This window comes from Somniosus microcephalus, chromosome 10 (genome assembly GCF_052327205.1).
Source record: "Somniosus microcephalus isolate GS21.2 chromosome 10, FLI_Smic_1.0, whole genome shotgun sequence".
Taxonomy (NCBI): Eukaryota; Metazoa; Chordata; class Chondrichthyes; order Squaliformes; family Somniosidae; genus Somniosus; species Somniosus microcephalus.
Genome location: NC_140996.1, coordinates 101,607,571 through 101,679,659, shown reverse-complemented (window position 1 = coordinate 101,679,659; position 72,089 = coordinate 101,607,571).

Genomic DNA, 72,089 nt, shown 5'->3' with positions numbered 1-72,089 from the left:
CTGTGGGTCACTAAATCTAATATGTCTGCCCCTATTTCTAATGTCTTCTGCTCCAGCGTGTAAAAATGTTTCTGTGAAAAGGCAACGGCTTTTAGTATCTTGGTGAGGTGTTCAGGGAGAGGGGGAATGATATAGCCAAAATGTGCAACGAATCGTTGTAGATCGGTGAAATTTTCTTTAACAGTGATGTGAACAGTGGAAGGTTCAGGAATGGGGACAATTCGCTCTTGGGCCACTTGAACTTCTGCCTTGGGTTTGAAGCAGAAACTGCTGTCACTCACCGGACACCAGCCGTGCTGTCCATGTTGGTAGTGGGGCGCTGCAGTGGTGACACAGTATGTCCCACCTCCTATATATGCCACCTGCGGGGGCACATGGCTTTGTGCCATTGCCTCCATGGTGCAAGTTATAGGCTTCGCGCCAGCAGTTCTGAACCCGCACTGTGGTTTCGAATACGCACTCAAGTGCTGGGGACACAGGATGATGTGTACTCCCCGGCTCCGGCACCCCAAGAGGTCGGTACCCGTCATTGCATGCTCCCATCGAATGACGTACGGTGGGACCGCTGTGTAGCGAATGTGTGCACCCCCCTGAATGACTCCAATGTTCTCTACCCTGTATACCGGGGCGGGTTTAGCTGTCTTTCCCTTAACCGGCATTCTTACCACTATACCCATAATGGTATGATTAGACCGCCCACAGTCCACTGGGACTGGGTAGGCCTCTGAAGCTAGTCTGAGCTGGCACGGACTCAATGCATTCTCAAAAGGATGGAGGGCTGTGAGGTGCTTATTGCTGATCCAGGAGGGGACCAAACCTTGTTTTAAATCCTTCAGATTACTGCGGCCCTCGCCCAGTAACCACGCCCCGTACAGCACGCACGCTTCGTTCTGCGCAGCCTGATCTGACGCATTCCGATCCTCCCTGATGAGAGCATTTACCATTATAGCATGTTTCTCCAGCTCAGCTATAATTTCTTTTAAGTGTAGTGTCATGGCCTGGTCCTCATGTAACTCAGAACCCACTACCTTATTCTCGTCCATCAGTATCTTTCTTAACCGCCCTTTTAAGTCATTAATCTGGGTCTGCAGCTCCACATCATCCAGTGTGTTGATGACGGAAGTCCCTGTGTTAAAGGCTGTAAAAATATCATTTACTGTACCCCTTCTTTGTCCAAGACCTCATGTGGTGTGGTGTGCAGTCCGGCTCTGTCGACATCGGCAAAGTTGAACTCATAAAACTGTCTGAACATGTTTGTTAACAGGACCTGGTACAATTGTTCCGTTTCCTTGGGGCACCACTCTGGCAATCGCACCTCGGTGAGGTTTAAAATCACCGAGGCCACCGTGTAGTGCACCCCTTGGTACAGCACCTGTCTTGTGGGCACTAATACCAATCCGTCCCCGGGTCCCTTGGTAGCGGTGGGGCACCCTTCCTTGCGGGCTTTGGCTTCCGGAATCGTGGGCAGGGGCTTGCGGGGGCGGGTAATGAGCTCAGTGGCATTCACCGGGATCTGAGAGTATGGGACCCCGCACGCTCGTGTGCTGACGTCCCACCTCATTCCTTTCCCAGCATCCTGACACTGTCTTTGGAAAAAGATGGAGACGCCTGTGGGGCAGACGCGTTCTGAACCCCACATGCAGATGTAAATCCCCTCATCTGGTTCCCACCATTTGTCCCAGCAGACACTCAATCCCCCATGAGTCCCCGTAATAGTCCGATGGGTATTGTTACCCAGTCGCTCCCACTCGATCATGGAGTTTTTCATAGTCCTGCTCAACTTCCTGAGCCACCACCATCGGTCCAAAGGAACATGTCCAGTGCAGACCAAACAAATCTTCTTCCCGATGGTAACACTGACTCTGGGTGCGATGATCCTCACCCTGGGACACATTAGAGAAGTCTCTCTGTATGCAAATCCTGACTGGCTGGAGTATTCCGTAGAGTTCGACCCCAGCCATCCTGGCCATCTCCCTTCGTGGAATAGGTGGCTGTCTCCTCAGCGTCACGGGCGCCCGACCCATCCGGAACACCCATAGACTATGGAGTCCTTGGTGTAGCCCCGATAGGCCCAGCTACACCCGATCACTGCAAGCGTAATGAGAATCTTTTCCATGGTACTTTTGGTTCCTGCAACAGATTAAATGATACAGCCAGGCTCCCGAGAGATTCTGGCCTAGGTGAAGGCATGACCGGGTCTTTCGACCTCGATCCAAAACAAACACACATGCTGGGCAGATTCCAAAACTATTACTTATACATACTATCGCCTTAAAATTACACACCTTAAACTTAAACTTAACCAAACTTAAACTAAACTAAACTTATGTACAGCGCCGCCCATCCCCGGGCGGCTTGCCTAATCCCTGTTCGGACTGCAGCTCACTGCTCCCTGTGGCAGGGCCACACTGACCTGTAGCTTGGGTCCCCCGCAGCCTTTTGCTGCCAATTGGGGACTGCGTTTTTCCAGGGGTTTCCCAAGTCAGTGTCTGCTGACGGACGGGGAATTGGGCCAGGGATTTACTGGCTGAGGCGTTCGAGACGACCTGCGAGGGGGTGCCTTGGGCGAGGCTCCCTTAGAGAGTGGACCTGTGGTTGGGACTTTAGCCCTCACAGCCCGTGGCTCCACCACGACTGCCGGCTTCGGCTCCCTTCCCTCAGGCTCCGCCGCTTTGGGATTGGGTCTGTGGCGGACGACTCCTCCCTGCCTGTCCCTACAGGTGGAGAATCTCCGCCACCAAGTTCTACCTCCCCTAAGCTTGAGTCGAGGGCGGGACCTCTGTCCTCCGACTCCACCTCCTCCAGAATCGTGTCAAGGGCGGGGCCTAGCTGTTCGAGCTCCCCCCTAACTGTGCTCGGGTCAGACGACCTACGAGGGGGTACTTCGGGCAAGGCTCCCTTTGCGAGTGGACCTTTGGTTGGGACTTCAGCCCTCACAGCCTGTGGCTTCTCCACGACTGTCGGCTTCGGCTCCCTTCCCTCAGGCTCCGCCCCTTCGGGATTTGGGTCTGTGGCAGACGACTCCTCCCTACCTGTCCCTACAGGTGGAGAATCTCCGCCACCAAGTTCTACCTCCCCTAAGCTTGAGTCGAGGGAGGGACCTCTGTCCTCTGACTCCACCTCCTCCAGAATCGTGTCAAGGGCCGGGCCTAGCTCTTTGGGCTCTCCCCCGATGGCGTTCGGATCAGGGGGAGGGCCCTGGTCTTCGGGCTCTTCCCCGTCTGTGTCCCAGGCCAATGGGGAAACCTCCCAGGTGGGCGGGATAGCTTCTCCCCTCAAGCAGGCTGTGGTTCCAGCCTGTGTGGTCTGCGACTCATTGCACGCCTCAGGCTGAGGATTTTTACCCTCAGACCTGGCTTCAGTTGTTGGCTCTTTTGCACCCGGCTTGAATAGTTTGCACTGATTTACGTGAAACCATTTGCAAGCCCTTAGCTGACCCTCTAAACTGCCAGCCCTCACTGTTAACCTAGCGTTCTCCTCCCTTAAAGCCTGCTCAACTAACTTAGCCTCTGCAACCTGGCACCGCAGGTATTCCTCCATTTTACAGGAGGTCTCTTCCTGTGCATGTCTTTCTAGAGGACACAGGTCGACAGGCTGCGCTGGCTCTAGTCAATTCTGTGGGTTGTCAAAGGGGGCCGAGGGAACCATCACACCGGTGGTGGCTGCTATCTTCCCCTGTGAGATCATAAGAGACCGCATTGTCTCTAAAATTGACTCTATTGCAGCAGGATCCATAGCTGCACCGGTTCCCTTTCCTGGGGCGGCGGTCTGGGCTTGGGCTTGGGCTGCAGGAGATCTTCCCTTATTATCCTTCCACGGATTTTTACAGTCCCTGCGCCAATGTCCATCCTTCCCACACCCGTAGCAATTGAGCTTGGCTTGGGCAGGGCGATTCCCCTCCTGATGCCACTCCTTTTTGCTTGGGGCTGCAGGTTTTGCCTCATGCACTTTCCCCTTAGAGGGAGGTGCCTCCTGACTCCTGCAATTCTTGTATGCAATGGTGAGCTGTCGGAGCACTGTCTCCTCTGTGGTACCGGGACCTTGGGGGTCAAACCAAGATTTGGCTTGGGCCTGTATCTGTGGTAAGCTGTTGGCAACCAGGAAACGGAGCCAATGAACCCGCTGGACGTTGTTCATTGTGGCCCATTCCGGCATGCCTGGACAGCTGCACCGATACACTGGCCACAGCCTTTCTGCGAAAACCCGTGGGGGTTCTCCAGTTAGCTGCACAGTCCCTTCCACACGGAGGAATGGATTACATTCGTCCACTCCCAGAACTTCCAGGACCTCATCCCTGCATTCCACATACCCTTTCTGTCCCCTCTTGCTCCCTGCTGAGAGGCATTGAAGGATTGTGCTATCCAGGGAGAATAGTAACATCTTCGCCTGCTCAGGATCATCACAGTCATTGACGGCGGCTGTCTCCTCTATCTCCCTGAAATGGACTGGGGGATCTCCCTTCTCGGTGAGTTTTGGGAGGTGGCTCACCATCGCCCTGAGTTGTTGGGCACCATGGGGCAGCATGATCTGGTTCAGGTGGGGTCCGTCCACGCCATTTGCGCCGTTGGGACCGTACCTCTGGTGCCGAGTAGGACACATTGGTGCCGGATCCAGCTGTACTACCAGGGGTTGTTCCTCCTCCTGTTCCACCTTGGCTTCCTTTTCTTCCACCACCCCCGCTTCGGGCCAAACCTCACTATAGCTCGGCGGTGCTGAGGGCTCAGTGGCTGGTGTCACAACTACTTCGCATGGAATCTTGTTTTTGGATTCCTTCAAAAAGTCTATGTGACTTGCTTTTGGGCTTATGAGGCATACCATGCCTTTTGCCTTAACCAAGGCCGTTCTTGGGTCTTCTATCGTCTTTTGGCAGGGGCTGTGGTCTGCGCTCTCAAACCCGTTCTCAATGGCCAGCTTGTAAGCTGCCTTGACCTCTACTATTCTCTCCTCCTGCACTCTTAGCTGTTGTGCGAGGCGGGCGCTTTTCTCCCAAACCCTCGCTTCATGCAATTTTGCCTCAGTAACCTGACATTCCAGGTACTCTATTTTAGCCTGATGTTGATTGGCTACAATTTGGTGTTCCTGATTCAGCGCGTGAAGCGTTGCGATGAGTTTTTCCCCACCCATGGCCTTTTCCTCTATCTCTGAAGCCTGCGTTTTGATCTTGGCTGCCTGCGCTGCAACGACCTTGTCCAAAATCTGGACTTGTCTTTTGTAGCACATCAGCCACACTGCCTTCTCGACTCACTTCTTATGTTCTTTACTCTCTGTCCACCTGATGGCTGCGTCTACCGGACGCCCATCCAGTAAGAGATCGGAAATCCACTGCTTAGTGAGATTTACCTTGCAAAAAACATAATCTGCTATCCTCTCATTCATAACATTTCATCCATTTAAACCTGGGTCTAATACATTGCAATCCTGCTGCCAGTGTCCTGCCGCGGTCGCCATTTTCTGTAAGGGGTTCTTAGATCGCAGCGGTCTCTCTCTCTCTCCAGAGGCCTCTCTCTCTTGCACAGTAAGCTTATGAGTGGTTCGACCCACTCCCCCTTAGATTCTATACACTAGATGTTGAGGCAGGAACTACAATGCAGAGAATACTCTATAGACCAGGTTTAATGAAAATGAAATGAAACTTTATTGCACAACGGAAAAATTGAAACTAAGCCAAAAAGGTACATGGGAGGGAAAAAAAAACCAAATCATAATACAGTACTGGCTAAGATATATACAGGCATATTATACATTACAAAAGTCATCACGAAATGGGGAAACACACAGAACATCGAGGGACAACAACTCATAATTAATTACCCCTTAAATGCCCACCCCCTATGCCTATCTAGATCAGATTGTGAGGGGCCAGAAACATGCTCACCAATCCAGTTGGAAAGTATAGAGTTTTGAAAAAGGTCTGCGTTTTGATCCTTTCAGACGTCCTGTCTCCACGTGGTCAGCGGAACGCAGCGGGCTGCGACACACCTTCTTCTCCCTCGAGGTGAAGATCACGGACAGGCTGGATGTCAGCAGACCTGGACATCGGTGCGGGGAGAAACCAACTGTTTTATCATTTTCGCATGGGTTTCGTCGCACAGCCCAGTTGATTTACCGTTTTCATATAGGTTTCTACCTATCTTTGTCAGCATCCCGGGGTTGGTCGATGATCTCCTGACAGTTACCCCAGGGTTAGATGCTGACTTGATCTTCCATCTCGAACCTCGATCCTCCATCATCTCCACTTGAACTCTGCACCAGTACCGAAAAGGGCTGCGTTTTTCGATGGCTGGCGATGTAAAGATGTATCGATAGCTACTCCGGGTCCCCAGATATACTTCTCAAAAAAGGTCCTTATCTCCCGCCAGATCAAGGTTAGTTTTTGTTTAACTTTTGGCGGGCTTGGAGCACAGCGGGGTAGTTATTATGTTTTAAACTACTTTGGGATGGCCGGTAACGGCCACCTCTGGTCTGGAATGACGCTGTATTGTTTTTAATGTCCTCTTGATGTCTTTAACGGTTCTTGATGTTCCCTCTATGAATTTGAAACTGTTGTCCTTTGTCTGGGTAAACATTTAGATGGCCTTAATCTACAGGCCAATCTGACTGGATCTGCATCCAATCCATATGTATGTGGTTCTGTCTGGTTTCGTTTTCTCCGAAACGGCCTTCCAGAACTTACTGTGGGCTGAATCCACAAAGGCTGTCTGGGGACTGCAGGAACCATTTTAAAGTGTCCCAAAAAGCTGGTCACGGGGTCTGGCGGCCATTTTGTATGCCCCTTTTCCTGGGCTTCTTTTAAAACAGTCTTTTAAATTAAGGCCTCTTCTGCCAATAGGCCTTTATAGGACAATGTTCAATTTTGCGAATCCTACACCACGAGGGAAGGTGGCCAGGATGGCTGGGGTCCAATTCATCTCAGTACTCCAGCCAAACTGGATTCACGTATGGGGAAGCCTCCCTCCTGTGCCTCAGGGTACGGGTCGTTACCACGAGGGTCAGCTTCACCATTGGAAAGCGAATATGTTTGACATGTAAAGGACACATTCCATTGGATAGGTGGTGGTAGCTCAGAAAGTTGAGCAAGGGCATGAGGAACCCCGAAGTCGAGTGGGAACGGTTGGGGAACAACACCCATTGGACGATTACCGGGACTCATGGATGACTAAGCATGTGTTGGGACAAGTGGTGGGAACCGGATCAAGGGATTTACATCTGTATGTGGGGGTCAGAAAAGGTCTGCTCCACAGGCATATCCATTGTTTTCCACCGGCAGTGGCATGACACTGGGGAGGGGATGAAGTGTGATACCAGCCTGAAGGTGTGTGCGGTCCCTTACACCCAGATCTCAGTCAATGCCACTGAGCTGGTAACCCGCCACTGCCCACGGCGCAGGCGGCGAGGTTACCCAGGGAAGGTTGCCCCACCACCACCAAGGGACCAGGGAATGGGTTGGTATTAGTCCCCACAGATCAGATGCTATACCAGGGGGTACATTATGCGGTAGCCTCCGTGATTTTAAATCTCATGGATGTACATTTACTGCAGTGGTGCCCCAAAGAAACAGAGCAGTTATACCAGGCCCTATTGAAGGACACGTTCAAGAAGTTTTACGAGTTCAATTTTGCCCACGTGGACAAGCCCGAACCCTACACCACACACCGAGAGTTTTTGGGTTGTGCAGGGAGGCAAAGAAGGGAAGTATGGAATGATGTTTTTACTGCGTTTAATACTGGGCCCTCTGTCATCAACAGCTTGGATGACATAGAGCTGCAGACCCAGATAAACGGTTTTAAAACACAGTTGAAAAGGATATTACTGGATGAGAACAAGGTAGTGGGCTTGGAGTTGCATGAGGACCAGGCCATGTCGGCCCATTTAAAGGAGATCATAGCCGAGTTGGAAAAGCACGCAAAGACGGTAAATGCTCTCATAAGGGAGGACAGAAATGCTTCTGACCAGGCTGCGCAGAATGAGGTGTGCGTGTTATATGGGGCGTGGTTACTGGGCAAGGGCCACAGTAATCTGGAGGATTTAAAACAGGGTTTGGTCCCCTCCTGGATTAGCAACAAACACCTCGCAGCCCTCCACCCTTTTGAGAATGCATTAAGCCCGTGCCAACTCCGGCTAGCCTCCGAGGCCTACCCAGTCCCTGTGGATTGTAGGCGGTCCAATCACACAATCATGGGAGTAGTCGTTAGGATGCCGGTCATGTGTAGGACAGCCCGACCCGCACCGGTATACAGGTTTCAGAACATTGGAGTCATTCAAGGGGGTGCACACTTTCGTTTCACAGCGGTCCTGCCTTACGTCATTAAGTGGGAGCACGCTATGACAGGTACTGACCTCTCAGGGTGCCGGAGCCGGGGCGCACACATAATCCTGTGTCCCCAGCACTTGAATGCCTTTTCAAAACCGCAGTGTGGTTTCAGAGCTGCTGATGCAAAGCCTATAAATTGTACCATGGAGGCAATGGCTCAAGGCCATGTTCCCCCGCAGGTAGCATATATAGGGGGTGAGACATATTGTATCACCACCGGCGTGTCCCACTACCAGCATGGACAACATAGCTGGTGTCCGGTTAGTGACAGCAGTTTCTGTTTTAAACCCGAGGCAGAAGTTCAAGTGGCCCAGGAGCGAATTGTCCCCATTCCTGAACCCTCCACTGTTCACCTCACTGTGAAGGAGAATTTTACGGATTTGCAGAAGTACGTAGCACACTTTGGCTACGAAATTCCCCCTCTCCATGAAAACCTTATCAAAATACTCAAAGCCGTTATAGTTTCGCAAAAACATTTTTACACTTTCAAACAGAAAACCGTAGAGATTGGGACTAAGATATTGGATATAGTGACTCCACCCTGGTGGAACGTTTTCAGTAATATAGAGGTCCCTTCGTGGATCAGACTGGCTTTCCACATTCTCGTGGTTTGTCAGTTAGGGATAGTGTTGTATTTAGTGTGTATCCAGTGTAAGGGAAAGGGTCGGTGGTCAGAATTCCGAAACCAGAGAATTTGGAAGGAACACTATATAAAGGTGGAGGGTGATACGCCGGTTTAAGTCTTTTCCCTGCATTATAAGTAAAGGATTGTTGTTTCTTTGTGTTTGTTATTTTTAATAAAGGTTTTTTTCTTTTGTTGTTTTTTTCTGCGACGCGGTTTAATAAAGATGTGTGTACCAAGTGGTGCAGGGGTGTTGGACCCCCTCCATGCTTGGCTGTGTGTGTAAAGTCTGTAATTTTACTCTCTGTATGCTGATGTACACTACATTTTCGCGGAATGGGAAGTGCATGTGTCGTGGGTATATTAGATAGGTAATTACAGGGGAAGGTTGACTATGGAGGGTCAGAAATTTTTTTTGCTCACCTTAAAAGTATGAAACTTCAAGCAAGTTTTAGTATCACAGGGGGAGTGTAAGATTTGCAAAATTTCTGCATTTCCCCCGAAGGCTGTTATTACTAAACGGGACCCTACATGGACATTTTATACCAAAAATGGTACCCAAGATGGCGTCCTTGCCTCGTGGCAGAAAGCCTGTGGGATTTTAAAATGGACTCTGCAATGCAGACAGCTTGAGGATCGAAACCCAAGCTGCAGTTTTCTGTGAAGAGAGACTTTGTATTTTGAAACCAGACAGGACTCTGAATTATGTATTAGACCGAATTGGAGACAACTCTAAATTCAGTTTAGGCCTATAGTTAAGGCCATCAAGCAGTCTACATATATAATCGGAAACAGATTAAGACAGCCATCGAGGGTGGACAGGCCCATCAAGGAACATTCATGACGATGCAAGTCAATTATCGGGCCAGTAGAGGCAATTACCGGCCATCTAAAACCAGTTAGTATTGATTGCTACCATTATTTAAAATAGCCCGCCAAAATTAAGACAAAGAACTAACCTGATTTGGCACGCAAATAAGGGTTTTCGAAAGGAGTATAATTGAAGGCCACCGGGTAAAATCACGTCCCTTCTGGGCTCTCTTCTCTTCTCCCTCTGCCCGCCCTCGTGGCTGCCGCTCTTTCCCCATCCCGCGCTTACCCCCTGGCCTTTGCCCGTGCCTTTTGCCATCGCCCCAGCATTGCATCGGGCGGACACGACAATTCAGGCCAGGCGAGGTGGGACGCGATGAGGGGAGGAGGGAAGACCAACTGAGGAAGACCAACTGAGGAGACGAACTGAGGGGAGGCTTCGAATTATCGGGCCTTCAGCCTCAGCTGACCTTCGAATATCTGCACACCAACTCAAACTGTCGGCTGGCAACAAAGAATCATCCCTGCAAGGTAAAGTACACAAACAGAGACTTTAACTTCGGGGTACTTGAACCTAGACAATGCCCTTGCAGCGCCCGGAGACCACGTGACGATGGCAGGCTCCAGAGAGCACCAAGAGCGAACCCCGAACCCCACCGCTGTTTTGAGTCCAACAAACCCTTTTGATTGGTGAGCATAAAGTTCTGACCCCTCATAGCTTAATCTAGTTAGGTATAGGGGGTGGGATAAGGATAAGGGGATTGTTAAGATAATTGTTTTCCCTCGATGTGCCGTGTGTTCCCCATTCATTGTATAAGTATGGTTATTCTTTTGTGTTTTTGCCTGTAGAAGTGTACACTAGTAATTTTCCATAAGATTGTGTCAGTTTTTCCTCTTCAATAAAATCTTGGGTTTTGTTTACATCCAACCACCTGTCTACTTGAGTCTTCTCTGTATCTACGTCCGGTGTCTAGAACCCAGGGGCATGGGAGCGATTCGAACCACTCACAAAACAGTCAGAGGCATAATTGACTGGGCGCACACGCCACCACCACAGGCCACCCCCTACAGGCGCTAATCTTTGTGCCCAGCTGATAATTGTGCCCCAAACGGGGTGATACCAAATTTCTCCCTCATAGAGTTATACAGCACAGAATGAGGCCCTTCGGCCCATCGTGTCCGCGCCAGCCATCAATCCCATTTTCCAGCACTTGGTCCGTAGCTCATCTAAATGCTTCTTGAATGTTGTGAGGTTTCCTGCCTCTATCACCCTTTCAGGCAGTGAGTCCCAGATTCCAACCACCCTCTGGGTGAAAAAGTTTTTCCTCAAATCCCCTCTAAACCTCCTGCTCCTTACCTTGAAACTATGCCCCCTGGTTATTGACCCCTCTACTAAGGGGAAAAGTTCCTTTCTATCTACCCTATCTATGCCCCTCATAATTTTGTACACCTCAATCAGGTCCCGCCTCAGCCTTCTCTGCTCTAAGGAAAACAACCCCAGCCTGTCCAGTCTCTCTTCATAGCTGAAGTGCTCCCGCCCAGGTAACATCCTGGCGAACCCCCTCTGCACCCTCTCCAATGCAATCCCATCCTTCCAATAGTGTGGCGACCAGAACTGCACACAGTTTTTCAGCTGTGGCCTAACCAGCGTTTTGTACAGCTCCATCATAACCTCCCTGCTCTTATATTCTATGCCTCGGCTAATGAAGGCAAGTATCCCATATGCCTTTTTAACCACCTTATCTACCTGTCCTGCTGCCTTCAGGGATCTATGTACATACACACCAAGGTCCCTTTGATCCTCTGTCCTTCCTAGGGTCCTAGCGTTCATTGTGCATTCCCTTGCCTTGTTAGTCCTCCCAAAATGCATCACCTCTCACTTTTCAGGGTTAATTTCCATTTGCCACTGTTCTGCACATCTAACCAACCCATCTATATCATCCTGTAGCCTGAGGCTTCCTTCCTCGCTATTTACCACTCCACCAATTTTCATTTCATTTGCGAACTTATTGATCATACCTCCTACATTCATATCTAAATCATTAATGTACACTACAAACAGCAATGGACCCAGCACCGATCCCTGCGGTAGACCACTGGACACAGGCTTCCAGTCACAAAAACAACCTTCGACCATCATCCTCTGCCTCCTGCCACGAAGCCAATTTTGGATCCAATGTGCCAAGTTGCCCAGGATCCCATGGGCCCTTACCTTCTTGACCGTCTCCCATGCGGGACTTTGTCCAAAGCTTTACTGAAGTCCATGTAGACCACATCAACTACACTACCCTCATCCACACACCTTGTCACCCCATCGAAAAATTCAATCAAATTGGTCAGACATGATCTCCCTTTGACAAAGCCATGCTGACTATCTTTGATTAATCCTTGCCTCTCCAAGTCAAAATTCTGTCCCTCAGAATGTTTTCCAATAATTTCCCTACCACTGATGTTAGGCTCACTGGCCTGTAATTCCCTGATTTATCCCTACTACCCTTCTTGAATAATGGTACTACGTTAGCTGTTCTCCAGTCCTCTGGCAACTCCTCTGTGGCCAGAGAGGTTCTGAAAATTTGTGTCAGAGCTCCTGCAATTTCCTCCCTTGCCTCACACAGCAGCCTGGGTTACATCTCGTGTGGGCCTGGGGGTTTATCCACTTTTAAGCCTGCTAAAGCCGCTAGTACCTCCTCCCTCTCAATACTAATTTGTTCAAGTGTATCACCATCCCCCTGCCTGAGTTCTATGCCTATATTGTCCTTCTCCATAGTGAACACAGATGCAAAATATTCATTTAAAACCTCACCTACATCTTCCGGCTCTACACACAGATTGCCACTTTGGTCCCTAATGGGCCCTACTCTTTCTCTGGTTATACTCTTGCCCTTAATATACTTATAAAACACCTTGGGATTTTCCTTTATTTTGCCCGCCAGTGTTTTTTCATGCCCCCTCTTCGCTCTCCTAATTTATTTTTTAAATACCCCCCTGCACTTTCTATACTCCTCTCGGGCTTCCACTGTTTTTAGTCCTTTGTATCTGCCAAAAGCCTCCCTTTTTTTCCTAATCCATTTTTGTATATCCCTTGACATCCAGGATTCCCTGGGCTTGTTGGTCCCACCCTTGACCTTTACGGGAATATATTGGCGTTGCACTCTCTCTATTTCCTTTCTGAAAGACTCCCACTGCCCAGATGTAGATTTTCCTACAAGTAGGTGATCCCAGTCCACTTTGTCCAGATCCTGCCTTCGCATATTAAAATCGTCCTTCCCCCAATTTAGAACCTTTATATCTGGTCCATCTTTGTGCTTTTCCTTGACACCCTTAAATCTCACCGAATTATGGTCACAGTCACCAAAATGCTCTCCTATTGTCACTTCTACCACTTGCCCGGCTACATTCCCTAGAATTAGGTCCAGTACTGCCCCGCCTCTTGTAGGACTTTCTACATGCTGGCTGAAAAAGCTCTCCTGGATGCACTTTAAGAATTCTGCACCCTCTAAGCCTTTCACTCTCTGACTATCACAGTTAATATTGGGGAAGTTGAAATCCCCTACTATTACCTACTGTTATTATCCTATTATTTCTACACTTCTCTGAGATTTGCCTACATATCTATTCCTCTATCTCCCCCTGACTGTTTGGGGGCCTATAGTACACTCTCAGCAAAGTGCTTGCCCCCTTTGGCAATGGATGAGTGTTTCAGCAGTGGATAAGCTGAGGCAAGGGCGGAGATGGGTGATATTACGGAGGTGGAAATTGGCGGTCTTAGTTATGCTGCGGATTTGTGGTCGGAAGCTCATTTCAGGGTCAAATATGACACCAAGGTTGCGAACAGTGTGGTTCAGCCTCAGGCAGATGTTAGGGAGAGGGATGGAATCAATGGCTTGGGAATGGAGTTTGTGGCAGGGACCGAAAACAATGGCTTCGGTCTTCCCAATATTTAATTGGAGAAAATTTCTGCTCATGCAGACCTGGATGTCGGACAAGCAGTCTGACAATTTAGAGACCGTGAAGGGGTTGAGATAAGTGGTAGTGAGGTAGAGCTGGGTGTCATCAGCATACATGTGGAAAGTGACGCTGTGTTTTCGGATGATGTCGCCAAGGGTCAACATGTAGATAAGAAATAGGAGGGGGCCAAGGATAGATCCTTGAGGGACACCAGAGGTAATGATGCGGGAGTGGGAAGAAAAGCTGTTGCAGGTGATTCTCTGGCTACGATTGGATAGATAAGAATGGAACCAGACGAGTGCAGTCCCACCCAGCTGGACGACAGTGAAGAGGCATTAGAGAAGGATGGAGTGGTCAACCGTGTCAAAGGCTGCAGACAAGTCAAGAAGGAGGAGGAGGGATAGTTTATGTTTGTCACAGTCACAATGGATGATGAGAGCCGTTTCAGTACTGTGGCAAGGATGGAAACCTGATTGGAGGGATTCAAACATGGAATTGCGGGAAAGATGGGCATGGATTTGAGAGGCGACAACACTTTCAAGGACATTGGAGAGGAAAGGGAGGTTGGAGATGGAGCAATAATTTTCAAGGACGGAGGGGTCAAGGCTACCGCCCGATCTCCTTACTTTGCATGTGTTATAAAGTGCTGGTGAGGCTACTACTCCACAGACTAGCCCCCATTATTGAACCAACCGTTCCTAAGGAGCAAGCAGGCTTCCATAGCGGCTGTAGCTGCTGCGACCAAGTGGTAGCTTTAACAACGCACATCGAAGCAGGCTTCCAGCACCAGCTCAAAACCACTGTAGCATTCGTGGACCTGTCAGCGGCGTATGACACAGTATGGAAGCATGGACTGCTTTTCAAGCTCTCCACTATTTTACCCTGCAGAACAACGATCCATCTTCTCAGCTCCATGCTTAGCAATCGACGCGTTCGTGTGTACTCTGGCACCCAGAAGAGCAGATATAGGACATTGAATAACGGACTCTTACAGGGTTCTGTCCTGCCACCCATGTTATTCAACGTTTACACCAGTGATCTGCCCGAAACAGTCCCGCAGTTCATATACGCTGATGACATTGTCTTGGTCATGCAAAACATGAATCTGTCCATCACCGAGGAGACCCTGACCAGTGATTTACAGAGGATGGAGGCCTACTTCCGATGGCGAATTCAGCCAAACCTGCAAAAGACCGTCACCTCGACATTCCAGCTCAACACCCATCAAACAAACCAAGCTTTGAAAGTCTCTGTTTGCAGCGGTAAACCATGCCAAAAAACCCTCCTATTTAGGAGACGCGCTTGATCACACCCTGTCATGTAGACAGCATCTCTAAAGCCTTGGGAAGAAACTAAAGAGTAGGGTCAATTTGATCCAGAAACTCACCGGATCCACATGGGGAGCAGATGCTCAAACCTTCCATACGGCAGCACTCACCCTGGTGTACTCTACAGTGGAGTACTGCTCTCCAGCATGGCTATCAAGTCTGCATGTCAAATCCATTGATGTCCAGCTGAATTCTACTATAAGAATTATCACCGGTACGCTTTTATCGACACCAACACCATGGCTGCCCGTGCTTGCACACATCGCACCACCTCACCTATGCCGCGAATATGCAGTCTTCAGAGAATACATCTGCTACACCAGCAAAGACATGCCGATCCAAGCCGACTTGAACAACCTACCACCAACCCGTCTCAAATTTAGAAGGCCATTTTGGACCGTCGCCGAAGGCTTTCAGCAATCTCCCCTCAGCCTTGATGACCGATGGTGAAATGCTTGGTAGAACTATGAAATACGGAATGGATTCCTTCTAGAGGAGCCCACAGTACAATCTGAAGGATCAAACCTTCCTCGCAAACAGTGGACAACCATCAACCACCTCAGGACCGGTTATGGTAGATGCTGCCACCTTCTCCATAGATGGAAGATTAAAGCATCCCAATCATGCGGCTGTGAAACTCCTAATCAGACCCTGGAGCGCATCAATGAGCACTGCCCTCAGAGGAAATTTGCAGGCAGCCTACAAGATATCCACACTGTTACACCGGAAGCTCTTGCCTGGATATCTGACTTAGATACTGACATTTGATTTGCTTTGCTACCACCATACGAAAGAAGAAGAAGGGAGAAACTGAGATAAATGGAGCCAGCAACAATAATTCTGGACACCTTAGCTGGTCTGTCTGCATCCATCCTCTGACCCTGACCCTGTCCTTCCTCAGCCAGAACCAACAGATCAGGAGGGATGGCCACTGGGCCCTATTTAGGAAAAGATCAATTCCACCTAATTCATTTAATACCCACAAGATGACTGATGGGGTTCAGCTTTAAGAAGATGTGATTAACTACAGTACTGGATCCAAATAAACAATGGGCCTGATTTTGCAGTGGGTATGGTGGCGTACTGTCAGAGTACGCTGTCATACCTCCTTTGAAATCCACTGCAAGTTCTGGATTTCTTGCGCGAAATCTGGAACTTGCGGTCTGTCAACATATGTGTTGACAGGCCATCCACATAGCTCACGAAAAAGCAATTGCTGGCACAGAGTTAGGCTATTTGCCCAACGACTGACCAGCAATTGCTTACAGAAATGTTACAGTTGATGGGAGCAAGTGAGACTTGAACCCACAATCTTTATAATACAGAGGCAAGAATGCTACCATAGAGCTAAGGCTGAACACTGTTAACATAGAACTACTTGAGGCAATTACCAAGCCGGCACGCCATTAAGGAACAGGAAATAAAATGATTGAACAGGTAAACCAGCACCCATTATATAGCATTGAGCTGTTCACATTATAGGGTAAGGACCCCATTTTTGAGAGACCTTAAGGAGCTTAGTGCAAACCTGGCTCATGGGTCCTCATCACTACTGGGAATAACCCATATTACCCCGCACAATGGGTGCAAATCAGACTTTAGTGCCCAAAAGTATGGATCACTTGTGCCCAATCAGCATCAGTTAACTTACATATAGATTGGACTAGCCTAATCAGTAAAAATAATGAGGAGGAGGAATTCCTTGAGTGTTTAAGGGATGGTTATCTGGATCAATATGTCGAGGAACCAACTCGGGAACAGGCTATATTGGACTGGGTACTGTGCAATGAGAAGGGACTAATCAGTAATCTTGTTGTACGGGGACCCTTGGGTCAGAGCGATCATAACATGATCGATTTCTCACTCGAAATGGAGAGCGAAGAAATTGACTCAGAGACTAAGGTCCTGAATTTAAACAAGGGGAATTATGATGCCATGAGACGGGAACTGAGTAGGTCTGATTGGACAACGTTCCTGAGAGGACTGGAGGTAGATAAACAATGGCAAACATTTAAAGATAGAATGACAAAATTGCAAAAATTGTTTATACCAATCTGGCATAAAAGGAAATCTAAAAAGGTGACTCAACCGTGGATAACAGGGGAAATTAGAGACAGCATAAAATCCAAAGATAGGGCGTATAAAATAGCCAAAAAAAGCGCCAGAGCGGAAGATTGGGAACAGTTTAAGATAGAGCAAAGGAGGGCAAAGGGCATGATCAAGAGGGGCAAAATAGCTTACGAAAACAAGCTGGCGGAAAATATAAAAACTAACTCCAAAAGCTTTTATAAATATATCAAAAGGAAAAGACTGGTGAAAACCAAAGTTGGTCCATTGCAGTCAGATACGGGGGAATATATAATGGGAAATAAGGAAATGGCAGATCAACTAAATGCATACTTTGGGTCAGTCTTTACGAAGGAAGACACAAAAAACCTCCCTGGGATATCGGGAAAAATAGGGACATTGGCAAAGGAGGAACTGACGCAAATCAATATCTCTAAGGATATGGTGTTAAGGAAGCTAAAGGGATTGAAGGTGGACAAATCCCCAGGGCCTGATAACATGCATCCTAGGGTACTGAAGGAGGTGGCCCTAGAGATAGCGGATGCACTAAGGATGATTTTTCAGAATTCATTAGACTCGGGAACAGTGCCGATGGATTGGAGGGTAGCTAACGTTACCCCACTATTCAAAAAGGGGGGTAGGGAAAAAGCAGGTAATTACAGACCTGTAAGCCTTACATCAGTTGTGGGCAAAATGCTGGAGTCCATCATTAAGGATGAAATAGCGGAGCACTTAGCAAATGGGGACAGGATAGGACAGAGTCAACATGGATTTACAAAGGGTAAATCGTGCTTGACTAATCTATTGGAATTTTTTGAGGGAGTAACTGGTAGAATAGATGGGGGAGAGCCAGTAGATGTGGTGTACCTGGACTTCCAAAAGGCCTTCGATAAGGTCCCACATAAAAGATTAGCATGGAAAATTGAGGCTCATGGGATAAAGGGGAAAGTTTTGGCGTGGATAGGGAACTGGCTGTCAGATAGAAAACAGAGAGTTGGAATAAACGGCTCATTTTCTGAATGGCAGGCAGTAACAAGTGGGGTACCACAGGGATCTGTCCTGGGCCCCCAGCTGTTCACAATTTACATTAATGACCTGGATCAGGGAGTCGGATGCAGCATTTCCAAATTTGCAGACGACACTAAACTAGGAGGTGGGGTGGGCTCAGAGGAAGAGACCAGGAAGCTCCAGAGCGATTTGGACAGACTGGGCGATTGGGCGGATAAATGGCAGATGCACTATAATGTGGACAAGTGCGAAGTTATCCACCTTGGGTGCAGGAACGGGAGGGCAAATTATTATTTAAATGGCAATAGATTGGGAGAGGGGGAAGTACAGAGAGACCTGGGTGTTCTTGTACACCAGTCACTGAAGGCGAGCATGCAGGTGCAACAGGCGGTCAAGAAGGCAAACGGTATGCTGGCCTTCATAGCAAAAGGGTTAGAATACAGGAACAGGGATACCTTGCTGCAGCTGTACAGGGCACTGGTGAGACCACACCTCGAGTACTGTGTACAGTTTTGGTCGCCTCATCTGAGGAAGGATGTTCTTGCCATGGAGGGGGTGCAGCGGCGATTCACCAGGCTGATACCAGGAATGGCGGGAATGACCTATGAGGAGAGACTATGTAGTTTAGGGATGTACACACTGGAGTTTAGAAGATTGAGAGGGGACCTCATAGAAGTGTATAAAATTCTGACAGGTCTAGACAGACTGGATGCAGAAGGAATGTTTCCCTTGGCGGGTGAGAACAGAACTAGAGGACATAATTTAAGGATAAGGGCTAAACCATTTAGGACAGAGATGAGGGGGAATTTCTTCACTCAGAGAGTGGTGAACCTGTGGAACTCATTGCCACAGAGGGCAGTGTACGCCAGCTCATTAAATATATTTAAGAGGGAATTAGATATATTTCTACGGGCAAAAGGGGTTAAGGGTTACGGAGAGAAGGCGGGGACGGGATACTGAATTAAAGGATCAGCCATGATCTCATTAAATGGCGGAGCAGGCACGAAGGGCCGAATGGCCTACTCCTGCTCCTATCTTCTATGTATCTATGTATCTATGTGTTGTGGACACCACAACTGTCTATCTCTTTACCTCTCTCACACTGAAAGTTGATGACCAGGGTACTCCACGCTTTCCAATGTATGTGCAAATAGATTGTATCAGCTCTTGAAGTTACACTTGTTCATTCTATCATACCAATTAAGCATGTTTTTTTTGCCTGCTGTTTGATCTATTACCAATTGATAGTCACATCCCCAAGCTCTCCTGTTGTCTCCTGAATAATGTGCCTATAGTTTGTGATTTTTCTCAACAAAATCAGCTTCATCAATTCTCTCTTTTCTTGAGCTAGTTCCCATTAGTCATTCTCCTTGTCCAACTAATGTTCAGCTCATGTTTGTGGCATCATAACTCAAACTTATTACTTCTTACTTCAGTGTTCAAGGCCCTAATTTTATGTCCATGCTAGGCTGTTGACTACACATAGTACATAAGTGTTCTGCTTCTCAAACAGTGCCTCAATTTAACATCCCATCTGAAGGACTGCACTCCCTCAGCACTGCACTGAAGTGGCAGCCTAGATTATGTACTTAAGTCTCTGGAGTGGGGCTTGAATTCATGATCTTCTGACTCAGAGGTGAGAGTGTTACCAATGAGCTGAGATTGACACCAATCCAAGAAACAATGCCTTGGTCTTTACACTCTTTGTGTTGGCATCCACTGCTAGGAGCTAGACCACATCTATGCTCTTGGGTTAGCCTAGCCTGCACCCCTCCTCCTCCTGATCCTCATCATCCCCTTTCTCAATGCAGAGGAACAAGGGAATTCTGAGCAAAAACTACATATCTCCAGTATTTTTAAATTTGGAACTAGAATGTTCCTGGTTTAATGATCTCCAGGAAAAGTTTTCTAATAAAATGTACAGTATATTTGCAGTTCTTCAAATTCTTGCTGTATGGCTTCTATGCTCTCCTCCTGTAGGGGGTGGCGTGCGCCCAGTCAGCTTCACCTCTGACTGTCTTTGAGCGGTTTGAATCACTCCCACACCCCTGGGTTCTAGACACCGGACTTAGGTACTGGTGGCGATACAGAAAATCGAGTAGACAAGTGGTTTGGTGTAAGAAAACCAAAATTTTATTAAAAGCAGAATAAAACACAATCTTACTGAGAATTACTGGTATGAATACAGGCATAAAACAATTACACTTATATGGAAATGGGGAACACACGGCACATCGAGGGAAACAAATACATTAATAATCCCCTTATCCTTATCCCACCCCCTAATACCTAACTAGATTAAACTATGAGGGGCCAGGAATTCATGCTCACCAATCCGAAACCTGTTGCTTTAACTGGTGGGGTTTTGAGGTCCGCTCTTTCTGACCTTTGGGGTATCCCGTCGCTACGTGGTCACAGGGCGCGGCACTGAAGTTGTTTGTGCGAAGCATCCTCCTTTTCTTCAGCTAACGTCGTCGTCGAGTCGCGATGGGTCTTCTTCTTCTTCCTCGGGCGGTCGTCGACAGCATTGCTGCGGTTGGGGGTCGGTTGGCGGTCTTTACCATTTAATGATTTTCCTACCCAAGCTTCGAACACCAGCTTATTCTTAAACAGGGCGGTTATTGTCCATGTAACAAACGCCAGCTTATAACTAGGCCATTTGTATTGATTTTGCTACCCATCCTTCGAACGCCAGCTTATTCTTAAACTGGGCTATGATTCTGGGGTTTTACTGTCCATGCATGTAATGCCAACTTATTCTTCAAACGCCAGCTTATAACTAGGCATTTGTCCTCCAATGCGTCTTTCTGCTGCTCTTCTCTGCCCTTATTGGTTTACCATCTTCTTCGTCTTGTCTCGTCTCGTCTGCCCGTTTGTGGCCTGTGTGTCCTGTGTGGTTTTGAACTCGGGTCTCGTTCTCCTCCCACGTTTGGCCCCGGTGTAATGGGCGTCCTTGGTTGTTGAGCGGCGCGGGGAGCGAGAAGAGAGCCCGCCACGAGGCCAGGGCACGAGAACGAGAGGCAGCAGGCCAAGGCCACAAGATGAGGGCAGGAGCAAGAGTAAAGAGCCAAGAGCGCGATTGTCACTGATGGGCCTACAATTATACCCATTCTTCAATCCTTATCTGTGCGCCAAATCAGGTCAGTCCTTTGTCTAACTTTTGGCGGTCTCGTTTAAAATGATTACAGCCATTTACTTTAACAACTTCTGGAGTGGTTGTCTCCGGGTCTAATGGCCCCGATGTCCTGGTTGTTTGTCATGGATGAAACTTAATTGTCCCCATCCTGACTTGATGGTTACTGTGAGCTGTTACCGATTAAATATGCAGAAACCTAATGGCCTCGATTTTAGGCCCATTCAAGCTTGATCTGTTTCAAGGCGAATGAATGCATATTCTGTGTTTACTTTGGCTGTCTGTCTCCACAGAGTCCTTTTTCACAGATTCCTGCATTTTAAGTTTCGTCTCCGGGCCTGCCTGTCTGCAGGGCCTTGCTTTTAAAAATCCTGTCGGTTTTGGTCACGAGGTTACAGAAGCCATTTTGGGTACCCTGTTTTTACTAACTTGTCCAAACAGGGTCCCTTGATCCATAGTTTTGGGGAGTGCGGGAATTTTGAGAACCCTGCACTTACACTCCCACCTGATGGACACTGTACTGAAATTGACAATGCCATGTGTTTAAGCTCTCCACCTTGGATTTTCCTTGTGTCATGTGTGGCTCTTTTTTAGACTTAGATAGAATTAATGAGAATTTTACAGCACCAAAACAGGACATTTGGCATTTGGAAGTTGTGATTAGAAGGAAAACTCTCCATAACTATAAGAAAACTAACTTACTAATGCATGTAACTACTACTGCTATGTAAACAATACACTTTCAAATTAGGAATTAAAAAAAAATTATAGGGAGATAAATTGGACATCGACAGAAACCTGCCGATGTCACCATTGCCTCAGGTTTATGCCCATTGACAATGGCCACAGCGCTACTGGGCAAAAATTCACGCTGGGGGCTTAAGATTTGTAGCACAGCGCTAATTTACCATGAAATGCCCTCCTGGTGGTGTTAGTGGAGACATCTGACCTGAAGTTCCCATCCTGAAGTCACGTTGCAGCTTCTTACAGCCTCTGGAAGTGAGGCTGTGGAATTCGCAATGAATTGTGGGCAATTAAAAGGGCTATGAATTAAAGGGGCAATGCCTTCAGAATTAATAAAAATTAAAATCAAATGAAAAAATGCATTTTTCAGCCCTTAATGCTTTTCAAAAAAAAATTAACATTAAAAAGAAGTCCCAAATAGGAGCCTTCAGCACTTACATCTGAATTCCCTTCCAAATCACCAAAAATGGGAAAAGTGCTTCAGCACTCACACAATTGGCTCAGCAAGCCAGGGAAAGGGCACCCTGTAAGAATTCGCAATAATTTACAGTTCTGAAGATTCATTTTTTTGATTAAAGAATCCCTGGGTGATGTGCTTTTAAATTTCCAGGGCTAAAAATGGCTGTCACCACATGGCCGAAGACAAAGGACAATGCTTTGTTTACAAAGCAATTGAATGCTATTAGCATTTGTTTGTATATCGAGTGGATACATCTAAACTGCAGAAGAGACTTTTGTACCTTGAATGGGAAACGTTTAAGATTTGAATGGGTTTTAAATCACCCAGCACTGGACAATAGGGCAGTTGCATTCTCTTTTGTTTCAGCCCAGGGAGCTCCGGAAGACACATTAACCCAGTCTAAACACTTTGAGTTAGCCAATCGCAGCTTTCTCTTGTGTATTGGACCCTTTGGGTGGGGAATTTTGCACACAGCCCTTGCAAGGCAGAACGGCAGGGGCCTCACCAGGTATATAGATAGCTGCTGAGAAGCTATCGCTCTCTTTTACTTCGCTGGACCACAGGTGAGCAGAGTGTTCTGACTCCTCAGCAAAGCAACCTAGTTAAGGAGTTTGGGGTGGTGATTTAAGGGTATTGGTAAGATTGTTTAAATAACATTGTAGCCATTGTATCCCTTGTTTTTGCCGTCTGCAACCCCGTTATATAGTTTTACTGTAATTACTGTGTTCGTGTGGTATAGTTTATTCTTTTGATTGTAGTTTATTTAGGTAATAAAACTTGATTTTTTTCTCTCATCCAAACTATGTGTCTGTTTTAATATCAATAATTATAAGCCCTGCAGTCAGAACTGGAAGGTGGGGTAGCGATTCGAAACCGCTGTTTTAAAATTGGTCTGAGTGCAGGCAAAGGCTGCAAGACCAGGAAAATTACTTTAAACCAGTTTAAAGAAGCCCCCAAACCCTTACACCCAGCATCTTGCACGCAGCACTCCAGCTTTCTGCAGGGGGTCAACACTACAAGAGAGGTCCTCTATCCATAGGGACAACGAGGCCCTCCTGAAAGAACGATGTGGGAATACATCATCGAGGCCATCACTGCTAGCAGTGTCATCCCCAACACCTGGCTCAAGTGCCCGAAGAAGCTTCATGACCTCCGATCACTGGTCAAGATCAGTGAATGTATCTTCAAAAACCATCTCCTACCAACTGCATCACTAGTCTCACACACTGCTCAATGCATGACTCCCTCCCCCTCTCCCCCAATCACTCACCTACCGACAATCTGTACCAATCACAAGGCACATCTTCCATTCCTAGCCCCACCTCAGCCCCTTGGAGGAGACAGTGCTGGCCATTCTTTGTAGGGGCGTGGCTGAGTTGCCAGTCAGAAAGGGGCTGTCTGGGTTGCATCCTGTATTGATTTCTTTGTGGGTTCAATGATGAGACATTTATGAAAGAGAATGAGTTTTAATCTAAAGTCTGTTCAACTCTTTTATACAGCTTTTACAGGAGACGTGATGCTGAGATGCATCTAGAACGAAACTGAAACTAAAACCAACTGCCTTGCTTGTCTCGGTCACATGACATCTGCTGGTCAGGCATAAGTAATCAATACATGCAATCATGCTGCTAAGGCATCATAATCAAACAGGCAAATAACATCACTATTTGCTGATATCATTACATCTCCTTTTCTTAAAACAAAAGTATTTTACTTTTAACTAACAACATGTTTTCTTTGTATTAATCTGCATTTTAACTGTAACACTTAATGAACTTACATTATCATTATCATGATCAAGGTTTTTTAACCTTGCTTTGTGTGTTCACATGAAATATGTAAATACACTAGAACTTGAAGAAAGAATAAGATAACATTACTTCCTTCTATAACAATAGTCCTTAAATTTGCTCAATGAGTCTCTCAGGAGGCTTCACGTGTCTTGAGGATTTTCTGATTGATTGTCCTTGAATCTGAGTTGTTGCCTCAGATGATTGGTTCTCAGCTGTGTGATCAGGTTGTTCAACAGTATCAGTCTCTTGACCTGCTGTGACTGGTCCCATGAGAAGATCCCGACGATTTCTTCTCAGAACAGCACCCTCATTGGTCTGAATGGTGTATGATCTTGGTTGAACTTCACTCAGGACAGTTCCCTTCTGAGTCCATGTGTTTGTTTTGTCTTTGAACCTTACTTGGTCACCATTGTGGAGTTCAGGTAGGTTTTGTGTTCCTCTGTCATAGTAGTACTTTTGCTTTTCTTTCTGTTGTTCTTTGAACTTCCTCACTTTCTTCCCCTCTTTTGTTTTCAGGAGGTTCTCCGGGATGGGTAGGTTTGACCTTAGCCGACGTCCCATCAGGAGTTGGGCTGGTGACATACCACACTCGAGCGGCATTGTGCGGTATACAAGCATGCTCTGGTAGAAGTCAGTTCCACTGTCTTTTGCCATGTACATCCGTCTTTTCACTGTGTTTGCGGGCTCTCCTGGGTCAACAGCTCTGGACAACATGTCTGCTGTATACATCAGCTTACCCGGTGTGTACGCAACATTCAGTTCATCATAGACTGTCTCTCCTTCACTTTCCACAACGAGGACTCTCTTTACCAGGTTCAGTCTCTCACAGGCTTTTAAACCTAGTATGGCTTGCACATCCTTTGGCACCACGATTAATGCTAACATGTGCTCTCTGTCCTTGTGTGTTACTTTGACAATGCATCTTCCTTTCACTGGTATATCAGTACCTGTGTATCCTGTCACTTTCACTTTGATTCCATGTATCTTTGGTCTGGGTCTAATTTTCTTAAAATCAGCCTCTGATATCACATTAACTTGTGCTCCAGTATCCAATTTAAATGGAATATGTATGTCATTCACTTTTAGTGTCAACATCCAGTCTCTTTCTTCTTTGTTTTCAGACAAAACATCTACGTTGAACTCCTCTATTTCGCTTTCATCTACTGCATGGACCTTGCTTTGTTGCGCTTGGTTCTTGCAGCAACGGGCATAATGGTTGTTTTTGTTGCAACTATTGCATGTTTTACCATATGCTGGACACTTTTTTGGTGGATGCTGTGTACCGCATCGACTACATGACTTTCGATTGTCCCTTTCATTTTCGTTCGCTGGCCACGCCTCTTTTTTCACATTGGCGCTCGTTTTGTTAAACAGTTTGTATCCATTCTTTCTCACTGCATCCACGTCGCAGCTATTGTCACTGAACAGCTCCTTTGCCTGCAACTTCACAGTCTCTGTAACCCTACACAGTGCTATGGCTTTTCCCAGGTCTAGATCTTGCTCTCTTAGCAGTCTTTCCCTTAGACCATTATCCGGAATACCACACACCAGTCTGTCTTTTATCAGCGAGTCTGTCAGTCCCCCAAATTCACACGATTTGCTTCTGTTTCTCAGTTCAGTCACATACTGATCAATAGTCTCACCCGTTTTCTGTACACATGTGAAAAATCTGTGCCTCTCAAACGTCACGTTACGTTTATGTATGCAGTAGGCCTCAAACTGTTCCATTATTTTATCTAGCTTCATTTTGTCTCCATCAACAGCGAATGTGAAGTTATTATACACCTCCAGCGCTTCATCACCCACGACATGTAAGAACAGTGACGAGTTCTTTTTATTACTTTGCTCGTCAGCTCCGATTGCTGAAAAATACAACCCCACACGTTGTTTGAATCTTCTCCAATTTTCAGCCACATTACCTGTCAACTGAAGCGTCGCCGGTGGGAGTAAACCTTCCATTTTTCACTTCGTTAGCTATTCTCTAATGGTAAGCAACGATGTTCTCTTTTGGCTTGCTAATTTGTGGAGAGCTGATTTAACTTCTGATTTTTTCTCTTCATCTCTTTCAGCCACTTCTGACACCATGTATTGTTTTCTTTGTGGGTTCAATGATGAGACATTTATGAAAGAGAATGAGTTTTAATCTAAAGTCTGTTCAGCTCTTTTATACAGCTTTTACAGGAGACATGATGCTGAGATGCATCTAGAACGAAACTGAAACTAAAACCAACTGCCTTGCTTGTCTCGGTCACATGACCTCTGCTGGTCAGGCATAAGTAATCAATACCTGCAATCATGCTGCTAAGGCATCATAATCAAACAGGCAAATAACATCACTATTTGCTGATATCATTACACATCCTTCCTTCTGCTTCCTCATATTCTGCTTCCTCCTCTTCTGCTTCTTTCTTTTAGGCTTCTTCCTCTTTCCTCTGTAAGTGAATGCTGTAAATATGAAATGACAGCATAAAATGCTGGAAATGTTCAGCTGGTCAGGCAGCATCTCGACCTGAGACGTGAACTCTGTTTCTCTCTCCATGGATCTTGCCTGACCCGCTGAGTATTTGCAGCATTTTCTCTCTTCTCAGGGGCCTTCCTTTACCATCTGAGGCCTTTCTAACACACTTAAAAAAAACTTTTTAACATATAGTGCAGCAAGCCACTACTTCCATAAAATAAAAAAATCCCTCTCCAAAAGCTTAAAAGCAAACTTCCCTGAAAGATGTGTGTGTCCCCTGACAGCGTCTCTGTCTGTTTGCTCGCATGCTGGGTTTACCTGGCATGCTTAGGACCCAGCGCTGAACTCAGCTCCAGGGTCGAAGTTCTCCCTGGTGACGTTAAGTCGGCGTTGCACGCCAACTGATGTCACCACAGTGCCATTTTTCTTTTCAGGGCGATGCTACTTACCGGCAGCAATGACGAAAATGGAGGATGCCGTGGGACCCGCCAACAGCTGGCAGAAGAGCAGCAGCTGCCACTTTCTCCACATTACGCCGCGCTAACGGGTGGTGCTAAGATAGGGAATTTCTCCCCATAGACTGTTAACGCGGGAAGTACAGAGTAAAATCCCGGTTGGCACTAGTACTTTCCCATTTTACCTGGTGTGTGTAGAATCAAGCTGCTCTTACACTAGTTTCTTGGCTTTTCATCATTTTAGCAGCACGCAAGGAAAACCCCAGTGGTGGAGAGCTTTGGGAACCAAAGGTCCAAAGTTACCTTCTTCCTCCCAAGTATGCTACACTTACCCAATGTCATCTTTTAATACATATAGGGCCCCGAGACTTCTGATCCTGGGCCTCTCCTGGTCCGCGCGCGCAGGGGCCCAGGTATCCCAGGGGCGCAGGTGGTTCGCAAGCGTCCCTGGGATCAGGTGGGCCATGGGAAACCAATCAAAGAAGGGAATCCCTCTTCACACATTTGACAGGTCTCTACGCACAGATCTTTCAAAGGTATGAATGGGGATCACTCGAAAAACACAGTTAAACATTAAATACATTTTTTTTTTAAATCACGTATTTAAAATTAGTTAAAATTACATTAAATTAAATATTTTAAACAAAAATGTAATTTTTTGAAAAAGTAATTAAAGTTTTTTACGGGGCTAAAAATAAACCTTTTTCAAAAGTATTTTAAAATTATAAATGAGTGGGAAAAAATATTATCATTTTTTTTTTTAACTCTTATGCTGGTAAAAGCAGGCCTTATGCCTGCTTTTACCAGGCATAAGATTTTTAAAGGTTTTCAGCGGGCGGAGGTTCTGCAGAAAGCGGAACTCTCCACCCGCAGAGGCCCTTCTCCAGGGCAGGCGGAGGATCTGTCAAGAGGATTCTTGACGGATCCGAAGTGTCGGGTTTTAGCGCATGCGCTTCGCATGCCTGAAACAGGCACTTGCGAGGCCCCTACGGGTGTGTACACACCTCGTACGCACCCATGGGGGCTGGAATATCTGGCTCATAGTTGTTCTTCTATACCGCATAAAGGTTGCATTGTCAATTTTAGTAAAGCATCTATGCCAGTGTTCATGCTCCATACGAGCCTCCTGCCACCTTACTTCTTCTCACCCTATCAACATATCCTTCTATTCCTTTCCCCTAAATGCACCTATGCTATTCGCCTCAACTACTCCATGTGGTAGCGAATTCCACATTCTCATCACTCTCCTAGCAAAGAAATTTCTCCTGAATTCCTTATTGGATTTATTAGTGATGATCTTGTATTTATGGCCCCTAGTTTTGGATTCTCACACAAGTGGAAACATCCTTTTTACGTCTATCCTATCGAACCCCATCAAAATTTTAAAGACTATCAGGTCACCTCTCAGTCTTCCCTTTCTAGAGGAAAGAGCCCCAGCCAGTATAGTCTTTCCTAATAGTTATACCCTCTTAGATCTACATAATAGAGATTGATTGCAATGATTAGTCACCAACTCCAATAGGATTGTATCATGCCACGACAAGGATAGTAGAAGGTGAACTAGATGGAACATTTTCTTTCTTCATCTAGCAATTCCCATGTTCCAAAAAGGTTGAAGCGTTTGCAACCAACTTCAGCCAGAAGTGCCGAGTGGATGGTCCATATCGGCCTACTCCTGAGGTCCCCACCATCACAGAAGCCAGTCTTCAGCCAATTTGATTCACTCCATGTGATATCAAGAAATGGCTGAGTGCACTGGATACAGCAAAGGCTATGGGCCCCGACAACATCCCGGCTATCGTGCTGAAGCCTTGTGCTCCAGAACTAGCCACAACTCTAGCCAAGCTGTTCCAGTACAGCTACAACACTCGCATCTATCCGACAATGTGGAAAACTGCCCAGGTATGTCCTGTCCACAAAAAGCAGGACAAATCCAACCCGGCCAATAACCGTCCGTTCAGTATACTCTCAATCATCAGCAAAGTGATGGAAGGTGTCATCGACAGTGCTATCAAGTGGCACTTACTCACTAATAACATGCTCACTGATGCCCAGTTTGAGTTCAGCCAAGACCACTTGGCGCCCGACCTCATTACAGCCTTGGTCCAAACATGGACAAAGGAGCTGAATTCCAGAGGTGAGGTGAGAGTGACTGCCCTTGACATCAAGGCAGCATTTGACCGAGTGTGACATCAAGGAGCCCTAGTAAAACTGAAGTCAATGGGAATCAGGGGGAAAACACTCCACTGGCTTGAGTCATACCTAACACAAAGGAAGATGGTTGTGGTGGTTGAAGGTCAATCATCACAGCCCCCATCGCTGCAGGAGTTCCTCAGGGCAGTGTCCACCTTCAGCTTCAGCTGCTTCATTAATAACCTTCCCTCCAACATAAGGTCAGAAATCGGGATGTTCGCTGATGACTGCACAGTGTTCAGCACCTTTCGCAACTCCACAGATAATGAAGCAGTCATGCCCGCATGCAACAAGACCTGGACGACATTCCGGCTTTGGTTGATAAGTGGCAGGTAACATTTGCGCCACAGAAGTGCCAGGCAATGACTATCTCCAACGAGCAAGAGTCTAACCACCTCCCCATGACATTCAATGGCATTACCATCACCGAATCCCCCACTATCAACATCCTGGGGGTCACCATTGTTAAATCCGTGAAGCTTGGTGTATGGTGTCCTTCAATAAATCGACAGAGACTGCAGAGGAACAATCAACAGGTGTTTACTGGATGAGGGTCACCCAAAAACTAAAAGTACAGATCCCTACTCAGGGTTTACATACAGGTGTGGTCACTGCCGGTACTACAGTATACAGGAGCTGTAAAAAGTAGTTCTCCCCTTAAAGGTACATACACTACAATTCCTCCCCTTTTAGATTAACAGTACCATAACATTCATTTAACAGTTAACACTTTTAACATGCAACATTAACTGAAAACAGTCCATTTATAAATTCAGTCTTTGGGGCGGCTTCCTGATCCTTTCTGGATAGCGCCTTTCCTGAGTGTCTTGCTCTTGGTGCGGAGGCGATTCTGCGCCCCTGTCGTCGGTTGGTTCATCAGCTTCCGATGCTACTGTTTCTGGGGTAGATGCTACCTGTATGTCGGGTTCATCACCAGGTACGCGAGACATGGGGTTGACTCGTTCCTGTGTTGCTAGGATCTGGTCGACATGGCGTCTCACAATGTTCTCCCCAACACCCACTGTGTACATTAGTGGCCCCTGCCGAGTGCATATCATTCCTGGTTGCCATTTCTCTGTTCGGTAGTCTTGGGCCAAGACTGGTTGCCCTACATTGAAGCTTCTTGTTGGCTTCTCATTGATGTGCTGGAATTGCTTATTCTCAACATTTCTTCGTACATTTGGTCTGAGCAATTCCAGACGAGATCTCAACCTTCGGTTAAAGAACATCATGGCCGGGGTCTGGTTGGTAACTGCATGTGTCGCATTTCTGTAGGCTAACAGGAAATTGTCCACCTTATGCTGCAGTGGAATGTCGTCATCACACATGGCCCTTACTGCCATTTTAAAGGTTTGTACGAACCTCTCAGTCAATCCATTTGGGGCGGATGTGTAATGCCTTACCCCATTCCTTCTCAAAAATTTCCGAAAGTCTTCGGACACAAACTGTGGTCCGTTATCAGAGCAAATCTGCTCTGGCAAGCCGTTCCTGGCAAATATGGTCCGTAGGACTGCAATCGTTTTCTCCGTGGTGGTGGAGGACATTTTGATCACCTCAGGCCATTTCGAGTGCGCATCCATGGCTATTAAGAACATTGAGTCCATGAATGGACCAGCAAAATCAATATGCACCCTTTGCCATGGAGAGGAGGGCCACTCCCATGGGTGTAGAGGGGCATGTGGTGGTGCATTTTGGACCTTCTGGCATCCTGAGCAGCTCTTTGTCAGGTCCTCGATTTGCTGATCGATCCCCGGCCACCACACATAAGCCCTAGCAAGGCTTTTCATTTTCACCCCTCCCAGATGGCCTTCGTGAAGCTCATTGAGCACTCTCTCCCTTAACTTGGGTGGAATTACCACTCGGGATCCACACATCAAGGTCCCCTGGCAGACTGACAGCTGTTCCCTTCTGGATGAGAATGCTGGCAACAGTGAGTCGCCATGTGTTGGCCATCCCTTCACCGTCAAATCATATACGCGAGACAGTGTCGGGTCATTTCGGGTCTCCTTCTCTATATCCGCGTTAGTTACTGGCAATTATAGTCGAATAAAATATTTCGACAGGGTCCACTGCTGGTGCTTCCTCCGCAGTAGGCAGTGGCAGGCGTGATAGCCCATCAGCATTTCCATGCTGTTTCGTGCCCTTATACTCTATTTCATATTGGTTTGCCCCTAGAAAAAGGGACCATCTTTGTAGCCGTTGCGCAGTCATCACCGGAACGCCCTTCTTTAGATTAAAGATGGAGACAAGTGGTAGGTGGTCAGTCAGCAAGGTGAACTTCTGCCCGTGCAGATAGTGGTTGAACTTCTTCACTCCCCACACTAGGCTGAGGGCCTCCCTGTCAATCTGGGCGTACTTACGCTCGGCTGAGGTTAGTGACCGAGACGCAAAGGCTACTGGCCTCTCCAAGCCGTCCGGGAATTTGTGCGACAGCACCGCTCCAATACCATAGGGTGATGCATCACACGCCAACCGAATTGGTAGTGCTGGGTTGAAATGAGCCAACACCTCTTTTGATGTGATCAATTCTTTGCACTTCTGGAAAGCTCGTTTACATTCATCATTCCGCTTCCATGGTACCCCCGTTTGCAGTAGGGTGTTCAGTGGGTGTAGTACTGTAGACAATTTCGGCAAGAACTTATGGTAGTAGTTCACCAGCCCGAGGAACGACCTCAGTTGTGACACATTTTCCGGTGCTGGAGCCTTGACTACTGCCTCAATCTCTTCAGGGGACTTATGCAACCCCTCTTCATCAATAACGTGGCCACAATACGAGATCTGCTTCTGGAAAAACTCGCATTTGTGGCGGTTAGCTCGGAGCCCATATTCCTTCAATCTAGTGAGCACCTGCTCCAGGTTGGTGAGGTGATCACTGTTATTTTCGCCCGTGACCAGGATGTCGTCCAAATAACACTGGGTCCCTGGAATTCCTTGCAGGACTTGATCCATTGCCCTTTGCCAAATAGCCGGAGCTGATGCTACCCCGAACACCAGCCGGTTGTATTGGTAGAGACCTTTGTGAGTGTTGATCGTGAGGTACTGTTTCGAGACTTCTTCTACCTCCATTTGCAGGTACGCCTGGGCCAGATCAATCTTAGTGAAGCGTTTCCCGCCAGATAGCGAGGCAAAAATATCTTCAATCCGCGGAAGCGGATATTGTACCGTGTGAAGGATTGGGTTCACTGTCACCTTAAAGTCCCCACAGATGCGAACCTTCTTTGGTTCCCCAGGCGTATTACTCAACGGCCTCTTCATTACAGGAACGATGGGTGTAGCCCACTCGCTCCAGCCCACTTTGGACAGTACTCCAGAACGTTCCAAACCTTCCAGCTCTGCTTCGACGGCTGGGCGGATCGCATAAGGCACCGGTCTGGCCTTAAAATACTTTGGGCTTGCATTTTCCTCTATTTTGATCGTCGCTGTTATGCCTTTTAGTGTTCCGAGTCCCTCCTGGAACACTTCTTGTGCATCAGTTAGCATTTTTGACAGTCGTCCATTTGTGACGTCGTCATCCTTTTTGGCATCTACCGTCAGTGCTTGTATAGAATGCCAATCTAACTGTATCTTCCAGATCCATTCACGTCCTAGTAGTGGTGGTCCTCCATCTGGCAATACATATAGGTCCATTTTTGGTGTTTCCTTGCCGTTGTATATCACGTTCACCCTTATTTTTCCTTTGGGGTAGACTTTTTGCCCCGTGTATGTCTTCAAGACAATCTCAGTATCTCTCAAGAGTATATGTGAGAATAGTCACTTGTCGTCCCTTCGGTTTATGACTGTTAGGGCTGATCCTGTGTCCAACTCCATTTTCACTTGGACTCCGTCTATCTTGAGCGTGACCCAGATAGTTTGGTGATCCTCCATTTTGATTACATTATGTAGTTTCAGACAACCCAGCTCCTTGCTTCCGGAGTCTGTATCACTTTTCTATTCGTCTGAACTACTCTCCGTCACCTTATGTACCTTTTTGTACTTCTGTGGAGATTTCTTGCTGCTGGTTTGCTTTCCTGACCTGCAGACTCTTGCTATGTGTCCTACTTTTCCACACTGTCTGCACACTTGGTCCTTGAACCAACAATCCTTCTGGTCGTGTGTTGTTCTGCCGCAGCAATAACACTTCGCTGCTCCATATGACATTTCATTTGTGCCATATTCTTGCGGTCTCCGTTGTATCTCTGCAGCACCCTGTGCAGCTGCTTCGTGTGATACTGCCATGCTGAAAGCCTTGCCCAGCGTAAGATCCTTTTCTGATAGAAGCCGTTTCTGGGTTCCTTCACTTTGAAGCCCACACACAAACTTATCCCTTAAGGTATCTGCTAGTCCCGTTCCAAACTGGCAGTGTTTCGATAGCGTGTGCAGTTCCGTTAAATACTCAGCATTACTTTCGTCTTTATGCTGGTTCCTTTTGTGGAACTTAAATCTTTCTGCTATCAGCAGCGGTGTGGGGTTTAAGTGGTCCTGTAGGATTGCCACTATGCTTTCAAAATCCTTTTCCACTGGCTTCTCTGGGGTTACTAGGTTTTGCAGTAAGCTATACATTTTTGCACCCATGGAATTCAACAATACCAGTGCTTTCCTGGCATCTGGCACTTCATTCGCCTTGCAGTACACTTCTATGCATTCTACATATGTCGCCCAATCTTCGACTTCATTGTCGAACGCTGTGACACTGCCACTCTTCGGCATCCCTGGGTGTGGTTAGACTGGCTAAAAATGGTGTCTCCCGCGCTCTCCCTTCTTCTCCGCTGGCTCAAAATGGCGTCTCCCGCGCTTTCCTTTCTTCCCGCGCTCTCCCGCGGACGCTGCTCAGCCCTTGAACACCGGCCGCGCTCTGCGCGTTTTCCTGCATGCCTCTCTCGTTGACGCCGCTCGGTCCTGAACCCCGGCTGTGCCCTGTGCGCTTTACACTCTCTCTCTTTTTTTTTCTCCGTTGACGCCGCTCAGTCTTCAACCCCGGCTGCGCCCTGTGCGCTTTACCCTCTCTCCTCTCAGCTTCAACGCCGCTCGGCCTCCCCCGTGCCGTTGGTCGGCTCCAGCCGCCGCTGTGCGGGAAGGGTCCGTGTCGTACCTGTTGCCAGCCCGCCTCGCTGGAGTCTCTGCTGAATGGTCGACGCCCGTGCCTCTGGACTCTCTGAAGAAACAGCAGCTCCTTCTTCACTATCTCCTTGTCAAAGAGCCGTCCACAACAGAACCCACAGCAATGATGGAATTTCTTTCTGCAGAGTTGCAGGTAGGTTCGAATTTTCTCGTCGCCAATGTTAAATCCGTGAATCTTGGTGTATGGTGTCCTTCAATAAATCGACAGAGACTGCAGAGGAACACTCAACAGGTGTTTACTGGATGAGGGTCACCCAAAAACTAAAAGTACAGATCCCTACTCAGGGTTTATATACAGGTGTGGTCACTGCCGGTACTACAGTATACAGGAGCTGTAAAAATTAGTTCTCCCCTTAAAGGTACATACACTACAACCATTAACCAGAAACTTAACTGGACCAGCCACATAAATAGTGTGGCAACAAGAGCAGGTCAGAGGCTGGGCATTCTGCGGCGAGTGTCTCACCTCCTGACTGACCAAAGCCTTTCCACCACCTACAAGGCACAAGTAAGGGGTGTGATGGAATACTCTCCACTTGCTTGGATGAATGCAGCTCCAACAACACTCAAGAACCATCCAGGACAAAGCAGCCCACTTGATTGGCACCCCATCCACCACGTTAAACATTCAGTCCCTCCACCACCGGTGTACCGTGGCTGCACTGCAGCAACTCACCAAGCCTTCTTCGGCAGTGTTGTGTATGTAACCGTTTACCTTTAAGGGAACTATAGAATGTGACCGTTCGCCTTTAAGAGCACTACTTCAGGGTGGCACTATTTATTGGCTCATGTATACTGTAATACCGATAGTGACCACACCAGTATATAAGGGTTGTGATACGTTAACTAGGGCAGAAATCGCCCAGACCTCTGAATAGTAAAGACCTGTTTTGTTTGTACTTCTAAAGTCTCTGAAGTTATTTACTGCACAACCTACAGACTTTACAGTGGCGACGAGTTCGATCGTACCCTGCGGCAAGACTAACCAGTAGCAGAGAGCTTCAAAAAGAAAACACGAGGCTCCGTCTACTAAAAGTATAGTACTTACTGGAAGCTGGAAGATTAACAGCAAAGCTGCGGCAGCAACAGGCACAGATTACCCTGCTACCACATCTTGAGCGAGCCAATCAGCCTAAAACAAGGCGGCCGAAGAGACTGTGAGTAGTTAAAACAAATAAATTTAAAAAAAAACGGGGTAGAAGTATTTGGAGGAGAAGGGCAAAGCATTCGGGTCCAACGGCGTCGGGTGACAGCCGGACCGCGGGCAATGTGAGAAGCCGTGCAGCAACCGCTGCCATGAAGCGCTGAGCCTGCGAGTAGGCGCGGGAGTGTCAGAGCCGAGAGCCGCGCGAGCGGGGGAGCCAGAGCCGAGCGGGAGGCGTTGCAAGCCAGCGATCGCATCTCCAGATAAGGGCCGAGAGCCGCGAGAGCGATCGGATCTACAGATAAGGGCCGGCAGCCGCTTCGCGATCCAGCGATCGCATTATAGATAAGGACTGCACTCGGGCTGACAGACGGCGTCGGGGGACCGGGTGAAGACCGCCAAGCGCGGGAAAACCGCCATTGAAGTGGGCGGGGAGAGCGAGAAGCGCGGGAAAGCCGCCATTTTTCGGGGAAAACCGCTGAAGAAGAAGGAAGAAGCGGGAAACCGCCATCTTGGAAATTATTAAGAATTTCAGAAAAGTAATAAGATTTTTCAGGAAGGCTGGTGTGTTCTCAAGAAGAGAGAAGAAAATTAATAATAAGTAAAGTAATACTTGTACTGTTCTCAAAAAGAGAAGAAGATGCCTAAGCGAGGAAATATTAATGACTTTAATGCAGAAATAGAAGACTGGGCCACGTATGTGGAAAGCATAGAAATATATTGCGTAGCCAACGAAATTGAGGATGACAACAAGGCAATAACTTTGTTAAATTCGATGGGGGCAAAAACATACGGGCTTTTGAAACATCTAATAGCACCAGTTAAACCAGTGGACCAGACCTTCGAAGAGATCGTAACAGTGTTGAAGGATCACTTGAACCCCACACCGTTGATGCTGGCTGAACGATTTAAATTTTATGCCAGAACCCAGAGGCAAGATGAAAGCAATGCGGAATACTTAGTCGAACTGCGTAAGCTAGCGAAATACTGCCAGTTTGGAGGGAATTTGACAGAGGCGCTGCGGGACAAGTTCGTATGCGGCTTGGCCAAAGAAGGAACGCAGAAGCGACTTCTGGAAGAAAACGACCTCACACTGGACAGGGCTGTCCTCATAGCTTCATCGCACGAAGCCGCAGCGAAAGGGACGGCGGAAATGCAGCTAAAGGCGGCGGCACTCGGGGTGGACCAAATTACAACAAGCACTCCCAAATGCTTCCGTTGTGGAAAGACAACGCACGACCAGAATCAGTGCTGGTTTAAGAACCAAGAGTGCAGGAAATGTGGCAAACTGGGTCACATCGCGAAGGTATGCAGGTCCGGAAAGAAGACCAACAAGCAAAGGAAGCCACCACCACAAGGAAAGTACAACAAGGTGCATCAGGTGGCTGAAAAGAGTTCAGACGAACAAAATTCAGACTCAGACCCAAACAGCCAGGAGCTGGATAGTCTGAGAATCCACCATGTGGGTAAAGTAACTGATCTACAGTTGATCTGGGTCACACTAAAAATAGCGGGAGTCCAAGTACGAATGGAGCTGGACACGGGATCAGCTGTATCCGTCATCAACCAAAAGGACTATCACCGGCTATTCTCTCACATACCCTTAAGAAATACCAAATTCGTATTACAGACATACACGGGGCATCGTGTATACCCCCTGGGAAAAATACGAGTCAAGGTGAGAGATAGGGGTAAAGAACACCCACGAATGTATCTGTACGTACTACCTGAGGGAGGACCACCACTTCTGGGACGGGAGTGGATCAAGAAAATAGACATGGAATGGCACTACCGACAAGCAATGACGAGTGAGGACTCGGTGCAGACAAGCAGCTCAGACTCCGAGCCGGAAGACGATAAGTCCAGCTTATGTATGAAAAACAAGATTAACATGAACTCACGGACTAAGGTTGGGAAATCGATGGCGTGCATAAAGACAGAGTATTCTGAGTCTGTTCAAGCTACAGACAGATGCATTACGGAGGAACACCGGGCTAGAACTCAACGTTATGTCAAAGTACAACGACAATTAGAACAGTTGAGTGCCCGTCTCCTACAAGAGATGGAAAAGGTGAAAAAGTTCTGGGACACCGAATGGGAGTCCCTGGAAAGACAACAGAGACAGCTCGCTCAAGCAGAGAGCGACCATAGAGCCATCGTGGCCAAGTACCAATCACATCTCCCTGAGGCTGTTCAGGAACTAGAATATACACAGAACGATCCAAAGGAAGAGGAATCTTCAGGAAGTCAGGATGGTATTCCAGTTCACCTCTACGACTTGTTGCAAGCAGAGTGTAACGAGTTGAAAGAACAGTATGAACAGGCTCGGACTACAATCCTGGAAGGGGTTAACTTGGCAACTTCCGAAAAGCTCGTGTTAGTGAAAGAACATGAACGACTAAAGGTTGACCATAAGCAAGAATTACAAAGTCTGCAGGAAATGTTTGATGAGCTTCAGGCCAAGGCTGACTCATCGTTAGGGATTCAATCCATAGGAAAAAAATTAGTGGTGGAAGACATACCAGAACAGGGAATACAGGATGTCCAAGAACTCGTTAAATTATTAAAGGAAACACAAAATAAATATGAAGCGGCAATGGCCGAGGTCCAACGACTTGAAGAACAGATGCAACTGGAAATCTTTTCAGTGGAAGAAAAGGGAACTGTAAGAAACACAGAGACCGTAAGAATGGGCCACGAACATGAGCTTAAATCGTCAGAGGAGAAGGGTTTGGAGCTCTCAAAAGTTATTGAAATAGCCGAGGTTGCAACACAGACTGAGAAGATGGCAGCAGAGCAACCCTTAGATACCAAAAGTACGCTGACTCATGTCAAGGTTGAACAACAGAACGCTGAAACAACTGCTCCGGTAGAGGGATTGAATAGTCCGATCAATCAATCTCCAAAGGAAGTTGAAGTATTAAAATCACAAATGAGGTCATTAGTAAACAACTTGCTGAAAGCCCAGAAAAAGTTAGAGGAAGCGGAACACGTGAAGAAGTCTCTTCAGGAAAGATGTCTGGATTTGGAACAAAAGCTGGCTGACGTCCAGCTGGGTAGGGAGGACATAGAAGACCCTCTCGCTGGCCTAGCTCAGGACGACTCCGAATATTACTATGTCCTGTCCTGCCCAACTTGTAACTTCGACTCCCACCATACAGAAATCATGGAGGAGCACCGAAAGTCTACGGAACATCGGGAGAAGGTGGCTCTACTACGGAAAAAGGAGGAAGAGAAGGAGGAACTGCGCATGCAGCTGGCAGCTGACAGTGGAGCCCAGAGAGTCTCCAAGAAGCAGAAAAGGAAAAGTCGAAACAGAAGATGACCCATCTGAACCATGATTACCTCTACCAGATCACACACGTGGTCCCTCCGAACGGAGCCAATTCAGTTCGGAAGTTCAAACTGTCAAACCCATGGAAGGACTATTGAATGTGTCACTCCAGCAATGTGAACCGACTACACCACAGAGACTGAATCTATGAACTGTTTTCCACAGAGACTGAATCTGTGATCTGTTTTGACATGAAGTTATATATGTTATTATGTTATGTTAAACATGAAGTTATATGACGTTGACTCCATCGAGAGTATATCTGTAAATTGTTATATGACGTTGACTCCATCGAGAGTATATCTACAACCTGTTTATATAAAATTGAAGATTGTATGTTTAACGGGATTCTGTAAGTAATAAGCTAGGAAGGGAGGAGTGTTGTGTATGTAACCGTTTACCTTTAAGGGAACTATAGAATGTGACCGTTCGCCTTTAAGAGCACTACTTCAGGGTGGCACTATTTATTGGCTCATGTATACTGTAATACCGATAGTGACCACACCAGTATATAAGGGTTGTGATACGTTAACTAGGGCAGAAATCGCCCAGACCTCTGAATAGTAAAGACCTGTTTTGTTTGTACTTCTAAAGTCTCTGAAGTTATTTACTGCACAACCTACAGACTTTACAGGCAGCACCTCCCAAACCCGCGACCTCTTCCACCTAGAAGGACAAGGGCGGCAGGCGCATGGGAAGACCACCACCTCCAAGTTCCCCTCCAAGTCACACATCATCCTGACTTAGAAGTATATCGCTGATCCTTCATCGTCGCTGAGTCAAAATCCTGGAACTCCCTACCTAACAGCACTGTGGGAGTACCATCGCCACAGGGACTGCAGTGGTTCAAGAAGGCAGCTCACCACCACCTTCTCAAGGGCAACTAGGAATGGGCAATAAATGCTGGCATTGCCAGCGACGCCCTGCTCCCTTAAACGAATATTTTTTTTTTTTTAAAACGTCACCAGAGCATCTTATGCACTTCCTCCGATGAAGCAGAAAAATTACACTACAAAATCCTGTTGAGTCAGCGAGGAAGGAACCCCACTGGTGCCAATACTGGTGCAGAGGCCCGCTGTTTGTCCTTTCCTCTATCCCATTCCTGGGATTAGTATGGTGTCAAAGTGAGTACAAATGGGTAGCAGTGTTGCCTCACTGTATTTCTGGTTTGCAGCTTAACTTCCCATGGATCTCTCTGCCTCTTTCTCTGATGGCCTCATAATAATGCCTTATAAATTGGAGGAAGCATGCCTAAGATAGACTTTACATCTTTGAAGTTTAATAAGGAATAAAGGAAATCAAATGTGTATCTTTGACAGTTGCAAAAATTTGATAAAGAGCCATGAGGATGCTTGTGGGCCCAGGACTGTATCAGATAAGGGCTCATGGGGTTGGGGGTAATAGATCAGTTAAGATAGAGGATCAGTTAACGGACAGAAAACAGAGAGTAGGGATAAACGGGTCTTTTTCAGGTTGGCAGGCTGTAACTAGTGGGGTGCCGCAAGGATCAGTGTTGGGGCCTCAGCTATTTACAATCTGTATTAATGACCTAGATGAAGGGACCGATTGTAATGTATCCAAGTTTGCTGAAGATACAAAATTAGGTGGGACATTAAGCTGTGAGGAGAGCACAAAGGCCGCGATTTTACTAATGGAGGCGGCCTGAGTGCGGGTCCGCTGCTCGGAGGCTTTCCGACCTGCTCCCGGCAGCCGCCTCCCAGAACTTACGAATTTGCGTTGATTGGCCTTGTTACGGCCGACGTGCGGGTCCTTCTAGGCAATTGCTTGGAGGGTGTCAGTTTCTCGCGTCTGATGACGCGTTGTTTGAAAGAAAATTTAAAGGGGCCATGTCCCCTTTGGGAAAAATGTCAATGTGATGGATTGGTGCTGTAATATATAGAAAGGGGAGTTGACAGCGTCTGTTCTGAACAAAATTTAACAAATGAAATTGCTGGTCATATTTTTCCAGAAAGGTTTTTATGATTTATTTGTAAATATCAATTTATAATCTGACTATGAAATGAAAAAGATGCCAGACTTGTTCCAATTATTGGCTTAGTGATATTAATGCTTTTTTCTCTTAAAGGTGTTGACTGCTGCAGGAACGGCAGCCCCAATAACTAAGGCTGCACCCAGGTTCAATGAGGACTCTCTCCATGCTCTTGTTGAGGTAGTTAGAGGACGTCAGGAGCCTCTTCCCTGGAAACGGAAGGAGGAGGCCTCCTCAGCAAACCAAGGCAGCTTGGCTGCAAATTGCTGAGGAGGTGAGTTCAAGGTCTGTGTGCAGACGCACATGGGTTCAGTGTGGAAAAAGGTTTAATGATCTGCTGAGATCACCTAAAGTGTGGCCTCTGTGTTCTGGGAAATGGAAGTTAAAGAGCGAGGGCTCAGGGTGATTTCCATGTAGAATGTTGGTGGTGACACTGAGCGCAAACCACCATTTATTGGATAGATGATGCCTGGGGTTTTGAGAATGTCGGACTTATATTCATCTCCATGTGCCAGCCACCTATGGTTGAAGCATAAGATTACGCACATCTGGCATGGTCGCCTGCTGCTGCAGATAAGTGGCACTAATCCGCTTCCCGGTTCCAAGGAGACGGGACCCGGCATGGGTCGGCTACCCACCTCCTGGCAAGATGGCACGGAGGCGTGTTGGGGGTTGGTTGGGCACCCACCTAGGATCAGGGGTTGGTCATTTAAGACTGAGATGAGGAGGAATTTTTTCACTCAGAGGGTTGTGAATCTTTGGAATTCTCTGCCCCAGAGGGCTGCAAATGCTGAGTCTTTGATATTGAAGGCTGAGATAGATAGATTTTTGGACTCATGGGGAATCAAAGGATATGGAGATTGGGTGGGAAAGTGGAGTTGAGGTGGATGATCAGCCATGATCTTATTGAATAGTGGAGCAGGCTCGAGGGGCTGAATGGCCTACTCCTGCTCCTATTTCGTATGTTCTTATGTTCTGTAGTTTTGAACTGAATAGTTCAGCTCTAGCCCAGAAAAGCTGTGAAATAACTATCTTTACTAACAAACAATTATCTTTACTAGCCTACATTCAGAACAAAGTAAGCAGATGACCCACATTGCAATTAAAACAATAGCAAATTAACAATTTCCTGACTCATCTAAAAGATATTTTGGGAAATTATGGGTGTGCGGCCCCACAACATTCATATTACAGAATTCAATAAGAGGCTCCTACTTGATGCAATTTCTTTTGCCCTATTCATCACTAGGGACTCTGCCTACTCATTTTGGTGCTTCAATATCAGTTTAAGTGGCCGAAGTTGACACTATGTGAGGTTGCATTTTCGACATTAATTGCTACTTAACCAGCAGTTAAAAAAAAAGAAAGCTTTAACATCAGGTCTGTGCTTTGAATATTTACGCCAAGGAGGAAGTTTAGGAGTGTGGGGGTAAATTAGCGCCCACTCAATTAATATTAAATTACAAACTTACTATCCCTTAACACACAATTAGTGCATGCACTAGATCTAACACACAGAGCAAATTAAGCCCCATATTGAATTCAGGGTATAAATTGGAAAGATTGGATGATGTAATATATCCTTACCTCATTTCTATTCAAATTTTTGCCCAATTTGTTATCTCATTATCAACTATCACTGCTGCTTGCTGTTCCTAGTGAAGATCTCTAATTGGTCTCACATCTTTCCCAGTAATTCCAAATCTTTGCAGGACACCTACTGATTTTTTGTGCCTCACCCTGTCAAATAGTTTCTAATAATATATGAAGCATAGATACTTCTCGCTTCCTTTTTATTGCCTGCAGACAAATCATTCTCAAACCTAATATTTCTTTGCATCTTCTTTTCCTATTTCCAAATCCATACTGCTCCATATTTAAGAAGAAGCAGACTTGCATTTACATAGCACCATTCACAACCTCAGGATGTGTCAAAGTGCTTTACAGCCAATGAAGAAATTTTAAAGTGTAGTCACTGTTGTAATGCACAAAATGTGGAAGCCAATTTGGGCACATCGAGGTCCCACAAGCAGCAATGTGATAATGACCAAATAATCTGTTTCAGTGATGTTGATTGAGGGATAAATATTGACCAGGACACCAGAGATAACTCCCCTCCTCTTTTTGGATATAGTGCCATAGGATCTTTTACGTCCACCTGAGAGAGCCGATGAGGCCTCGGTTTAATGTCTCATCTGAAAGATGGCACTTTTGACAGTGCAGCACTCCCTCAGTGCTGCACTGGAGTGTCAGCCCAGATATTTGTGTTCAAGACTCAAGAGTGTGATTTGAACCTACAACCTTCTGACTCAGAGGCGAGAGTGTTACCACTGAGTCAAGGCTGACACCTGCTTAGTTCCCAGCTTCCTTTTTAATCTTGCTCGTATTATTTTCGGCACGAACCTCACAGTATGGTCAGTAAGACTGATGGTTCTATGTTCTCTGCATTCTGTGGCCTTTGATTTTTTAGGAAGTGTTGTGACTACAGATCTGAAAACATCTGTGCATAGGATTCCTGAGCTGTAGATCATATTACAGAGTGAGGTCACTTTCTGTACATCAGTCTCCCATATTTTGTAGTATTTCTGTTGGAACATCATCTTCTCCAGTGCCTTTGCTTCAAGCTCCAATCTCTAATGTCATGATATCTGGTCCTTCTAACTCAACCTGTAATACTATGCTTTTCTTTGGAGGAACTGTTTCTACTGACGGGTGGGTCGGTTACCAGAGGACACCGATTCAAGATAATTGCCAAAAGTACCAGAGGGGAGATGAGGAGAAATTGTTTACGCATTGAACTGTTATGATCAGGAATGCACTGCCTGAATGGGTGGTGGAAGCAGATTCAGTGTTAACTTTCAAAAGAGAATTGGATATATATTTGAAACTGTAGTAACCTGGGAGGTTATGAGTAACCTGATCCACCAGGTGGTGTTGTGGCAATTGCTCTCCTGAGTTAAGTCTGATCTGTACTGGTCGTACTCTTTGGTTTTGCTGCCTCATGGCAGAAGCTTTTATGTGCAAGTGTTGATTAAACCATGTTAAGGAGTTAACCTGTGTCTGTCTCCATCTATGGCCACCTCAAGATACCACATATGGCGACGAGAATAAAGGACGGAAGAGTTTTGGAGTATTCGGAAGAGGTGCTCGGGTTGGTTAGCAAACTAGTCGGAAAAGCACGAGGCTAGGCCACGGGAGTCGAAACGGAGCTTGATTTTTTGGCTGAAGTGACCGGACTCCAAGGATGGCAGGAACGGTAAGCTCCGTGGCACCTTTTGACAGCAAGTCGCAGCCTTGGGAGGAGTATTGTGAAATACTAGGCCATTTCTTTATGGCAAACGAGGTGGACAGTGCTGAAAAGAAAAGGGCCATTTTACTGAGTTGTGTGGGAGCGCAAACCTATACACGGATGAGGAATCTGCTGAGCCTGGAGCGGCCAGGAGAAAAATCTTTTGACGAGTTGGTGAGTCTACTAAAGAATCATTTCAATCCGAAACCTAGTGAAATAGTACAGAGATGGAAATTCAATTCGAGGATTAGGAGGCCGGAAGAAAGCGTTACTGAGTATGTGGAGGAGCTTCGGAAGCTCGCACAGGACTGTAATTTTGGAAATGCACTCACAGTCATGTTAAGGGACAGACTAGTATGCGGAGTTAACGACGACAGTATACAGCAAAGGTTGCTGTCAGAAGAAGGATTAACGTTTGAGACGGCACTTAAAAAAGCACAAGCCATGGAGATGGCTAACAAGGACATTAAGGACTTAAACAGTATGAGCAAGGAGAAATGGAGTAAACCAGTGGGAGGAGCTGTTTTCAAGATGGAAGCTGGCGCGAAAAGTCCACCAGTCGGGGTTGGGGATTGCTACCGATGTGGCGGGACGAGCCATTATACAAAGGACTGCAGGTTTGCAAAGACAAAGTGCCACAATTGTGGAAAAATAGGGCACTTAAAGAAAGTCTGTAAAAGGGCAGTGAGTGAGAGAAGCAGTGCTAAAGGGGCAAAGCATGTTAAAGGGGGGAGGGAGAAGTACACAAAGCGGGAAAATTACATACAAGAGGAAGAGTCTAGTGAGGAGGTTTTCACTATATACAGTATAGACACTTCAAGGCCCAACGTACCCCCTCTCACTCAGTATTTGATAGTGAACGGAGGTCAAGTAAAGTTTGAGATTGACACCGGATGTAGTGTAACCATAATGCCGCAGACTGAGTACGCCAAGCTATGGGGGGTAGCAAAAGTACCAGAGCTAGGTACATGCCCCATTAGTCTCAAAACCTACACAGGACAGAAGGTGGACATTTTGGGGGCGGCCGAAGTACAAGTGGAACACAAAGGAGTCACCAAAGAGCTTACGGTGGTAGTGGTAGCAGGGTCAGGGCCAAACCTGTTAGGGCGAGGGTGGATCAGTGAGTTGAGTGTGGAATGGCAGGCAATGAATAAAATGGAGGACAGTACAGAGGCACTGCAAGAAGTGCTGATGAAGCATGAGTTAGTGTTCAAGGACGAACTGGGCACCTTAAGGGGAGCCACAGCCAAGATTCATGTAGCCAGTGATGTCACGCCTCGTTTCTTTAAACCAAGGTCGGTACCTTTTGCAATGAAAACCAAGGTTGAGGTGGAACTAGATCACCTGCTAAAGGACAAAGTAATAGAACCAGTGAAATTTTCAGACTGGGCGGCACCAATAGTCCCGGTATTGAAGCCCGACGGTAACGTAAGGGTGTGTGGTGACTATAAGTTAACAGTGAACAGAGTATCATCACTGGAACAGTACCCCATTCCGCTGGGGGAGAAAGATTCAGCAAACTGGACATGAGTCATGCATATCAGCAGATATTGCTAGATGAAGAATCAAAAAAGTTTGTCACGGTGAACACGCACAAGGGGCTGTTCACGTATGCCAGGTTACCATTTGGTGTCAGTTCTAGCCCAGCAATATTCCAACGGACTATGGAGGGCATTCTGCAGGGCATTCCAAAGGTGGCCATGTACTTAGATGATATTCTGCTAACAGGAAGTGACGATCAGGATCACTTAAAAACACTGGACAAAGTGCTACAGCGGCTGGAAGAGGCGGGGCTACGCCTGAAATGGAGTAAGTGTAGTTTCATGGAGAAGGAAGTTACATTCCTGGGACATCGGGTGGATGCCACAGGCCTCCATCCATTACCAGGGAAAGTGCAGGCAGTGCAGGATGCACCGGCACCCACCTCAGTGACTGAACTGAAAGCCTATCTAGGGCTCCTGAATTATTATAACCGGTTTCTTCCAAACTTATCGATGCTGCTGGCACCCCTGCACAAACTGCTGAGAAAGGAGGAGCCATGGCGTTGGGGGCCAGAGCAAGCAAAAGCGTTTCAGCAGTCAAAGGAGCTACTTCAGTCCAGCAGGGTGTTAGTGCATTACAACGAGAAGAAGGAGCTGATAATGTCCTGCGATGCATCACCCTATGGAGTGGGGGCAGTGTTGGCCCACCGCATGCCAGATGGAGCGGAAAGGCCCATCGGGTTTGTTTCACGCACGCTCACAGCTGCGGAAAACAACTATTCACAGCTTGATAAAGAGGGGTTGGCCATTATATTTGGAGTAAAGAAATTCCATAAGTACATATATGGGAGGAAGTTTGTAATCAGTACTGACCACAAGCCTCTTATTAGCTTACTGAATGAGATGAAAGTGGTGCCTCAAATGGCATCACAGAGAATAATGAGATGGGCAGTAATACTAAGAGCCTATGAATTTGTGATCACGTACAGAGCCGGCAAGGAAAACGGGAACGCGGATGCTCTCAGCCGCCTGCCCCTCTCAAAATCTCCTCGCAGTACTTCCCCTGAGGAGCACATCCTGATGCTGGATCAGGAGATCAGTCCCCTGATGACTTCAGCGCAAATCCAGGGCTGGACAGCCAAGGACCCCGTTCTGTCAAGGGTCCGTGAGTACGTGTTGAAAGGCTGGCCAGATCAGCGTGAGGGATCGGAGTTCGCGCCGTACAGACAGAGACAGCACGAGCTCAGTGTCCAAGATGGATGTGTGCTATAGGGATCACGCATCATAGTCCCAGAGCGGGGACGCTCTACTTTGATGGAACAGTTGCATCAATCGCACCCAGGAATGACTAGAATGAAAGGACTGGCTAGGAGCTACCTGTGGTGGCCTAACTTGGATGCTGAAATTGAGTCAAAGGTAAAGTCATGCACTATATGTCAGGAACAGAGGAAAGCACCTGCCGGGGCACCACTCCATCCCTGGGAGTGGCCCAGCAAACCCTGGAGGAGAATTCACATAGACTATGCGGGACCTTTTATGGGCAAAATGTTTTTGGTGCTGGTTGACGCTCACTCAAAGTGGATTGACGTTTATCCAGTGAGCTCTGCAATGACTGATGCCACACTGAATTTTCTCAGGAACAGCTTCAGCACGCATGGTATTCCAGAAATGATTGTATCCGACAATACACAGTGTTTTGTTAGTGAAGGGAGCAAAGAATTCATGGTAAGGAATGGAATCACACATGTCACCTCGGCTCCATATCACCCAGCCTCAAATGGGTTAGCCGAGCGAGCCGTGCAGACTTTTAAGGAGCTCATGAGGAAGAGCTCAGGTGACACCCTGGAGACCAAGCTCAATAGAGCCTTGTTTAGTTATCGTATAACACCCCAAGCTACCACGGGTCTTTCTCTGGCTGAGTTGATGATGATGGGGAGAAAGTTGCGGTGCACGTTAGACCTGATACACCCAGATCTCAAAAGCAAGGTTGAGACAAAACAAACAAACCAAAAAGCGTACCATGGCAAACATACTAAAGCTCGCCATTTCGCCATAGGGGATTCTGTGTACACCCGGAACTTCAGTTATGGACCTAAATGGATACCAGGACTAATCCAGGACATTACAGGACCTGTGTCGTACTCCGTGTTACTAGGGGATGGTCAAGGGGTTTGTCGGCATGTGGATCAGCTTTTCAGCCGGCAGCAGGGGAACTGCCTCAGATGGAACAAAGGGCAGTAGAGGAGGCTGTTCCAGGACCCAGCACGGCTTATAAGGTGCCAGTGGACACTGGTACTGCCAGGCCACAGCGGGACAGAGTAAAACCAACATCAGAGACTACTCCAATCTCAAGTGCGAATGAATCTGAGAATCCACCACAAGTGGAATTAAGACGTTCACAAAGGATTCGCAAGCAACCAGAAAGACTTATACAAACCTGTTAAATTAGTCAGGGGTTAACCATGGTTAGAGCATACTGGTTAATGAAAACGTAGTACCTAGTAAGGGTTATTGTTTAAGAATTGCATACGGCAATCTTAAGGGGGGAGGAGTGTAGTAACCTGGGAGGTTATGAGTAACCTGATCCACAGGTGGTGCTGTGGCAATTGCTCTCCTGAGTTAAGTCTGATCTGTACTGGTTGTACTCTTTGTTTTTGCTGCCTCATGGCAGAAGCTTTTATGTGCAAGTGTTGATTAAACCATGTTAAGGAGCTAACCTGTGTCTGTCTCCATCTATGGCCACCTCAAGATACCACAGAAACAGAAAATTTTGCAAGACTATGGGGAAAGTAGGGGGGAGTAGGACTAATTGGATAGCTCTGATAGTGAGTCATTGCTGGATGTTCTGCTGAGTGAAGTAACGGCTAGGAGGGAGGTCCTCTTTCGTACCAATGGGAGAAAGAAACCTGCTGCAATGACTAAGAAGGCGTGGCTGGAGCTGGCACAGGAAGTGAGCAGTGGGAGCGAAATCAAGTCACATCACTCCTCACACCCACTTAAGCTTCAGCAGCACCCATCGTTCCGTTTAAATATACATCATCCTCTCCCCCTTCCTCCGTCCACCACTGCCACTCACCCTAACCCTCATATAATCTGATACCACCTCAGTCAACGCCCCGATTCTCAGCACACGGCCTCAAATTGCACAGACAACATGTTCCTCACATGCATGTCAGTGCCACTCACCATGCATCTGATTGTCACCCTCACTGAATGCATTGCATCCATCGGATGCACACATACCTCAGGGCCACTTATAAGTCTGCCATGCCACCCTTGCAGGAAGGAGAGTGCTGAATGCCTGGGTAAGAGCAAGGACTGGAGGCAGACCCCATAGATTGTTTACCAGGCAGAGAAGGTTAGTAGCATATCTGCCTCCATGAGCATTGGAGTGCATTGGGGCAGGGTGACAGCATTAACCTCTCAGACCCACATCTCCTACAAGACAAAATCATCTTGATTTGACTTGAGGACTGCTGCATTATTAAAGCATCATCGCAGCTCCCAGGGAATCTGGTGCAGATCTGCATGAACCTTTTATTTGTGGTTGCAAACCAGCTGCGCATTGTTGGAATGAAATCCCTTGTAATTTTCAAATGCTCATGCTTTATCTGGGGGTGGGGTGGGGGATGCTCAGATTTTCATGTGTTTGCAGTCAACGGCACCCTTCACCTGTGGGAAGCCAGCCATAGACACAAATTCCAGTTCCTGCTTATTCTGGCTATTGTCATCACAGGGGAAGTTTATATACCTATCAGCCCTGGAAAACAATCTATCTGTCACCTGCCTTATGCATTTATGTGCAGTCGACTGTGACGCACTCGCTATGTCTCCAGTGGAGGCCTGAAAGGAGCTGGAGGCAAAGAAATTGCGGGCAGTGGTGACTTTCACAGCCAGGTCCAGCAGGCAACATGTCTTCCTGTAGGAGGCTGCAGAGGTCTCTGACCACCTGACGTGACAATCTCAGCCTTCAGAAGCATTGCTCCTCCGACAAGTCAAGGAAGCTGAGCCTCTGCCTGTATACCCTGTTAGGTGGGTAGGGTCTTCTGCTCATCACCTCTGTTGCTCCATTCTCTGTTAGCCACCTGCAGCGCCCCCCACAGCATGCCCTTGCTGCTGTTGATCCTCATTCTCCTCCTCTCCCTCAGTCCAATCAAGAGCAGCCATGGCACCAGCCATAGTGAGCTTCTCTGTGTGAACAGCTCCAAACTCTCCGAATAACTCTCTAACACCCAAGTACTCTCCCCAAAACTTGTCCCAGACGTAACTGAGAAAGCAGCTGTGACTACTGAACCTTTATTGACAACAGGCCTTTGTAATGTTATCTTATATCGTAGTATTAAGAGGCTTACGAGTAGATATCGTTGAGTACTCTTTATTAGGTCTTGAGTCAGTGCCAGCTCGTGTAGTACTGCCGCATGGCCAAGATGGCTTCCTATTTATCCAACTGCCGTCAAGCAGCTGTCTTTACTACAGCTACTGTCAAGCAGCTGTCTTTACTACAGCTACAGTTATCTGTACATCTTTCCCCCTCAACGATGACATAAACAGTAAACACCATAACATAACATAACACATAGAACACATATTAACAACATATAAAAACAGTCAGTGTAACTATACCTTGCAATAACTGTCGGTACATATAAACACTACCTACACCCAGAAGTCCATTAGCTGTTTACAGTCTTTCCCTTGTCTACAGGTCGAGTCTAACGACAGGTTTTCTGGTGCGCTGTGACCTGCGTAGCTGAGCGGGTATTTGCTGGGCCAACCCAGTTGTGTTAAGTTCATGTCTGTACCACACAGATCCCTTGTCTCATTGTCACCCCTGTGTCCTTCATCACTTTGTGGCATTGCCCTCGTCTCCTCGTCACTCTGTCGGATTTCCATCATCAGCTCATCCTCTCTGTCCTCCTGCGGCTGATAGGTCTCGGTGGTTTTCAGTAGGTGCCTCCTGTTTCTGTGATACACATTGCCATTTTCTGTCATGGCACTGTATGACCTGGGGGCAACCTGTTGTAGAACGGTGGCTCTTTGATTCCATGACCCAGGCCTTTCAATGCGAACTACATTCTTCTCCTGTAGAGGCACTAGTGCAGTGGCTGTGCGGTCATGGAGCGTTTTTTGTTTCCGCTGAAGTTTCCGGGCCTTGTCTGCCCATACTTCATCTCTGTGATCAGGTGTGACATGCCTGGGAAGTTGAGTACGGATTTTGCGACCCAGTAAGAGCTCAGCTGGAGACTTTCCACTTTCCAGCGGGGCCGCCCTGTACGACATCATGGCCAGATATGGGTCAGTGTTGCTGTGTGCTGCTTTCTTTAATAGTCTTTTCACAATCTGCACCCCCTTCTCCGCTTTTCCATTGGCTTGAGGGTAGAGCGGGCTGGAGGTTACATGCTTAAACTCATACTCTGTAGCAAACGACTGAAACTCATGACTGGCAGAGGGAGAGCCATTATCAGAGACCAGAGTTAGAGGGATGCCCTGCCTGGAAAAGATTGACTTCAGGTGAGTTATCACCGCTCTTGACGTGGTGCTGGGTAGGAGAGCAATCTCAGGATAATTAGAGTAATAATCAATAACTAACAAATAGTCTTTTCCTTCGTAGTGAAAAATATCAGTTCCTACCTTTTCCCAAGGTTGTGATGAGAGCTCTGTGGTAATGAGGGGCTCTTTTGTTTGTTTGTAGTGATACTCCTGACATGTAGCACACTCACTGATCATTTGGTCAATATCAGAGTTCATGTTTGGCCAGTAGAGTGCCTCACGTGCTCTCCTTTTTGACTTTTCCACACCCAGGTGCCTTTCATGTATCCTGTTAAGCATTTCTCGTCGCATAGAGATGGGCACTACAATCCTGTCACACTTAAGCAGTAGTCCATTGACCACAGAAAGCTCAGACTGAATATGATGATATTGTTTACATGACCCTTTCTTCCAACCCTCTTGAAGATTTCTCATCACTTTCCTCAGAACAGGGTCCTTTGATGTCTCTGTGGCTATCTTTGATAGTTGTTCCTGTGAGGTGGGCAATGCTGCATAGACCATATCCACATGAAGGTCCACATCCTCTTCTGTTTCACTGTTTTGTGTGGCACGAGGCGCAGCCCTGAATAGTGTATCTGCAATGAACAATTGTGTCCCTGGCACATATGTGAGCTCAAAATCATAACATTGTAGTCTCATCATTAGGCGCTGTATCCATGATGACATGTCACACAGATTCTTTTTTGCGATCCCTAGCAGTGGCTTATGGTCAGTTTCTAGGATAACCTTGGGAAGTCCATAGATGTAGGTATGAAATTTTTCACACCCAAATGCCAAGCCCAGGCACTCCTTCTCCATTTGTGCATACCGGCACTCTGTAGCCGTCATGGAGCGTGACGCATATGCCACTGGTCGCCATTCTCCTTCATCTTCCTGTAGAAGGACAGCCCCTAATCCATTCATAGAGGCATCTGTGGACACTTTTGTCCTCTTTTCAGGGCAGAAGAACTTCAGTAGGGGTTCACTTGCTAGAATGTGTAGCAGCCCCTTCCATTCATTCTCATGTTCATGTCCCCATTGGAACTCGGTCTCTTGGTGCAGCCATTTTCTCAAGTGAGCGGTTTTCACTGCCAGATCTTGTGGCCATTACAGAAACATGGCTGCAGGGTGACCATGACTGGGAATTAAACATACCAGGTTATTTAACAATCAGGAAGGACAGGCAGGAAGGGAGAGGAGGTGGGGTGGCTATGTTAATAAAGGAAGGAATCACTATAATACAGAGAAATGATATTGGGTCAAAGGAGCAGGATAGTGAAACAGTTTGGGTGGAGGTAAGGAATAATAAGGGGAAAAAAACACTAGTGGGTGTAGTCTATAGGCCTCCGAACAGTTGCAACTCTGTTGGACGGAGTATTAATCAGGAAATAGTTGAGGCTTGTAATAAGGGAACAGCTATAATTATGGGGGATTTTAATTATCATATTAACTGGACAAATCAAATTGGGCAGAGCAGCCTTGAGGAAGAGTTCATTGAGTGTATTAGGGATGGGTTTCTTGAGCAGTATGTAACTGAACCGACCAGGGGGCAAGCAACCTTAGATTTGGTCCTGTGTAATGAGACAGGATTAATTAAAAATGTCCTAGTAAAGGATCCCCTTGGAATGAGTGACCATAACATGGTTGAGTTCCATATTCAATTAGAGGGTGAGAAGGTTGGATCTCAAACAAGCGTGCTGAGCTTGAATAAAGGAGACTATGAAGGTATGAGAGCGGAATTAATTAGAGTGGACTGGGAAAATAGATTAAAGGGTAAGATGGTACATGACCAGTGGTGTACATTTAAGGAGTTATTTTACAACTTCCAAAAACAATATATTCCACTGAGGAAAAAAGGGTGTAAAAGAAAAGATAGCCATCCGTGGCTAAGTAAAGTAATTAAGGATAGTATCCAACTAAAAACAAGGGCATATAAGGTAGCCAAATCTAGTGGGAGGATGGAAGATTGGGAAGTCTTTAAAAGACAGCAAAAAATAACAAAAAGATTGATTAAGAAAGGGAAGATAGATTATGAAAGTAAATTAGCAAAAAATATAAAAACAGACAGTAAAAGTTTCTATAGTTATATAAAAAGAAAAAGGGTGGCTAAAGTAAATGTTGGTCCCTTAGAGGATGAGACCGGGAAATTAATGGTGGGAAACATGGAGATGGCAAAAACACTGAACAATTATTTTGTATCAGTCTTTACAGTAGAGGACACTAAGAATATCCCAACACTGGACAAACAGGGGGCTCTAGGGGGGGAGGAACTAAATACGATTAAAATCACTAAGGAAGTGGTACTTGGTAAAATAATGGGACTCAAGGCAGATAAATCCCCTGGACCTGATGGCTTGCATCCCAGGGTCTTGAGGGAAGTAGCGGTAGGGATTGTGGATGCATTGGTAATAATTTTCCAAAACTCACTGGACTCAGCAAAGGTCCCGGCAGATTGGAAAACTGCTAATGTAACACCCTTATTTAAAAAGGGTAGTAGGCAGAAGGCTGGAAACTATAGACCTGTTAGCCTAACATCTGTGGTTGGTAAAATGTTAGAGTCCATTATTAAGGAGACAGTAACGGGACATTTGGATAAACATAATTTAATAGGGCAAACTCAGCATGGTTTCATGAAGGGGAAGTCATGTTTAACAAATTTGCTTGAGTTTTTTGAGGAAGTAACATACAGGGTGGATAAAGGGGAACCAGTGGACGTAGTGTATTTAGACTTCCAAAAGGCATTTGACAAGGTGCCACACAAAAGATTATTGCTCAAGATAAAAAATCACGGGATTGGGGGTAATATTCTGGCGTGGGTGGAGGATTGGCTCTCTAACAGAAAGCAGAGAGTTGGGATAAATGGTTCGTTCTCAGATTGGCAACCAGTAACTAGTGGTGTTCCGCAGGGGTCAGTGCTGGGTCCCCAACTCTTTACAATCTATATTAACGATTTGGAGGAGGGGACCGAGTGTAACATAGCAAAGTTTGCAGATGATACAAAGATGGGAGGGAAAGTATTGAGTGAGGAGGACATAAAAAACCTGCAAAGGGACATAGACAGGCTAAGTAAGTGGGCAGAGATTTGGCAGATGGAATACAATACTGGAAAGTGTGAGGTTATGCACTTTGGCAGGAAAAATCATAGAGCAAGTTATTATCTTAATGGCAAGAAACTGGAAAGTACTGAAGTACAAAGGGATCTGGGGGTCCTGGTGCACGAAACTCAAAAAGTTAGTATGCAGGTGCAGCAAGTGATTAAGAAGGCCAATGGAATGTTGGCTTTCATTGCTAGGGGGTTGGAATATAAAAACAGGGAGGTATTGCTGCAGTTGTACAAGGTATTGGTGAGGCCGCACCTGGAATACTGCATACAGTTTTGGTGTCCATACTTAAGAAAAGACATACTTGCTCTCGAGTCAGTACAAAGAAGGTTCACTCGGTTAATCCCGGGGATGAGGGGGTGGTCATATGAGGAGAGGTTGAGTAGATTGGGACTCTACTCATTGGAGTTCAGAAGAATGAGAGGCGATCTTATTGAAACATATAAGATTGTGAAGGGGCTTGATCGGGTGGATGCGGTGAGGATGTTCCCAATGATGGGTGAAACTAGAACTAGGGGGCATAATCTTAAAATAAGGGGCTGCTCATTCAAAACTGAGATGAGGAGAAACTTCTTCACTCAGAGGGTGGTAGGTTTGTGGAATTTGCTGCCCCAGAAAGCTGTGGAAGCTACATCATTAAATAAATTTAAAACAGAAATAGATAGCTTCCTAGAAGTAAAGGGAATAAAGGGTTACGGGGAGCGGGCAGGAAATTGGACATGAGTCTGGGTTCGGAATGGTCATGGCCCTGTGGGTAGTGGAGCGGGCCCAGGGGCCGTGTAGCCTTGTTCTGCTCCTACTGTGTTCTAATTCTGTTAGATTTCAGGAGATGGTTTTATTCCTGTTCCTGGCTGGGGTGGAGATCGCCTTTACAGAAGGTAAGTACTGTAGAAAATATAGGGACAGAGTGATCTCCTGGAAGAATTTCGATCGCCTAGATGGGTCGGAGAGGAATTTCCCAGATTTTTTTCTCCCAAATTGGCCATTGGGTCTTTATCTGGTTTTTCGCCTCTCCCGGGAGATCACATGGGTTCGGGTGGATGCAGAGTGATAGAAGATTTGAGGTTAGGATCAGATCAGCCATGATCTTATTGAATGGTGGAGCAGGCTCGAGGGGCCGATTGGCCTACTCCTGCTCCTATTTCTTATGTTCTTATGTTCTTATTTGGAATGAATTTCCCTAGGTAATTAACCATGCCAAGGGCCCGCTGAACCCCTTTCTTGTCCTTCGGTTTTTCCATGTCATGTATGGCCTTTACCTTTGACTTGTCTGGCTGAATCCCTTCTGTGGAAATCTTGTCCCCGAGGAATGTGATTTCATTGACGCTGAACTGACATTTGTCTTTATTTAGTTTGAGTCCATACTGCCGTATCCTCTGAAGTGTTTTTTCCAGTCTGGTGTCGTGCTCTCCCTGAGTGGAGCCCTGTTGTGTCTGTGTATAATAAGACCCAGACTGCAGGAGAATGGTATAACAGGTGTTTTCTCAACGTGGCTCACACGAGAACTGATCTGTACAGATTACTACTCAGTGCTATATACAGGTGTGGTCACTGCCGGTACTGCAGTATACATGAGCTGTAAAAGATAGTTCCCCCCTTAAATGTATATACGTTACAATTCCTCCCCTTTTAGATTAACAGTACCATAACACTCATTTAACAATTAAATATCAAACTAATTCCAATTAACACATTTAACATGCAACATTAGCTGAAAATAGCCTATTTATATATTCAGCCTTTGGGGAGGCTTCCTGATCCTTTCTGGATAGCGCCTTTCCCGAGTGTCTTGCTCTTGGTGCGGAGGCGATTCTGGCCCCCTGTCATCGGTTGGTTCATCAGCTTCCGATGCTACTGTTTCTGGGGTAGATGCGACCTGTACGTCGGGTTCATCACCAGGTACGTATGGGCGAGGCATGGGGTTGACTTGTTACTGTGACTCTAGGATCTGGTCAGCATGGCATCTCACGATGCTCTCCCCAACATCTTCTGTGTACATTAGGGGGCCCTGCCGTGTTCATATCGTTCCTGGCTGCCATTTTTCTGTTCGGTAGTCGCGGGCCAAGACTGGTTGCCCTACATTGAAGCTCCTTGTTGGTTTCTCATGGATGTGCTGGAATTGCTTACTCTCAACATCTCTTCGTACGTTTGGTCTGAGCAAATCCAGGCGAGATCTTAACCTTCGGTTAAAGAACATCATGGCTGGGGCCTGGTTGGTGACTGCATGTGTCGCATTCCGGTAGGCGAACAGGAAATTGTCCAACTTGTGCTGCAGCGGAATGTTGTCATTGTACATAGCCTTTATTGCCTTCTTAAAGGTTTGTACGAAACTCTCAGCCAATCCATTTGTGGCTGGATGATATGGGGCGGATGTGTAATGCCTTAACCCATTCTTTTTCAAGAACCTTCGGAACTCTTCGGACACAAACTATGGTCCGTTGTCAGAGCAAATCTGTTCTGGCAAGCCATTCCTGGCAAAAATGGTCCGTAGGACTGCAATAGTTTTCTCCGTGGTGGTGGAGGACATTTTGATGACCTCTGGCCATTTCGAGTGCGCATCCACAGCTATTAAAAACATTGAGTCCATGAATGGACCAGCAAAATCAATATGCACCCGTTGCCATGGAGATGAGGGCCACTCCCATGGGTGTAGAGGGGCCTGTGGTGGTGCATTTTTGACTTTCTGGCATCCTGATCAGCTCTTGGTCAGGTCCTCGATTTGTTTATCGATTCCCGGCCACCACACATAAGCCCTGGCTAGGCTTTTCAATTTTACCCCTCCCAGATTACCCTCATGAAGCTCATTGAGCACTCTATCCCTTAACGTGGGTGGAATTACCACTCGGGATCCACATATCAAGGTCCCCCGGCACACTGACAGCTGTTCTCTCCTTGTCAAGAATGCTGGCAACAGTGAGTCGCCATGTGCTGGCCATCCCTTCACCGTCAAATCATATACCCGAGACAGTGTCGGGTCATTTCGGGTTTCCTTTTCGATACAAGCGTTAGTTGCCGGTAGGTATTCAACTATAGTCGAATGGAATATTTCGACAGGATCCACTGCTGGTGCTTCCTCCGCAGTAGGCAGTGGCAGGCGTGATAGCCCATCAGCATTTCCATGCTGTTTCGTGCCCTTATATTCAATCTCATAGTGGTGCGCCCCTAGAAAAAGTGACCATCTTTGTAGTCATTGCGCAGTCATCACGGGAACGCCCTTCTTCGGATTAAAAATGGAGACAAGAGGCTGGTGATCAGTCAGCAAGGTGAATTTCTGCCCGTGCAGATAGTGATTGAACTTTTTCGCTCCCCACACTAGGCTGAGGGCCTCCCTGTCAATCTGAGCCGTCCGAGAATTTGTGTGACAGCACCGCTCCAATGCCGTAGGGTGACGCGTCGCATGCCAACCGAATTGGTAATGCTGGGTTGTAATGGGCTAATACCTCTTTCGATGTGATTAGTGTTTTGCTCTTCTGGAAAGCTCGTCTACATTCGTCACTCCACTTCCATGGCACCCCAGTTTGCAGTAGGGCGTTCAGTGGGTGTAGTATTGTAGACAAATTTGGCAAGAACTTATGGTAGTAGTTTACCAGCCTGAGGAACGACCTCAGTTGTGACACATTTTCCGGTGCTGGAGCCTTGGCTACTGCCTCAATCTTCTCTGGGGACTTATGTAACCCCTCTTTATCGATAACGTGGCCACAATACGAGATCTGTTTTCTAAAACACTCGCATTTGGGGCGGTTAGCTCAGAGCCCATATTCCTGCAATCTAGTGAGCACCTGCTCCAGGTTGGCAAGGTGATCACTGTCATTTTCGCCCGTGACCAGGATGTCGTCCAAATAACACTGGGTCCCTGGGATCCCTTGCAGGACTTGTTCCATTGCCCTCTGCCAAATAGCCGGAGCTGATGCTACCCCGAATACCAGCCGGTTGTATTGGTAGAGACCTTTATGGGTGTTGATTGTGAGGTATTTTTTTGATGCTTCTTCTACCTCCATTTGCAGATACGCCTGGGCCAGATCAATCTTAGTGAAGCGTTTCCCTCCAGATAGCGAGGCGAAAATATCTTCAATCCGCGGAAGTGGATATTGTACGGTGTGAAGGAGCGGGTTCACTGTTACCTTAAATTCCCCACAGATGCGAACCTTCCTTGGTTCCCCAGGCGTGCTGCTGAATGACCTTTTCATCACAGGGATGATGGGTGTAGCCCACTTGCTCCAGTCTACCTTGGACAGTACACCTGGACGTTCTAGACTCTCCAGCTCTGCTTTGACGGCTGGGCGGATCGCATGAGCTAGCGGTCTGGCCTTAAAAAATTTTGGCCTTGCGTTTTCTTCAATTTTAATCGTCGCTGTCATGCCTTTTAGTGTTCCAATTCCTTGCTGGAACACTGCTTTCGCATCAGTGAGGATCTTTGACAGTCGCCCAGGTGTGATGTCGTCATCCTTTTGGTCAGCCACAGTCAGTGCCTGTATGGAATGCCAATCCAGTGGTATTTTCCAGATCCATTCACGTCCCAGTAATGGTGGTCCTCCATCTTGCAATACATACAGATCTAGTTTTGGTGTTTCCTTAGCGTTATATATAACGGTGACCCTTATTTTTCCTTTGGGGTAGACTTTTTGCCCCGTGTACATTTTCAAAATAATTTTTGTGTCTCTCAAGGGTATGTGTGAGTGTACTGGCCACGCTAGACATGCTCCTATCTAGTTATCCAGCAAGTTAAACACTCTATTCAAAATAATTCTTCGTGAAGCCGTTTGCTGTTTGAAGCCTTTACTTGAACAAATTTGTGAAACTGTAAACAAAGATAAAGTATGTTTTGTACATAAACTGAATACTATACATTCGATATCACATAAGATATAACATATTTACAACAGTAGAATAGATTAATTGTATAACTAACTAACATTTGGACTCACTTCTGTAACTATCAAATATTAACCTTTTATAAACATAGTGTTATCATAGTGGGGGGGAGATTCCTAGAGAGCAAATAATACAAATGACAACAGAGAAGGTCATAGACTTAGGTAGCAGTGGGGAAATTAAAAACCAGAGCCTGTCAGGAAGGTGCAGAAGGTATGGAGTAAAAGGTAAAGTAATAAAAAGGGCAAAAGCAGTAACTAAGTGTCTCAAAACATCTTTGAAAGTTCTCTATCTGAATGCACGTAACATTCGTAACAAAATAGATGAGTTAATGGCACAAATAACGACATATGTGTATGATCTGGTGGCCATTACAGAAACATGGCTGCAGGGTGACAATGCCTGGGAATTTAACATACCAGGTTATTTAACGATCAGGAAGGACAGGCAGGAAGGAAGGGGAGGTGGGGTGGCTATGTTAATAAAGGAAGGAATCACTGTAATACAGAGAAATGATATTGGGTCAAAAGATCAGGACAATGAAACAGTTTGGGTGGAGGTAAGGAATAATAAGGGGAAAAAAACACTATTGGGCGTAGCCTATAGGCCTCCGAACTGTGGCAACTCTGTTGGACGGAGTATCAATCAGGAAATAGTTGAGGCTTGTAATAAGGGAACATCTATAATTATGGGGGATTTTAACTATCATATTAATTGGACAAATCAAATTGGGCAGGGCTGCCTTGAGGATGAGTTCATTGAGTGTATTAGGGATGGGTTTCTTGAGCAGTATGTAACTGAACCGACCAGGGGGCAGGCAACCTTAGATCTGGTCCTGTGTAACGAGACAGGATTAATTAAAAATGTCCTAGTAAAGGATCCCCTTGGAATGAGTGACCATAACATGGTTGAATTCCATATTCAATTAGAGGGTGAGAAGGTTGGATCTCAAACAAGCATGCTGAGCTTGAATAAAGGAGACTATGAAGGTATGAGAGCGGAATTGAGTAGAGTGGATTGGGAAAATAGATTAAAGGGTAAGACGATACATGATCAGTGGTGTACATTTAAGGAGTTATTTTACAACTTCCAAAAAATATATATTCCACTGAGAAGAAAAGGGTGTAAATGAAAAGACAGCCATCCGTGGCTAAGTAAAGAAATTAAGGATAGTATTCGACTAAAAACAAGGGCATATAAGGTAGCCAAATCTAGTGGGAGGATAGAGGATTGGGAAAACTTTAAAAGACAGCAAAAAATAACAAAAAGATTGATTAAGAAAGGGAAGATAGATTATGAAAGTAAATTAGCAAAAAATATAAAAACAGATAGTAAGAGTTTTTATAGTTATATAAAAGGAAAAAGGGTGGCTAAAGTAAATGTTGGTCCCTTAGAGGATGAGACCAGGAAATTAATAGTGGGAAATATGGAGGTGGCAAAAACACTGAATGAATATTTTACATCAGTCTTTACAGTAGAAGACACTAAGAATATCCCAACACTGGACAAACAGGGGGCTAAAGGGGGGGAGGAGCTAAACACGATCAAAATCACTAAGGAAGTGGTACTCGGTAAAATAGTGGGACTCAAGGCAGATAAATCACCTGGACCTGATGGCTTACATCCTAGGGTCTTGAGGGAAGTGGCGGTAGGGATTGTGGATGCATTGGTAATAATTTTCCAAAACTCCCTGGACTCGGCAAAGGTCCCAGCAGACTGGAAAACTGCTAATGTAACACCCTTATTTAAAAAGGGCAGTAGACAGAAGGCTCAAAAATATAGACCGGTTAGCCTAACATCTGTGGTAGGTAAAATTTTGGAGTCCATTATTAAGGAGACAGTAACAGGGCATTTGGATAATCATAACTTAATAGGACAAAGTCAGCATGGTTTTATGAAGGGGAAGTCATGTTTGACAAATTTGCTGGAGTTCTTTGAGGAAGTAACATATAGGGTGGATAAAGGGGAACCAGTGGATGTAGTGTATTTAGACTTCCAAAAGGCACTTGACAAGGTGCCACACAAAAGATTATTGCATAAGATAAAAAATCACGGGGTTGGGTGTAATATTCTGGCATGGATAGAGGATTGGCTATCTAACAGAAGGCAGAGAGTTGGGATAAATGGTTCATTCTCAGACTGGCAATCAGTAACTAGTGGTGTTCTGCAGGGGTCAGTGCTGGGTCCCCAACTCTTTACAATCTATATTAACGATTTGGAGGAGGGGACTGAGTGTAACAGATCAAAGTTTGCAGATGATACTAAGATGGGGGGGAAAGTAGTGAGTGAGGAGGACATAAAAAACCTTCAAGGGGACATAGACAGGCTAAGTAAGTGGGCAGAGATTTGGCAGATGGAATACAATACTGGAAAGTGTTAGGTTATGCACTTTGGCAGGAAAAATCGTAGAGCAAGTTATTATCTTAATGGCAAGAAACTGGAAAGTACTGAAGTACAAAGGGATCTGGGGGTCCTGGTGCACGAAACTCAAAAGGTTAGTATGCAGGTGCAGCAAGTGATTAAGAAGGCCAATGGAATGTTGGCTTTCATTGCTAGGGGGATAGAATATAAAAATAGGGAGGTATTCCTTCAGTTGTACAAGGCATTGGTGAGACCGCACCTGGAATACTGCGTACAGTTTTGGTGTCCATACTTAAGAAAGGACATACTTGCTCTCGAGTCAGTACAAAGAAGGTTCACTTGGTTAATCCCGGGGATGAGGGGATGGACAAATGAGGAGAGGTTGAGTAGATTGGGACTCTACTCATTGGAGTTCAGAAGAATGAGAGGCGATCTTATTGAAACATATAAGATTGTGAAGGGGTTGGATTGGGTGGATGCAGGGAAGATGTTCCCGATGATGGGTGAAACTAGAACTAGGGGGCATAGTCTTAGAATAAGGGGCTGCTCTTTCAAAACTGAGATGAGGAGGAACTACTTCACTCAGAGGGTAGCAGGTCCATGGAATATGCTGCCCCAAAAAACTGTAGAAGCTACATCACTACATGAATTTAAAACAGAAATAGACAGTTTCCTAGAAGTAAAGGGAATTAAGGGTTACGGGGAGCGGGCAGGAATTTGGACATGAGTCTAGGTTCGGATCGGTCATGGCCCTGTGGGTAGCGGAGCGGGCCCAGGGGCCGTGTAGCCTGATCCTGCTCCTATTTCATGTGTCTAATTCTGTTAGATGCAGGAGATGGTTCTGTGATAGTGGATTGGCAGTTAGGATCAGATCAGCCATGATCTTATTGAATGGCGGAGCAGGCTCGAGCGGCCGATTGGCCTACTCCTGCTCCTATTTCTTATGTTCTTATGTTCTTATGTAAAATACTACTCTGACAATGTTGCTATTATGCTAAGAAACAAAGATACTCACAGATATTGCGCTTGGCCTAACATATGAAATCAGATTACATTGGATTGTGAAACCCTTATGGAATCCTCCATTACTGCCAGGTTCTTCCTGGAATTCTACTCCCTGTGTTACACAGGAAGAAAGGTACGAAGGTCAAATGACCTCTCACAGGAAGAAAGGAACAAAGGTCAAATGACCTCACACAGGAAGAAAGGAACAAAGGTCAAATGACCTCTGCTTCACACAAACACACTGCTAACACAATAACCACCACCAGAGGGTGCTATCTTCACACATATAATAGTCCATTGGTCCAGAATACTCCCCATCTGGAGTCGTTAATGACTCCACAAAATCCGAACTCTACTTGTCACTGGAGTCCTCTGGCGACAAAAGAAGAACCACCTCAGAGACGGTCCGTGGGTGTCGATGATAGGATGCAGCTTCCGTAGACTGCTGTGAGGGGGTAGGTTGCGTTCTGCTGCGCACAGTTCCAATCTGGGTATGGTGAGGTCTGGCTGGGGCGCCAACTTGCCTCTATCAAAGACGAAGCCGATTTTGCTTTGTCCTTCTTGAGTGGTGACCTTCAGATAAGCCACACTTGCAATGGCCTTAGCGGATGCGTCTGCAAAGACACAAAGTTCTTTGAATTGGGCATTTGAGGGAGAGAAAGACGTATAGCAGCGAAGTATTCGGATCTCCTGTAAGTCTTGGAGTGAGTCTCTCCATCTGTCCAACTCTGCTTACATTTCTTCAGGGAGAGGTGAATCCCACTCTTCAGAGCATGTGGAGAGTTCCCTGAGGAGTAGCCTGCCTTGTATGGTGACAGGGGCTAAGAAGCCGAGACGGTCATATAGGCTGTTGACTGTAGAGAGCACTCCTCTACGTGTGAAGGGTTTCTTGGCATCTAAGACTTGGAACGTGAACGTGTCTGTTGCTATGTTCCACGACACCCCTAGGCTATGCTGTAGGGGGAGGTCATCAGTGAAGAGGTCTAGGTCTTTGACGTCCTTAGCACGATCTTCAGGGGGGAATGCCTCCATCACTGCTGGTCTGTTAGAGGCTATCTTATGCAGCCTGAGGTTGGATAGTGCAAGTAGTTCCTCGGCTCGTCCGAGGGTACTGATGGCCTCTGCTTCGGTCGGGAATGACTTCAGTGCGTCATCGACATAGAACTCTCGTTCGATGAACCCTCTCACATCACTGCCAAAGTCGTCGTCTTCCTCCTTGGCAGCCCTCCTTAGTCCGTATATGGCGACAGCAGGGGATGGGCTATTCCCAAAGACATGGACACGCATTCTGTAGTCCACAATGTCTCTATTGGGGTCATTGTCCCGATACCACAGGAAGCGGAGGAAGTCTCTGTGATCTTCTCTCACCACGAAGCAATGAAACATGTGCTGGATATCGGCAGTGATGGCGACGGGCTCTTTCCTGAATCTCATGAGCACTCCCAAGAAGCTGTTGTTAAGATCGGGCCCTGTGAGGAGTACGTCGTTGAGAGAGACTCCCTGATATGGTGCACTGGAGTCAAACACCACGCGGATCTGTCTACTGCATGGGGTAAGGTAGCCTGGACGACCATTCTCCAAGATGGAAGTCTTGAGTGTGCTCACCTGAGATGGCTTCTTCTCAGATTCTTGGTGACGTCCTACAGGGTACACATTAACGAGACATATCTTGGAGCATGCTCTTGCGCTCACTCCTTCTCCACACACCTCGGTGCACATGGATGTAATCTCTGGACCAGCAGCTCCCTCTCTCTCCCCGCCGTGCTCTGAAGCGGGAGGAGGCGTCTCTGACTTCCAAGGAGCTGGGCCTGGGCGTAGTGCTGAAACGTGCCGATCACTTTCGCCTTCTGTGCATTTTGCATCTACCTTGCAGTTCTTGGCGAGATGGCTCGTGGAAGAGCAGCACTTGAAACATATAGAGTTCTCTTTAAGATATTGTTTCCGATCTTCCAGGGACATCTCCCTGAAGCCTCTGCACTTCTTTAAAGAATGGGGCTTGTTGTGGATAGGGCATTGTTTGCTCATATCCTCAGGTTTCTTCTGAATCTTTGTGTGCTCAGTTGAGGACACTTGGATTTTGTGGACAGATATTGGTGTCTTTCCATGTCTGTCGAACTTGTCTCTTCTGGCAAGTGCTGGGTGGGAGGAGAAGAAGTTGAAGCTGGGGTCATTCCTGGCTTTGGCTTCTTTACGGATGAATTTAACAAACGCAGAGAATGGTGGGAACGCCACATTGTGCTTTAGCTTGAACTTTGATCCAAACGTTGTCCACTTCTCCTGCAGGTTAAATGGAAGCTTCTCAATGATGGGACTTACCCCTCTGGAAGTGTCTAAGTACAATAGATCGGGTAGGTAGCCGTCCTGCTTTGCGGCTTCGAGTTCCAACAGCAGATCTCCAAGGTCGCGGAGCTTCTGGGGTTCCTTACTCGTCAACCTCGGAAAGTTCTCCAACCTGTCAAAGAGAGCCCTTTCAATGGCTTCGGGCGAGCCGTAGCTTTCTTCCAGCCTCGCCCAAGCCTTCTTCAACCCCTCTGGCAGCTGTCCCACATTGGCCGCTTTTATCCTGGCGGCCTGTCCGGCGGACTCTGGGCCGAGCCATTTGATAAGGAGGCCGAGCTCTTCTCCTGCCGACAGGTCTAAACCTGATATGGCATCGTGGAAGCAGGACTTCCAAGCCCGATAATTCTCCGGCCTGTCATCAAACTTAATTAACCCCGAAGTTACCAGCTGGGTGAGTGCAAGGTATTTGGCGAGGTCGTAGGTGCTGGGACCTGTGCCAGGGTTGCCTTGGCCAGGGGCTCTGTTGGGGGTCTCAAGGAACCGAGAGGGGTTTTGCCTCTGACTTTCTCTATTCAGCATCCTATTCCTTTGCACCGTGTCTTCCTTTCTGCTGGGGGAGATTCTGCGGCTTGAGGCACGCCGTCTGCTTTGACCTTGGTTGGCAACTTGTGGCATGTTATACGAAGTGCTTGCGTCTGTAGAGATGTGCGGGCCTCCATCCCTTTCTCCTGTAAACTGTATGTCGGCATAGTCGCTCACGTAATCTATGGTGCGCTGTCGTGACCTCTGCCACGAAACGGGAATTAAAGGTTTGTAAGCTGTCTCGGGATCAGCTCCCTCCAAAATTGCCTCGAATACTTGTGTCTCGGCTAATGCAGCATCTATCTCTTTTTGTTGCTGCAGAGCATCTAATGTGGCTTGGAGACGGGCCTGTTCAGCCTGGCGTTCCACTTGGTGACGGGCCTGTTCTGCTTGGAATCGGGCCTGTTCTGCTTGGAGTCGGGCCTGTTCTGCTTGAAGTCGGGCCTGTTCAGCTTGGGGTTCAGCTTGGAGACGGGCCTGTCTTACTTTTATTTCTATTTCACTGTTCGCATGCGCAGCTCTGGCTTGAGCTGCCACTAGCTTAGCCCGTGTTCTGGCGATAGTCACGCTTATTCTAGAACCACCTGATGACCGTGAACCAGCTTGCGATCTGACGTAACTGGAGCTTATCGCCCGATTGTCACCTTCTACAGTTTCGTCTGCCTGTTTAAGATCTTCTCCTGGCTGCAAAGCATTTTCGTTATTATCTTCTGACATGTTGATGTGAGGTAGATGTGCTCTACGAGGTTAAGACTTACACTGGGTTCCTCCTGCTCCGCTCTTCACAGCTAGCTGTATTGCTATCTTTTCACTGATATCTTTTCACTGATATTTTTTCACTGATATCTTTTCATTGTACTGGCCGTGCTAGATGTGCTCCTATCTAGTTATCCAGAAAGTTAAACACTCTATTCAAAATAATTCTTCATGAAGCCGTTTGCTGTTTGAAGCCTTTACTTGAACAAATTTGTGAAACTGTAAACAAAGATAAAGTATGTTTTGTACATAAACTGAGTACTATACATTCGATATCACATAAGATATAACATATTTACAACAGTAGAATAGATTAATTGTATAACTAACTAACATTTGGATTCACTTCTGTAACTATCAAATATTAACCTTTTATAAACATAGTGTTATCAAAATACTACTCTGACAATGTTGCTATTATGCTAAGAAACAAAGATACTCACAGATATTGCGCTTGGCCTAACATATGAAATCAGATTACATTGGATTGTGAAACCCTTATGGAATCCTCCATTACTGCCAGGTTCTTCCTGGAATTCTACTTCCTGTGTTACACAGGAAGAAAGGTACGAAGGTCAAATGACCTCTCACAGGAAGAAAGGAACAAAGGTCAAATGACCTCACACAGGAAGAAAGGAACAAAGGTCAAATGACCTCTGCTTCATACAAACACACTGCTAACACAATAGCCACCACCAGAGGGTGCTATCTGCACACATAAAATAGTCCATCGGTCCAGAACAGTGAGAATAGCCGCTCGTAGTCCCATCAGTTTATGACTGTTAGGGCTGATACTGTGTCCAATTCCGTCTTTACCTGGACTCCTGCTATCTTGAGAGTGACCCAAATGGTTCGGTGATCCTCCGTTGTGATCACATTATGTAGTTTCAGACAACTCAGTTCCCTGCTTTCGGAGTCATTATCACTCTTTTGTTCGTCTGAACTATTCTCCGTCATCTTATGTACCTTCTTGTACTTTCCTTTGGTAGGTTTCTTATTGCTGGTTTTCTTTCCCGACCTGCAGACTCGTGCTATGTGTCCTACTTTTCCACACTGTCTGCACACTTTGTCTTTGAACCAGCAATCATTCTGGTCATGTGTTGTTCTGCCGCAGCGATAGCACTTCTCTGTTCTATATGACATTTCGTTTGTGCCATATTCTTGCAGTCTCTGTTGTATCTCTGCAGCGCCCCGTGCTGCTGCTTCATATGATACCGCAATGCTGAAAGCCTTTTCCAGCGTAAGGTCCTTTTCAGATAAAAGCCGTTTCTGGGTTCCTTCACTTTGAAGCCCACACACAAACTTGTCCCTTAAGGTATCTGCCAGTCCCGCTCCAAACTGGCAGTGTTTCGATAGTTTGCGCAGTTCTGTTAAATAATCAGCATTGCTTTCATCCTTATGCTGGTTCCGTTTGTGAAACTTGAATCTTTCTGCTATCAGCAGCGGTGTGGGGTTTAAATGTCCCTGTAGTATCGTTACTATGTCTTCAAAACTCTTTTCCATTGGCTTCGTTGGGGTTACTAGATTTCGTAATAAACCATATGTCTTTGCACCCATTAAATTTAACAATGCCGACGCTTTCTTGTCACCTGACACCTCATTTGTCTTGCAGTATACCTCTATTCGTTCGACATATGTAGTCCAATCTTTGACTTCATTGTCAAAAGCGGTGATACTGCCACTCTTCGGCATTTTGGGTGTGGTTTAAAATGGTGTCTCCCAATGGCTTAAAATGGCATCTCCCGCGCTTTCCTTCCTCCCCCGCTGCTGCCAACGCCGCACTCGGCGGTCCTCGTGGCAATGGCGGCGCCCTGTAGGTTTCGCGCACTTCTCCTGCGCTGCTGCCAACGCCGCCCTCGGCGGTCCTCGTGGCAATGGCGGTGCCTCGCGGGTTTCTGCGCGTCTCTCTCTCCCTCTCTTCGATGCTGCTCGGCCCCTGAACACCGACTGCGCCCTGTGCGCTCTGCCCTCTCTCTCTCTCCCCCGTCGATGCTGCTCGGCCCTTTGCTGTGCTGCTCGGTCGGGCTCTAGCCCGCCGCTGTCTGGGAAGGGTCTGCGCACTACCTGTTGCCAGCCTGTTTCACTGGACCACCTCGACTGGAAAGCCAAGCCTGGCTCTCGACAGCCTCCCCCGCAATTCTCGAGTCTCTGCTGGATGACTGGGCGGTTGCCTGTGGTCGACGCCCGAGTCTCTGGCCTTGACCTCCAATCCACTGATCTCCAGGAACGAATCCCCGGGAGGTGATGCAGAGTTGCAGGTAGGTTCGAACTTGCCTTGTCGCCAATGTTGTGTCTGTGTATAATAAGACACAGACTGCAGGAGAATGGTATAACAGGTGTTTGCTCAACGTGGCTCACACGGGAACTGATCTGTACAGATTACTACTCAGTGCTATATACAGGTGTGGTCACTGCCGGTACTGCAGTATACATGAGCTGTCAAAGATAGTTCCCCCCTTAAAGGTATATACATTACAAGCCCCTTACTACCAGGTCATCCAAGTATATCCGCACACCATCCAGGCCCTCGATGATTTGCTCCATTGCTCTGTGGAAGATTTCTGGGGTGGAGCTAATGCCGAAGGGCAGGCGCTGGTAAGAGTATCGACCAAACGGGTTGTTAAAGGTGCACAGCTTAGTACTCTCTTCATCAAGTGTCAGCTGCCAGAATCCATGCGAGGCGTCCATCTTGGAGAAGAATTTTGCTCCTGTCATTTTGCTGCCTATTTCCTCTCTCTTTGGGATTTGATAGTGCTCTCTTTTTATATTAACGTTAAGGTCCTTGGGATCCATGCAGACACACAATTTATCAGTCTTTTTTGAATTGACGCAAACCATGGAATTTACCCAGTCAGTCTCGGTTCCTCAGTCTTCTTTATGACACCTAGTCCCTCGATGCGGTGTAGCTCTTTCTGCAGTTTCTCACGGAGGGCCACCAGAACTCTCCTGGGTGCGTGAATCACAGGTTGTGCGTCATCTCTCAGTTTGATGGAGCATGTAAAGGGCAGTGCTCCGAAACCCTGAAATACATCCGCGTACTTGTGTGTTATAGCATCATGCTTTATATTTGTACTGTCTTGGGGGGCACTCTGCATACAGTTCAGTTCATTAATAGTATAGACTCGTTTTACCAAGCCCAAATCTACACATGCCTTATCCCCCAACAGTGACTCATGTCCTTCAGGCACTATAACAAACGTCAATGGGTGAATGCGATTTTTTACCTTAACATTCAGCCTACACGTTCCTTTTGTTTCAATACTTTGTCCATTGTACGCCTTCAAAGCCATTGTCTTGTTCAGTATTTTTGGTCTCACTTTGAGATTCCGTGCATCACTCCAGCTTTTGAGGTTTACCTTAGCACCCGTACCTAGCTTGAAGGGAACAATGGTGCCATTTACCAGCAAGGGGACTATCCATACTTCAGTCTTTAGTCCTACGGAATGTACTTCCTTTTCCATATCTTTACCCTGTTTTAAGTCATTTTGCACCATTCCAACATACAAAGTCTCCGATTCCGTGTCTTCAGTCTCAATAGCATGCATTGTCTTTTTACCTTCGGTTTTCTCTTCCCAAAAGCACATTTTAGCAAAGTGATTCCTGCCTTTACATTTTGCGCAGTTCTTCCCATAAGCCGGACACTGTCTTGCCACGTGTCTATTGCCGCACCGTCTGCAATCGTATGGCGTCATAGTCCTGAACTCTGTGTGCCCTCTTGTGTCCCTTCTGTGTACTACATCCACTGGTAGGTTGTCCAGTCCCAGTACTCTCACGCCCGTTGCTGTAGTTCTCCCATTGAATTTTTGCATGTGCATGGCTGAGAGTTCACTAGCATGACATATTTTTACTGCAGCATCCAAAGTTAAGTCATTGTCCCTAAGCATTCTCTCCCTCACCTTCTTGTCAAGTATTCCGAAAATGACCTGATCGTGTATCATCGATTCCTTCAAGTCTCCAAAGTTACATGTTTGTGCTTTTGTTTTTAAGTCCGTCAGAAAAACATCAAAGGATTCTCCTTGCTTTTGCCCGCGGGAGCGAAAAACAAATCTCTCGAACGTTTCATTCTTTTTAGGTGTGCAGTATTTATCGAACAAATCTATCACCTTGTCCAGATCATTTTTGTCTCCTTCAGCTGCGAATGTAAATGTATTATACAGCTCAATTTCCTGTGAGCCAGCCACTGTTAGCAACAAAGCTACCTTATGTGTTCCAGAGCTAGTCGTGGCGTCGATCGCTGTGAGGTAGAGAAGAAAACGTTGTTTGAATTCGCGCCAATTTTCGTCCAGATTTCCTTCAAGTTGCAGGCTAGTCGGTGGTTTTATCCCTTCCATTGTTGTGGTATGCCCGTATCGTGCGTTCTATAAATCCTGGTACCATGTAATGTTATCTTATATCGTAGTATTAAGAGGCTTACGAGTAGATATCGTTGAGTACTCTTTATTAGGTCTTGAGTCAGTGCCAGCTCATGTAGTACTGCCGCATGGCCAAGATGGCTTCCTATTTATCCGACTGCCATCAAGCAGCTGTCTTTACTACAGCTACCATCAAGCAGCTGTCTTTACTACAGCTACAGTTATCTGTACAGCCTCCTGACCTTTAACCACCCCAATAAAGTGCTGAGCAATCTCACCTCCATTTCCCTGGAGACTTTCCCGATCCCGAAAACCCAGTTAATTTCAAATCAGGATCCCAATTGCACTGTGGGAGCCTGATTTAAATAAGCGTCCCTCCCATTTGGACACTCGGACGCCTTGATAACCGCTGCTGTAAAAATGGCGGGGGGCACATGCGCTGCAAGTTGAGGTCGGATTCCACGTATTTCACGGTTTTACCCCTCATCTGACCATCTCCCGCCCATTGTGGGGGGTGGGGGGGAGGTGCGCGATTAATATCGAGACGATTAATTCTATGAGCTTGCATCAGTGAAAGTTCTTCTATGTATTCTACCCATTTAGCTTTGAAGTCTTCTTTATCACCTAAATGATCTCACTGTTTGTTCTTAATGAAACCAGACGGAACACCTGGCATCAACCTCGGCACCGGCTACGGACACAGCAACGGCACACCCAGCCCAGTCAACCCTGCAAAGACCTCCTCACCAACATCTGGGGACTTGTGCCAAAATTGGGAGAGCTGTCCCACAGACTAGTCAAGCAACAGCCTGACATAGTGATAGTCACAGAATCATACCTTTCAGCCAATGTCCCAAACTCCTCCATCACCATCCCTGGGTATGTCTTGTCCCACCGGCAGGACAGACCCACCAGGGGTGGTGGCACAGTGGTATACAGTCGAGAAGGAGTGGACTTGGGAGTCCTCAACATTGACTCCGGACCCCATGAAGTCTCATGGCTTCAGGTGAAGCATGGGCAAGGAAACCTCCTGCTGATTACCACCTACTGCCCTCCCTCAGCTGATGAATTAGTGCTCATTCATGTTGAACACCACTTGGAAGAAGCACTGAGAGTAGCAAGGGCACAAAATGTACTCTGGGTGGAGGACTTCAATGTCCATCACCAAGAGTGGCTCGGTAGCACCACTACTGGCCGAGCTGGCCGAACTATGAAGGACATAACTGCCAGTCTGGGCCTGCAGCAGGTGGTGAGTGAACCAACAAGAGGGAAAATCCTACCTGACCTCGTCCTCACTAGTCTACCTGTTGCAGATGCATCTGTCCATGACAGCATTGGCAGCAGTGGCCACCGCACAGTCATTGTGGAGACGAAGTCCCGTCTTCACACTGAGAACACCCTCCATCATGTTGTGTGGCACTACCACCGTGCTAAATGGGATAGATTCAGAACAGATCTAGCAGCTCAAAACTGGGCATCCATGAGGCGCTGTGGGCCATCAGCAGCAGTAGAATTGTATTCCACCATAATCTGTAACCTCATGGCCCGGCATATCCCTCACTCCACCATTACCACCAAGCCAGGAG